The sequence below is a fragment of the Staurois parvus genome, unplaced genomic scaffold, assembly GCF_062004578.1.
Source record: "Staurois parvus isolate SC_StPar_1 unplaced genomic scaffold, SC_StPar_1.0 ptg001432l, whole genome shotgun sequence".
Taxonomy (NCBI): Eukaryota; Metazoa; Chordata; class Amphibia; order Anura; family Ranidae; genus Staurois; species Staurois parvus.
The window spans coordinates 5,949,542-6,010,489 of NW_028319228.1; the positions used below are offsets into that span (position 1 = coordinate 5,949,542).

At 39.3% G+C, this 60,948-nt stretch overlaps 1 pseudogene; it reads right to left on the reverse strand.

Annotated features, from left to right (window-relative positions):
• Nucleotides 1-42,449: 42,449 nt before the first annotated feature.
• Nucleotides 42,450-42,603, reverse strand: LOC149436027 (U2 spliceosomal RNA; annotated as a pseudogene).
• Nucleotides 42,604-60,948: the final 18,345 nt, after the last annotated feature.

Genomic DNA, 60,948 nt, shown 5'->3' on the forward strand with positions numbered 1-60,948 from the left:
TCACTCTGTATTTCTCAATGAGTGCAGGAATGCACACAGAGAGAAAGAGAAATGATTGCTTTTACATCCTATATGGGTGTAAAAGCAATCAGTGTAAAAAAAAAAAAATCTTTATCACCCCTCACAAGTAGTACAGTGTCACTGTACTGCTAGGGTGACAGTATGTAAAAAAAAAATAAAAAATAATAATATAAAAAAATAAAAATGTAAAAAAAAATGTTTAAAAATTATAATTTTTGCTTATAAACTAATTTGGATTTTTTTTTTTTACTAAAAAGATAACGGAATAAATTTTGGCTAAGATTTATGATGAAATATTATTTATTTGCAAAATTTTATAAAAAAAACACTTTTTTAAAAAATTTTTGGACATTTCATTTACATAGCAAAAAAAATACAAATCCCAGTGGTGAATAAATACCACCAAAATAAAGCTTTATCTATCTAAAAAAAATGATAAAAAATTCATTTGGGTACAGTGTTGCATGACCGCGCAATTGTCATTCAAAGTGTGATAGCGCTAAAAGCTGAAAATTGCCCTGGTCAGGAAGGGGGTAAAAGTGTCCGGTCTGGAAGTGGTTAATTAAAAAAAGATTGTATGCAACCAAAAAATCAACATAAAAATGTTGAAAATCATGACAACTAAGCTGTTGTGCCTAACTGCATTAGATGTATCTGAACACAATTACACATTATGTCACAGTTAAACCTACTGTATACAGTATATGTATTTAAAATGTGCATTTAAAGATTGTGTAAAGCCGATTTTTTTTTGTGTTGGATATGTTAGGGAATGGATAAGACCCTTATCAGGATGTTTGTTTCTGCTTGTGCCTAGTTGGGGAGATTTTCCTTCACTTCCTGTTTGAGTGGCATAGCAGGAAGTAATAGGACATATCTCCAAATTGAGAGGAAATCCCTTTTAGACAGTTGTCACCTGAATAGGATTTCCCCTTACCTCCTTTACCAACACATTTTTTACTGGGAACTATCTTCACGGACATAGAATGAGGGTGCTTTTCCCCAGCATAGACACAGCCATAAAGACCTGCCAGAGGTTCTAATCTTTCCCACTCTATCTAAATATTAAAAAGTGACTTTTTATACACTTCAAGTTTTTGAATAGAGTTTTATTGTAAACCATATTTAAAGTAAGATACAGTACATTCAGTCGATATTTGTTCCGTTTCTTTACATTTCTTTTCTGTTTGCAACTTTATGTCTGCTGACATATGTACTTAGCATAGACATCGGTCTCTATTGTACTTGGAGCACATGTTTAGACAAGAGGGAATATCATGAAACACAATGATCAGAGCATGCAATGCTTGGTGTATACACCATCACTCCTCACATTATGAGTCATATATTTTCATTTAGAGAATGTTTGTTAAAATGATTTTTCCAGATGCATTCCTATATTTGTAAACTAGATTTATACAACCAGAAATTCTTTGCACACATTTATCATAGCCTTGAGAAAAGCTTAGTTTTGTATTTGAGATATAAGGGAAATACACATATCTATTCTGTCGATAAATTGCTCAGTAGACAAACACAAGCATCACTCCATACATTTTATCAGACCTCATACTAAAGGAAAAAACTATATTTACTTTAACATTAAACGCACATTGTATAGATTTAAAGCAGACCTATCACCCATGTATATGTGTCCTGATTACTGTGTTAAAGTTGTAATATTTCAAAGGTAGTCACCTTTTGTCTCCATGATACCCTTGTGTAGATACATGCTCATGAATTCTCATAAATGTGAACATCCTATGTACTGCCAAATAGCATGCTCAGTCTTTTCTTAATGATCTGGCATTGGCAATGGAAAATTTCCTAGTGTGGTCTTGTATGGATTTAGAGTCATATTGCAGTTGATTAGCAAACTTTTTGTTCTGATATTACACACACTAGTGAAAAGGGTAATAGTTTTCTAGCTAATATTCCTCAACAAAATGGTATGTTTCAACATCTGTTGTAGAATGAAGAGATGAAGGAATATTTTCTGCTGTAAACATTTGCAGGATCAGAGTGATTATGAAAGATTTTTAATTACATTTTCCCATAAATAAAAAAGATTCCCAAACTGTATTTTTAGAACAGCAATGTTTTATTAGATCTCAGAAGAAAGAGTTCAAAATGATCAAACCATATGTTATTTCTTACAATATTGTGACAGACTACTACAAACTGAATCCTACTGACTCTCCCTAGATCACAAATTTAATTATTTAGTACACGCTTTTTGCTGGATTAATTTTAGGCATCTCTGCATGTTCACAACTAAAACCACTCTGTTTGAAATACCTTCACAGCATCTTGAAACCGTGTAGGGTGCATTTACTTTTGCACAAGCTGATTATAAGAGATGGAGCTGTTGAGATGTATTGCAAATATAACTATAACAAGCTTGGTTACAGCACTAGTGTCATCATGTGCACATACGTATACTGGCCTGTGCCCATTAAATTAAACCAAAAAATATGCTTTTGCACCTTTCTATCCAAATTAGCAAGCATTGATGCACCAAGAACCTGGGTTAAATATATATTTCTTTAAACAGATCACATAATAATTGTATGTCTAGTTTCCAAAATTTGGACAATTGGTCTGGTAAGGAGAATACTCCTGTAATCTGTAGTGTATTGCCTATTGAGTTCTATAGATCACTTAGTGAAGTTAATGCTGTACATGTATTTTGCTGTTTATATGAATGAGCAGGGAAGAAAGAGGGGCTGTTTAATGAACTGTGAATTTAATTGCAGTTACAGTGAATTCTGGAGAAAACGTGGAAAGTACATGTATGACAGTTACTGAAGAATGTCCTAATTCCATCAGGACTTTTAAATGCCCCCCTGCAGTTTTTAATGCAACTAGTAAAAAAGTGTCTGTATAATAAGGGATGCTGAAATAAAATGCGTATATGTACAAATTGAAAAAAATACATATATATTAAAGGTTTCATTTTATTAACTGAAACTTTTTTTAGTTGTAAATATATAATGACAAATATGTGCCCATTCATGAAAGGGCTGAATTAATTTGCCCTCTGAATGATTCATAACAGACTGGTATGCATTACTACCCAAAAAGAAATTTACTATGAGTAAGAGTATTAGAGACTAGAGGACAGGGAGTAGAGGAGGTGGCCGATAAGCTGATCATGGTCTTGGGAGAATAGTTATAATTGGGCTGAGCATGATTGCAAAAGGACGCTGAGGAGTGTATGATAAAGAGAGAGACAAAGAGATAGTTGACTTAGTACTAGATTGAGAGAGAAGGCAGAAAGTAGATAATTATAGACCAAAGAAAGAAACACGAGACCAAGTAGGATCTGATCATGGACATGGAAAGTGAAAGAAAGGTGGTAGAGATGAGATGATCATGGATGAGGGAAGAAAGGGGAGACAGAGCGTACGCTGATCATGATCAGTGGAAGTGACAGAAAGATAGTTGAGAGAAGATGGCCATGCATGGAAATAAAGGAGATTAAGTGTGCTCTAATCAGGGACCAGTAGGCGTATAGTAAGGGCAGGGCTGGGCCCTAGGTGAAGATCATTGTGAGTGGAGGAGACAAGAGACAAGAGTATGAACTGATAATTGCTGAGAGTGGTAGGGAATGTGTAGAGGAATATAAAGTAGCGCGTTCCACTGGGACAGGACGAAGAAAAGGAATTGTTCATGGAAGTTAATAAGCGAGGCGGCAGAGGCAGCTGAGGGGGGTGGGTTATGTATGTACTGTTTCCGCCTTTTAGTGGGATAGAACTTTATACCTCTGGATGTGTAAAGTATTGTTGCAGCTGTGTCCACCAGTTCTACCAAAAGATCCACTGCTTGGAAATTTGTCTACACTATGACAATCAAGGGACAGTCGGAGAGCCATTCTTGAGCTTTCAGAGGCACCCATTTCCTTTTACAACCTCATCTCCCCCATCACCAATGACAGAATACATGGAAGGTGGAGGCTCCTTAAGAATCAATTTAAAGAACTAGGCTGCAAGTTGAAGGGAAGGACCTCAAAGGTGATATTCTTTGAAATATTACCTGTGCCATATGCAACTCAGGAAAGACAGGGGATGATTGGAGAACTCAATGCATGGATAAAGACCTGGTGTAAGAGGGAAGGATTTGGGTTTCTAGAGTACTGGGCTGACTTGTCATTGGGGTGCAACCTATATGCTGGCGATGGTTTGCACCTAAATTGAAGGGGGTCTGCTGTGCTGGGGGAGAGGTTTATGGGAAGGCTGGAGCTGTATTTAAACTAGGATTGAGGGGGGAGTGAGAATTAGATTATAACGGGTAGACAGATCAGACAGGGGTCAGTATTTATTGGTGGGTGGAATGGGGAAAGATGGGGGGAGGGCTATGGCAGATGATAAGACGTTTCCCATGTGGAATTGGTACCATTTGTATGAAAATAAAAAATCCCTCCCTCATAGATTGTAAGGAGCAGGGCCCTCCTATCCCTCTTGTATTGAACTGTATTGTTTGCTGTATTGTCTCCCGTTATATTGTAAAGCGCTGAGCAAACTGTTGGCACTATATAAGTCCTGTATAATAATAAAATAATAATAATATGCAAAATATGTGTGCACAAGGTGTCAATGAATTAAATTGTTCACCAATTCCAGAAGTTAGTCAAGCAAAATAGGTGAGTTGGAAGCTTTGGTGCATGAAGAGAACTATGATTTAATTGGTATTGCTGAATCTTGGCTTCATTCTTCACATGACTGGGCCAATAATATTCCTGGCTATGTATCCTTCAGAGAGACAGGGTAAATAGGAAAGGAGGTGGTGTCTGTCTCTATGTGAGAAGTGATCTCAGAGCGAGTGTGAAAGAGGACCTAGTTGATGGAGAGTGTGATGAGGCTGAAGCATTATGGGTGGGATTGCACATGGGGGTGCATACTACAAAGGTAATCATTGGAGTTTGTTATAGGCCTCCCAGTGAGGTGGAGACTCAGCTCCTTGCACAGATCGAAAGGACTGCAAGGGCTGGGACAGTGCTAATAATGGGGGATTTTAACTACCCAGAAATTGACTGCAGTAATGGTACTGCAGGAACAGTTAAAGGGCAAACATTTTTAAACCTACTACAGGACAATTTTATGGTATAGTTCATAGAGGCCCCTTCTAGGAATGATGCTCTGCTGGACCTGGTAATCTCAAACCATGGAGAGTTTAATATTACGAACGTCCACATAAAAGAATATCTGGGTAGCAGTGACCATAAAATGATTTAATTTATTGTTAGATGTAAACAGCAAGCACATACGGGAAAAATAAAAACGCTTTATTTTAAGAGAGCTAATTTTCCAAGGCTGAGAGCTGCTCTCCAAGACTTAGACTGGGAGAGAATATTGGCATTAATGAACACAACACAGAAATGAGTGTTCTTCAAAAAGACTATGTGAACACACTGCAAAATATATTCCCATGGGCAACAAGTTTAAAAGGCTAAAAATCAAAAATGTGACTTACGGCCAAAGTTACAAAAGCTATAGATAATAAGAAAAGAGCTTTTATTAAATATAAAAATGAAGGAACTCTATCATCGTTTCAAATTACAAGGAAATAAAGGCCGCAAAAATTGAAAACGAGCGACAGATTGCAAAAAATAGCATGACCAACCCCAAAACATTCTTCAAATATATTAATAGTAAAAAGGTCCAGTCCACACATGTAGGCCCTTTACAAAATAATCTAGAGTGGGTGACTGGGGACAAAGAGAAGGCAAATTTATTAAATACCTTCTTCAGCTCTGTGTATACAAAGGAGCATGGGGGAGCTCTTGTCCATAATGGGCATGGTATTGACATAGCTCTAGATGATCCACATTGGCTCACAATTGATATGATCCAAAAATATTTAGACAGAATAAAGGTGAATAAAGCACCTGGACCAGATGGCATACACCCACGGGTCCTTAAAGAATTGAGCTCTGTCATTTCAAAGCCAATGTTTCTAATTGTTAGGGATTCTTTAATGACTGGCATAGTACCACTGGATTGGCGTAAGACCAATGTGGTATCAACATTTAAAAAGGGGTCAAAATCTTTACCAAGTAATTATAGACCTGTTTGTTTAACTTCTATAGTTGGGAAGATACTGGAGAGTTTAATAAAATACCACATAGATTAGTTTTTGCTGGAAAAAAATATTTTAAGCAACAGACAGCATGGATTCATGAAAGACAGAAGTTGTCAAACAAATCTGATTTCTTTTTATGAGGTGAGCAAAACGTGGGACAGAGGGGTAGTAGTGGACGTGGTATACTTTGGATTTTGCAAAAGCATTTGACACAGTTCCACACACACAGCTAATGTGTAAGGTAAAGTCTACAGGCTTCAAAAAATCTGCATGTAAATGGCTGGAAGATCGTATTCAGAGAGTAGTGGTAATGATTCATACTCTGAATGGTCTAGGGTTGTCAGTGGTGTACCCCAAGGTTCAGTGTTGGGACCCTTACTTTTTAATATATTTATAAACGATATAGAGTCTGGGATTAAAAATCACATTTCAGTCTTTGCAGATGACACCAAGCTGTGCAGTGGAATATTGTCCTTACAGGATTACTCCAACTTACAAGTCGACCTCAATGCACTGTTTAATTGGGCAACTATGTGGCAAATGAGATTTAATGTTGATAAATGTAAGGTTATGCACTTGGGGACTAAGAATATGCATGCATCATACATACTAGGGGGGTACAACTGGGGGAATCAATGGTGGAGAAGGACCTGGGAATTTTGGTAGATCACAAGCTTAATAATGGCATGCAATGCCAAGCTGCAGTTTCTAAAGCGAGCAAAATCCTCTCTTGTACTAAAAGAGGTATAGACTCCAGAAAGAGAGAGATATCATATTACCCCGGTACAAATCATTAGTAATACCTCATCTGGAATAATGCAGTTCAATTTTGGGCACCAATTCTCAAAAGAACATTGGGGAACTGGAGAAAGTACAGAGAAGGGTAACCAAACTGATAAGAGTCATGGAGGAGCTCAGCTATGGAGGAAGATTAGAGGAACTGAATGTATTCTCTCTTGAGAAGCGAAGATTAAGGGGGATATGATCAACATGTATAAATACATCAGTGGTTCATATAGTGAACTTGGTGTACAGTTATTCACCCTGAGGTCATCACAGAGGACAAGGGGGCACGCTTTACATCTGGAGGAAAAGAAATTTCATCTCCAAACACGGAAAGATTTCTTCACAGTAAGAGTTGTGAAAATGTAGAATAGACTCCCTCAAGAGTTGGTTCTGGCCAGCTCAATGGATTGCTTTAAAAAAGGCCTGGATTCTTTCTTGGATACACAGAATAGAACTGGTTACTATTTATAGGTAAAGTTGATCCAGGGAATATCCGATTGCCTCTTGGGGGATCAGGAAGGAATATTTTCCCCTGCAGGCGCAAATTGGATCATGCTTTGCTGGGTTTTTTGCCTTCCTCTGGATCAACTGTGGGCGTAGGATTGTAACTTTTTTTTTTTTCACGGTTAAACTGGATGGACTTTTGTCTTTTTTCAGCCAGACTAATTAGGTAACTATGTAACTATCACTTACTGCATTTTCACAGCTCTTTTGTCACAACACCTACATATGTAAAAAAGCAGTACAGAACCACCTACCCCTACCTTAAATATAATGTCCTGAAGAAAACTTCCTACCATTCTAGAGCTCTAAACAGAAATATGGATATCCGTCAACAAAATACCTTGCAGGAACATTATGGCAAAATTACTCATAGAGACACTGTCTCCCAGTCTTCATCTTGGCCCAGGCTTACCAATTCACTAAGATATAGTGCCAGGGATAGTAAGCACTGTGCTGGTCTTAGAAGATTGGACAGCAGTAATGGAATGTACTTCATGACAAAAATACTGTATTTTATGCCCAGGTAGGGGCTCACTGCTAAGATTGTATTTGGAGGTGGATATCTCTTATAAGCTAAAGCCTAATTGAAGTCACAGAATTTGCTACTAGACCTGGTAATCAGCTGTTAGTAAGAGACTCGGTTAGACACTTCCCTCCCCTTTTTCCTGTACTAGTGTAATGCCTTTTAGTTTAGCTAGATACCAGTTTATTGTTTTAATTTTCTAAGAAGAGGCTGAGTAACTGCCTGGGATGAGTCAGTCTGGGAGTGAGGTAGTGAGTTCACCTCAGGACAGGCTAGGGAGGTTCTAAGATCAGAGCATCTGGAGCCCTCCCACCTCTCCAGAGACCTGAGAGTTTTCTGGAGGAGGGATAGAGGAGGGGAGGAAGCTCGGATTTGCATGTTTAACCTCCCTGGCGGTATGATTATTTCAGATTTTTGGTGCTGAAAGCGGTACCATTTTTTTGCATGGAAATATGTATTTTTTTTATTGTAGGCTGTAATTTTTAGGAAAAACTCACTGAAATCTGTCCGAACAAGAGTCTAGTAAACATCCCGGGTACGATAAAATTTGAAACACAAAATCATAAATTATAATTTAATAAATAATCATAAAAATAATATAAAAATAATAAAAAATTTAATTCAATAATATAATCAAACCAAAAACACTGAAATGTGAAATAGAGCGCCAAGTTCGCACATTGCTGAGCTCAGTCGCAAAATCGTTTTCAGTTTCTGATGACGAATTTCCCCCACGAATCATTATCACTCAATTCTGTAAGTGGTTCTGATTTACTATCGCTGTTCTCTAGCTGATCTAAACCGCTTTTGACCTAAAGGGACACTTTTTGGACGCCATGGACATTTCTCAGTTTCCAGGCAGAAAGAACAGACAAAATGCAGGCAGGGCGCAGGACAAAGCACTAGGGACAATATGTATGTGAAATAGGTTGAAACAGCAATGTTTTACTGTGTAAAATGAAAAAAAAAAAAAATGACATTTTTTAAAATTTTTAAATTTCCCGCCGGCGGCGGCGGCGCCCGTACGTCCCGACGTCACAGGGACAGGACACAGAAGCCGGATGCCGGCATCGGCCGGAGGAGATGGCCGGGGACGCTGCAGGGGACACATCGTGGGAGCGCAGGGTAAGGTAAGTGAAGAACACATGCCAGAGCAGCGCCGCATGGTATTCCCGAGTGTAGCTCGGGGTTACCGCTTTTGGTACTGAAATGTTACCCCGAGCTACACTCGGGAATACCGCCAAGGAGGTTAAGGGACTTTGGTCAATCCTGTGGTAGGAGGCTGGGTATGGTGACCAAGGCAATTCTTAAGAATCACAGAGCCTGGGAGAGGCAGGAGAATATCGGGTGGAAGATGGAGTGAGAGGCTGGAGTGTGGAGCCTTTGGAGGGGGCCCAGGGAAGGGACCTACCTACAGGCAGGTGCTGGAGAAGAGGATTTCTACTATACCACCATCTTCAAGGGAGGAAATCATGAGCAGCAGGGAAGGAGCCAGCCCAGTGAAAGGCCTGGAAGAGTGTAGAAAAAAAAACCTGCTGCCTGGCTGTGCAGAGCTGTAGGGGGAACCAAAACTCACTGACTCCTAAGGGGGTAGTGCTACACTAGTGTGTATGAAAAAGCTTGGGAAGAAGGGTGTGGCAGTTACTTAGATCTGCCAGCCTAAAGAATAAATTTCCATTAAAAAAATAATAATAAATGCACATTTTTTTTGCGCGTACAAAATATGCATATTTTTTTTTTGTTAGGGGCATGTAAAGCATTGCACCCATGATCAGCAGATTGTGTGTGTAATGTGACAGTCCTGCAGAATGTCTGCGTATCTGTCTGTCTGTATCTTTGATACAGGTAGGCAATTACACTTTGACAGGAAGCTCAATGATCTACCTCAACAGTGCTCTGGTGTTTCATTGAGAACTACAAGCTACAACAAGCTTACAGCCACAAATGCTGTCGGGACTTGTAGTATTCACTGTGAATGAATGATTCGGCCAGGCTGGCGGAGTACATTTTTTCTCTTGTTCCATAATATTAAAGAATGGCGTTAAAGTAAATGTGTCACTTAAATTTACAAGCATAACATAGACTGTATTTTTTATTACTACAGGGCAGGGGCGGACTGACAACTCATGGGGCCACTGGGCAATAGGGGATCATGGGGCCCCTGTGTCCTTGCCCAAACTCAAAAAAGCCTATGAAAAAGGTACCAGGGGCATCTCATGGGGCCCCCTACTGACCCCGGGCTCTCGGGCAGTGCCTGAGTTTCCAAATGGTCAGTCCGCCCCTGCTACAGGTTTGATTTACTAAAGGCAGATAGGCAGTTCACTTTGCAAGGGAAGTTGCACTTTACAAGGGAAGCATGTGTGGGAACTACATCATCACTGGCTGGCCAATGAAGATGGCTGGAGATGCCACTTTGTGGTCTATTTACTAAAGACAAACAGGCAGTTTGCAAGGAAATTTTCCCTTAGCTTACTGAATGAGGTGAAGCTCTGTTGCTTTCCATCATCCAATCATGTGCAAGGAAATATGCAGTTTTTTTACATGCACATTATTGGGTATTCTTTACAAAGGGAATTTTGTACACATTCGCTAAGGTAAGGGAAAATTCTACACAGCAAAAATATATTTTCAAAGGGAACATTCAATTTGCCTTTAGTAAATGAAGCACCTTAGATTGCATGCATGGGTACCTTACAATGTATATGGCATGTAGGGAGGAAGCCTGCTTTTCATCTTAGATAATGAAGAAAACAGTGCGTCATTTTGGCTTTGATAAAACAGATGAAGAATGTAGCTGATTGGGTCACATTTCTTCCTTTTTTTGTGTTCGTGTTCATCTTTTCACAAATGTATACTTCAGATGCTTAAGTGTTTCGCTCACGATGTAGGCATATGTTCTGCAGGAAGTCAGTATGTAAACAAGGAAGGAGGCAAAATGACATATGCACTGAAATTTGCATCAACTGAATCAAACTCTATTTATTGTTTTAACTTCAGCCTTTAGGTCTTTCCGAAAATGTAATCAATGATTCATTGAACTCTGGGCAATTTTTAAACACGTTTAAAAAGGAAAAAAAGTGTGAGTCCTGGTTAAATTTCACATCAGCCTGATCAAGAACTCTGCTAGGGTCTCCAACAAAGAGAATATATTCTCACTATGTTGTAATGTAATCATTTCCATGTCATGTGTAACAAACACAATTTTCAAACTGCTACAGTGTAGGTTATTCATTTAGATACTTAGCAGAAACAGGTTTCTCTTTACCTGATGCGCGAAATGTACAGAAATGGAAAGACTGACAGAATCTGGCGGACTAGAATTTAATTGCTCGTAGCAGGAAAATGTATCAATGTAATTGACTATAATTAGCTCTTTCCGTTTAAAGGAAAGACTGTGCTGTAATTCTTATCACATGTGATTAAGAATCGATGGATCAGGTTTACGGTAGATTCCGTGATGACATCTTAAACAATTTCTGTCTTTACAGCATACTTGCGCAGTACAAGCCATTTGAAAAGTGTATAAATTAGTAGTTTCCCTTTTATACATGTTGATCATATCCCCCCTTCATCTCCTTTTCTCAAGAGAGAATAAATACAGTTCATCTAATTTTTCCTCATAGCTGAGCTCCTCCATGCCTCTTATCAGTTTGGTTGCCCTTCTCTGCACTTTCTCCAGTTCCCCAATGAACTTTTGTGAATTGGTGTCCAAAGTTGAACTGCATATTCCAGATGAGGTGTTACTAATGATTTGTACAGGGGTAAAATGATATCTCTCTCTGGAGTCTATACCTCTTTTAATACAAGAGAGGAGTTTGCTCGCTTTAGAAACCGCAGCTTGGCATTTGCATGCCATTATTAAGCTTGTGATCTACCAGAACTCCCAGATCCTTCTCCACCATTGATCCCCCAGTTGTACCCCCCTAGTATGTATGATGCATGAATATTCTTAGCCCCCAAGTGCATAACCTTACATTTATCAACATTAAACCTCATTTCACATAATTGCCCAATTAAACAGTGCATTGAGGTCAGCTTGTAATTTGGAGACATCCAGTAAGTACGTTATTCCACTGCACAGCTTGGTGTCATCTGCAAAGACTGAAATGGGATTTACAATCCCAGACCCTATATTGTTTATAAGTATATTAAAAAGCAAGGATCCCAACACTGAACCCTGGGGTACACCACTGACAACCCCAGACCATTCAGAGTATGAATCATTACCACTACTCTCTGAATACGATCTTTTAGCCAGTTTTCTATCCATTTACATACAAATCTTTCCAAGCCTGTAAACTTTATCTTACACATTAGCCGTGTGTGGGGAACTGTGTCAAATGCTTTTGCAAAATCCAAGTATACCACGTCCACCTCCACCCCTCTGTCCAAGGTTTTTCTCACCATCTCATAAAAAGAAATCAGATTTGTTTGTCTTTCATGAATCCTTGCTGTCTGTGGCTTAAAATATTTTTTTACAGCAAGAACTTCTATGTGGTCTTTTATTAAAATCTCCAGTATCTTCCCAACTATAGAAGTTAAAACTAACAGGTCTATAATTACTTGGTAAAGATTTTGACCCCTTCTTAAATATTGGCACCACATTGGCCTTATGCCAATCCAGTGATACTATGCCAGTCATTAAAGAGTCCCTAAAAATTAGAAACAATGGCTTTGAAATGACAGAGCTCAATTCTTTAAGGACCCATGGGTGTATGCCGTCCAGGTGCTTTATTCACCTTTATAAGGTCTAAATGTTTTTGGATCATATCAATTGTGAGCCAATATGGATCATCTGGAGCTGTGTCAATACCATGCCCATTAAGGAAATGATCTCCCCCATGCTCCTTTGTATACACAGAGCTGAAGAAGGTATTTAATAAATTTGCCTTCTCTTTGTCCCCAGTCACCCAGTCTAAATTTGGCAAAAAACTTGGAAAGCTATTTCTCTTAAAATTGAGCGTTTTTATTTTTCCTGTATGTGCTTGCTGTTTACAGCTAACAATAAATGAAATCATGTTATGGTCACTGTTACCCAGATGTTCTTTTATATGGACGTTCATAATAAGCTCTGCATGGTTTGAGATTACCAGGTCCAGCAAAGCATCATTCCTAGTAGGGGCCTCTATGAACTATACCATAAAATTGTTCTGTAGTAGGTTTAAAAATGTTTGCCCTTTAACTGTTCCTGCAGTACCATTACTGCAGTCAATTTCTGGGTAGTTAAAATCCCCCATTGTTATCACTGTCCCAGCCCTTGCAGCCCTTTCGATCTGTGCAAGGAGCTGAATTTTTTCACCTCCTCATTAACACTGGGAGGCCTAAAACAAACTCCAATGATTACCTTTGTAGTACGCACCTCCATGTGCAGTTCCACCCATAATGCTTCAGCCACATCACACTCTCCATCAACTAGGTCTTTGTTTACTGACATTGTTGGACATTCAATTCCAAAACCATAGGCATTAAAGTGAAACTTAGTTAAACACCACTTACATCAAGCAATGCAATATCCACAAGCCTCCTCACTGCTGACAACATCCTCTGGGTTCAGCATCTCTAGCCATCTTGATTGGCCAGCCTGAAATCACACTGTTCCCATGCATTCACATGGAATTAGTTCATCCCAGCATCAAGGTATGCCAAGATTATACACCGAGCTGTGCATACAAGACTGCTAGGACATACAGTTGCAAGAAAAAGTATGTGAACCCCTTGGGATTACGTGGAGTTTTGCATGAATTGGGCATAAAATGTGCTCTGAACATCATCTAAGTCACAACAATAGAAGAACACAGTCTGCTGAACATAATACTACACAAACATTAGATGTTGCCATGGTTTAATTGCACATAACATGTAAACATTCACAGTGCAGGGAGGAAAAAGTATGTGAAGCCGTAGCTTAATGACTTCTCCCAGAGCTAATTGGAGCCAGGAGTGAGACAACCTTGACTCCAATCAGTGTGATGATATTGGATGTGTTGCTGACAGCTGTCCTGCCCTTAAAAAACACACACCTGTTTTGGGTTTACTGGTTTCAAGAAGCACTGTCTGATGTGAACCATGCCTCGCAGAAAAGAGCTCTCAAAAGACCTACGATCAAGAATTGTTGACTTGCATGAAGCTGGAAAGGGTTACAAAAGTATCTCCAAAAGCCTTGATGTTCATGTGTCCATGGTAAGACAGACTGTCTACAAATGGAGAAAGTTTAGCACTGTTGCTACTCTCCCTAGGCGTGGTCGTCCTGTAAAAATGACTGCAAGAGTACAGCGTAGAATGCTGCATGAGGTAAAGAAGAATCCCAGAGTGTCAGCTAAAGACCTACAGAAATCTCTGGCACATGCTAACATTTTTGTTGACACATCTACAATAAGGAAAACATTAAACAAGAATGGAGTACATGGGAGGACACCACAGAGGAAGCCATTGCTGTCCAAAAAGAATATTGCAGCACGTTTGAAGTTTGCAAAAGAGCACCTGGATGTTCCACAGCACTACTGGCAAAATATACTGTGGACAGATGAAACCAAGATTGAGTTGTTTGGGAAGAACACAACACTATGTGTGGAGAAAAAAAAGCACAGCACACCAACATCAAAACCTCATCCGCACTGTAAAGCATGGTGGAGGGAGCATCATGGTTTGGGGCTGCTTTGCTGCCTCAGGGCCTGGACGGATTGTTGTCATTGATGGGAAAATGAATTCCAGAGTTTATCAAGACATTTTGCAGGAAACCGTACGACCATCTGTCCGCCAACTGAAGCTCTGCAGAGGATGGGTGATGCAACAGGACAATGACCCAAAGCATACAAGTAATTCAACAAAACAATGGCTGCAACAGCACAGAATACGCCTTCTGGAGTGGCCCAGTCAGAGTCCTGACCTCAACCGGATTGAAATGCTGTGGCATGACCTTAAGAGTGCGATTCACACCAGACATCCCAAGAATATTGCTACACTGCAACAGTTTTGTGAAGAGGAGTGGTCCAAAATTACTCCAGATCGTTGTGCAGGTCTGATCTGCAAATACAGGAAATGTTTGGTTGAGGTTATTGCTGCCAAAGGAGGGTCAACCAGTTATTAAGTCCAAAGGTTCATATAATTTTTCCTCCCTGCACTGTGAATGTTTACATGTTATGTGCAATTAAACCATGGCAACATCTAATGTTTGTGTAGTATTATGTTCAGCAGACTGTGTTCTTCTATTGTTGTGACTTAGATGACGTTCAGAGCACATTTTATGCCCAATTGATGCAAAACTCCACGTAATCCCAAGGGGTTCACATACTTTTTCTTGCAACTGTAGGTAAAAATACATTTATTGCAGAAGAGACGTAATAAGGGTGATTTAGTAAAGACAAATAACACTGTTCAACAAATTTTTATTTTTTGCCAGTTTTGGAAACAAACGGATCCATTTCTTAATGAATTTCACATTCTGAGTTCAAATATAACAATGAAATTTGTCAATTGGCTCTAGTTTTTCTGTAAACGGAAAGTTTTCTACTATAGGCGTAATGACTACATAATGCACAATAATTATATAGATAGATGTCTTTCCACAAATATAAAGCAAGTGATATTGACTACATAACAAAGCCTAAATGGCATAATATATTGCATAGGATTACCAAGAAAAATTATAGCCATAAGCTAAGTTGAATCATTTTAATACTTAGGATTCTCACTAGTTTTGTCTTCAGTTTGTGTCGGTTTTGCTTCTCTTGGCTTTTCTCTTGTATTCGAGGAAAGGGCTATCTCTTACAACTGCACGTGACTACACGCTTCAGGTTCTTCCTCACTTGACTCAACCACGAAGGATTCTGGTGCTTTAGGAATTGGTAGCCCCTCTCCATGAGGAACTGGACGTCTTGCCGATGGAATATTTGGATAGTGCACAGATAACTTTTTCTTCTTATTTAGCCCTTTTGTTGGAGGCACCATACAAAATCATTGGCACAGCGAAAGGCATAGATGCCTTTTTTCCATTCAACCATTGCTCCAGTGCCATCCCACAAGAATTGCAGCATATATGTGGTGCCCAGCTCTTGTCCTGGTCTCCTATCTTGCAGCCAAAATACAAGTTGTAGGCTTTCTTAATCATTCCTGTTATCCTCCTTTTTTGTGAGATAAAAGTTATTTCACCGCAGATATAGCAGAAATTATCTGCTTTATTCACACAAGTTCGAGGCATTACTGAGTAGCCTATATAAGCATAAAACGAAATGTAAAGACGCTGTCGAACTACAATCAGCTACAGATACTGCAGCTTTTATGCAGTGAAGTGATGCAATTAAAGGCTAATATTGCATCATCTCAGTATACATGCAATTTTCTATTGGTCACCAGTATCAATTGCGCAATATGCAGCTGAAGTTGCATCATAATTTTGAATGGCTTACGTCATTAGATGGGTGAATATATCATGGAAACTAGAGCCAATCAACATTTTTTAGGGTCATTTTCGTTTTCAGCACCCCAAAATTATGTAAGATTAGCTAATGTTATGCCCAAAACTTTTTACCTGTTGAACAGTGTAAGCTATTCACTTTGCAAGGGAATTTTCACTTCACTTAGTTGATAAGGTGAAGTTTCATTAATGAGGTGATTGTTTAGACTTTGCAAAGTAATTTTTACCACATTGTCTATGTTAAGGCAAAATTCCCTTGCAATGTGAATGACCTATTTTCCTTTGGTAAATCAACCCCATTATGGGTCTTCTGCAATAAAACGCCTTGCTGCTTGCAAGTAAAAATTCCACTCTATTAGGGGCACAGTTATGCTAGAACAGAAAAGGGATGTTGTCACAAGGTTGAAAGTGCAAATTTGTCTAAAATTAACCCCGTATTGGACACGGGTAGCAGCTTACAAAGGAGGCAACAGTGGACCAGTCGTGCAGTTAGGGAGCCCACTGGAACGCAGAGGAGGTAAGCAATACAGCCTCTTCTGCAACCCTGTAGACTTAACAAACATCTAAACCTTTAAAGAGTGTGTGGTGGAAGTGGGGGCATTTGAAGGGTATCTTTTTTTTTAATTACCTGGAGTTGGGCCAATAGCCCCTATGTAATTCTCTTTATTAGGTTATCAGGACCTATTAGTCTCCTCTGCCCTCCACTGATGCTAACGGATCACAAATAGTGCTCCATTAGCTTCTTCCCCAGGCTACAGCAGCCATGGAAAGTGTCAACTGAATTCAGAAGTGACTTATTACACATTGCTTCCATGTTCATTCACCAGATGGGAAATCATGTTGATAAGTGGGTCTGTAGGTATTAGAGCCAGGGATAAATGGCGGAGGCATTCAGGCAGGTGGGGTTGTACATTTACCAAATCACTTCCATATCAAAGCTCATTACCGACTCTACAAACATAAACACATACAGAAGCTAAAACTGTGTTTAAAATTTCTGTTTACCAGCCGCAATTTATAAATGGTGTTGGTAGACAAGTGGTTAACATGAACTCTGGCAAAAACAGAGGTTGAGGCAGCGATGCCTGCCAGTGGTTCTCAAGCAATATGTTTCTTCTATTCAGCCAGTAAATTAGTCTTAACAGCAGCCTAGCAATGTTCAGAATCTAGTGGGCTTCCTAAGGTTTAAAAGAGAGATGATATAGCCCTTGAAATAAAACTCCTACCAAAAAATTATACAAGATAAACAGTGTTGACCTTTCATTATTATGATGATTGTAAAAATTTCTTACAACCGTAAAAGGATTCGATCGTTACCATATACAACATCAGAGCTTGAGATATTGCCTCATTGATGTAACAGAAATGGAGCCATAGCTTAAGTAACATTTGAGGTACAAAACATATCTTCTGTAAAACGTACCATATATACAAGAAATTTGTCACTAGGACAAGTTTGGGCCCATAAATTAGGTTAAAGGTTCTTTGTCTATTAGGCAAGTCATATCATGTTGTTTTATATTACTGTTGTGTGCAGTCTTAAGTAAACTAAACTTTTGACTTCATACGTGGAATGCCTCATTTACCTTAAATGGCTTACATTTTTATGTGAAAAGTACAATCGGATTGGATGTATCTGGCAAGCTGACAATAAATTGTAATAATGATAGGAGTCCTCTCCTCCAAAACTAGCTTGCGTTTGTTTTATATCCATCTATAGTATGTTCCCTTTGCTTTTGACTATATTACATATTCTATCATTTTGATTATTCAGATATTCACTGTTTTATTTTCTGCATCTTAGTCGAATCACTCATCGTGATATGTTTAAGATTTTATAAACCGTATCTTCAGAATTTCTCAGGTCGAATAAATTCATGCAATGTCTGATACCATTGATCCTCTGAAAGAAATACTTTCTAGAAACCTCATCAATAACATTGCAAACAGGGACATTTTTAACTGCACTGAGATGTGGCTTCATTCTATTGGAGACATGAGCTACCGTAAGGCCCCTTTCACACGGGCGTTCCTTCTGTGCATTTTTCATCCGTCTGTTGATGGATGAAAAATGGACAGTGATGCATTCCTATGGGCAAATTATGAAAAATGGACGTTGTCCTTTTACATCAGTTTTTTGTCTGCTTCCGTTCAGGTCTGCTTTTTAAAATGGAACAAGTCTGCATTTTTGTTCTATTAAAAAAATGTAATAGATGTAAATGAACAACTGGCCTGTTTTTGCATTCATTTTTGCTTTGGTAGTGAATGTGAAAAACTGATGTAAAAATGGATGTAAAACTGATCTGTTTTTTCTTTGAAAACCCAATAAGAAAAATGGAACACCTGTGTGAAAAGGACCTAAGGTTAGGGAAAAATCTTGCCTTAGTGGGCGCACTCCAGGAAAAGTGTGAGACAATTTCTTACCCTTTCACTTGCCTACTACTAAATTTGGGAGACAATACCCAATTCCCAAATGCACAATATTTTCATTATTTTCATTACAGTGCAATATTTGCTTTGATTTATGATGGGCAATGGCTTATTCAATTTATCAAGGTATTATAAATATTGTACTGCTCAGATTAATTTATTGCACATGTGCTATTTTATCAATTAATGAGGTATTTGCACCATACAAGTCAATACAGAAAGAATAGGACATGGAATCGGACACTCCAGAGACAGCACTATCTTCAAAGTAGAAAGTGAGTTGGAGCACAGAAAGAGGAGCTGCTTGAGGAGGTGATAAAATAACACTTTTTTGAGATAAAATGTCATTTCAAAAAGGTAAAGTATAATTAAACCAAAGACCAAAAATGTAACATATTGTAGTATACTAGTCCTTAGATGCAGTGGCTGCAATAGTTTTTTTTCAGACTTTCTGTGTATTTATACAAAAAATGTGCACAGCTGATCGACCATCAAAACCGCATGTAAAATATTTTCTGTGCAAATAGGGCAAAATCTAATCTTCTCAAGTTATATTCTCTGCAGATCGAGAATGTGTGAATAGGGAAAATACTGCATTATGGCCATTAGGTATCAATGACCATCATAGAAAATAAGTATGCCCCTCAGTTCCATTTAGTGTCCAAAAGGAGGTATTTAACACATTCTAGCTGCAAAGAATTTAGCCAGAGAACATTTGATTTTACCCCATTTGTACAGAACAAATTACATGCATTTTCCTGGATGAGCAGCTGAAAAACTTTTTGTATGAATACACCCCTTAATGTATACACTCACTGTAATGTATAAATAAAGGATCAGCGGTGTGACCCCAGGTATGGAGTTATGTTATGACCAAAGAATACCTCCCCCTCTCCACATCACCATAACACAGGGGTAGGTGTTCTATAGCCTACGAAGAAATCTAAGAACAATGTGACTGATAACAGCCAGCAATAGGAAAATAGTACAGAAAGTTATCGAACAAGAATTCTGACAGGATCAGATAAGTGATGTTTTTTTCTGGGGTTTAAATTCTTATTTCATGCAAAAAATGTATTGTTTATAAACAATACATTTTTAGGAGAATATTATTATTAGGGATAAGCCAAACTTCCCGGAGTTCGGTTTGAATAGACTTTGTCAGACTTCAAAGAAATTTGGATGTCGAGTTTTAATTAAAGCCTGCAGTGTGCTAGACAGGAGAAGATACACATACAAGTTCTTCCTGGGATAGCATCACAACTGGAAACATTCCTGGTTACTACGTTGTTTATGATGTTTCTCATTATTAGTGCTTCAAGTGTAACTAAACCTTTGGAGCAGTTAAATTATGTTGTAGCCTGGCCTTCTCACGGGCTTATACTTGCCTGTCCTTGATCCAGTGAGATATTGGCTGTGCAGTCTATCATGTTACACATGCATTGTTGTATTTTTGCCTTTACATTATTTTGTGCTTTCCCCACTCTGTAGATCAGAGATGTTCTGTATAGCTAGGCCCACCCTCTTTTCAGCTTGTCCTTATTTTCAGTTTTGAGCAAGTGGAATTGCTGGAGATAGTCAAAAAATAAATAACAGTATGTCTATCTGATGTTCATCTGTGAAGATCTGCAAAAGTTTCGGATTGAAGCTTTCTACAATCTGCAAGATGTCATTTGGATTGTGTCACTATCTGCTAATTTTAAGTTACACCTGTCTTGCCACAACTAGATCAGTTATAAAGATTACAATGTAGTGCTTTTATTGAAGAAGCAGAACACAGTCTCACTGGTGATTCACACACTCTTGTCAAAATTTTCCCACTAGGACCTGCCCATGAGCTCTGTACTCATTTATTCCTATTGAAGTTAATCTGGAGTACCAACTCATATTCCAAAGTTCTCCTTAGGACTGAACGATAGTACAGGGATCCTGGTGTGAATTGCTTGTGTGGTGCCAATGAGACTCCACAAACGATATAGAGGTGGATCAGTTACAGGTGAACATAGGGTTTAGAGAGGGGCTGGGGGAAAGGAGAGCAGAATAAAAAAATATATGTGACTGTGCCACATTGCAGTTACACTTTAAAAAAGTGAATAATCCTGCGCTCACCGAAAATTATTTCTAACAAAACAAATAAACACTAAAAAAACACCCAAATATTAGAAAAATATTGCTGCTGCAAGCAACTGACCTGTTTCCACATCCAAAATCTCACAATACCCAAAAGGTGCTGTGCGACCAAAAAAAAAATATTAATATTAAATAAATTAACATTGTGATTCATAAATATATCTCAAAATAACACTATCAAAAGTATACAGTAAATAATGACTTAGTGATATCCAAATGCATGCAAATGTATAAAGTGCAAATTAATGTATTAATTAAAGCAATTCTTATAGTCCACTTTGACAATAAATATAAATCTTCCCATGCTCCAACTCAGTGTAATGTCCACTCATCAAACACAAACGTGCTCCCAGCATGTCCAAACATCCAACAACAGTACAGTGAGTAAAATAGCCAACCCGGTACTCCCATGTATGCCATGTAACCACTCCCCTGACGCTTTTTGTCATGAACAGCGTGATTTCCTCATAGTACTGTGGTTGGATGTTTCTCCTTAAGGGAGCAACATGGTTTGTTTTAAAAAAGCAATTATTCCTCTGCACAGGATTTGTGCACAATCCTTGTTAGTATATTTGGCTTTGTAAATAAAGTGAGAGTCCGCAGTTACTGCACTATGAGAGGTTTTTATGGCAAGTGGAGGCGTAATGGCAAGTGGATACTGGGAGCACGTTTGTGTTTGATGAGTGGACATTACACTAAGTTGGAGCACGGGAAGATTTCTATTTATTGTCACAGTGGACTATAAGGATTTCTTTAATTAATACATTATTCAGCACTTTTATGAATTTACACTTTATGAATTTGCATTTGGATATTACTAAGTCAATATTTACTGTATACTTTTGATGGTGTTGTTATGAGATATATTTATGAATCACACTTTTAATTTATTATTAATATATATTTTTTGGTTTCGCTGCACCTTCTGAGCATTGTGGTATATTTTAAAAAAGCTGATAGTTTTGAGGAACTAAAACTGCAACTAAATCAATGATGTTTGTGTATGTTTACTTCATTTCAGTCACCATTGGCAGCACATTAAATCCATTAATTTAAACTTGGCATACAAACTTTGTTGGTGGTTGATTATGTATGTTCTGTCTGACGGCCAAACATTTTTGATCTTTAACATTTCAACCTAGACATTATTTGAATAACAGCTGTAAAAAGTGTCACATTTGTAGCTTGGAGTTACTTTTTAACAGAATCCCTTATTTTCAGTGGAATGCTTGTCTTTCTAAGGAAGTCAGAAAGTGTCTGTTTTATATCAGAAGTCTACAGACTTTTTACACAGCACTGGTGTCAAGGAAAGGTTTTTCCACCTTACTAATACATATATGTAAATTGCACACATCTGAACAGAACAATTAATTCTATATGTGAGAAGAAGGATAATCTGATTTGGCATGCTCATGGGTTACATTGTAGTTGGAGGGAGCCTTTTATTCATACTATAGCTTACCAACACATAAAACACAAGTTGTTGAGTTACATGAGACAAAACTCTTGAACCTTCCAAATAAAAACAATAAATATTAAGGACAAATAAAGACTAATCCAAAATGTATTGCTATACATGGCCATGCTGTTTATTAAGGGGTAACCCAAAATATTCATAGAACAACTGAAACATGTAAATTTAAATAAGAAGACTACCCAGGGGTGATCCTAGCTTTTTTGCTGCCTGTAAAATGGCACCCCTCCAGTTAACATTAAAGCCATGTAAATTGTTAACCCTAGACAAACTGCTTCATTATATATTTGTTAATTTACATTTAATCATACAGTATGACCAAAGGTCTGCCATAATTAAACAGACAACTTAGGCCCCTTTCACAGGGACAGACTGTTCCACTATCCATCTGTCCACACAGGTCTGTCCATTTACATCTGACTGTCATCTCTTAGATTGTAAGCTCCAAGGAGCAGGGCCCTCCTATCCCTCTTGTATTGAACTGTATTGTTGCTGTATTGTCTCCCATTATATTGTAAAGCGCTGAGCAAACTGTTGGCGCTATATAAATCCTGTATTATAATAATAATAATCTGATCCAATCCAATCTGCTAGATGGATGCTAGATGGATGGGGAACAGATCCTCTATTCATCTGCTTTTCATGGATCAGATCACATGCAGGCAGGTGTAAACGGACACATGTCCATTTACATCCGCTACTCCATACAGAACAATGGATGGTCTGATTGGGACCACCTGAAAAACAGACAAGCAGACCTGATCAGTCTGCTCATGTGAAAGGGGCTTTAGAGCAATAAGTCAATTTGTACACACATGGCTTAGGTCAAGAGAGATCAAAACATAGGCAAACTGTGTTTGCCTATGTTTTGATAAACAATAAAATAATTATTTATTTTTATTTAATTATAATTATTTTTATGAGGCAAGCGGTTCATCAGAGTCAGAACACAAATTCTGGTGAAAAAAGGGAAAGGTAATATTAGAGTAGAGATTTAGGTTTTCAGGGAACATATTTTATATCTGAAAACATCTGCAAACTGTGACGTCTCTACCTTAAAAACACTGTCCTTGTTTTGGGCTTAGGTCTCATGCACACTGAGTGTTTAGCCGTGATGCTTGAAATTCCAGCACTTAGGTGTTGGGCAGAAGGCACAGGTGTACTGTCCAGCCTCACTGCCTGCAGCTTGTTAAACTGCATGAGAATTGAATGCTGCTTTGGCTGGACGGGGCTAGACGGTGCACAGAGTGGTAATAACATTTAAGACAGTATGAGCCCAGGAACAATTGCCCAGAAGATAGACTGCTTGCATTTCGGACATTCATCATATTGCCCTACACACAGGGGCGGACTGACAACTCATGGGGCCCCTGTGTCCTTGCCCAAACTCAAAGCCTATGAAAAAGGTACCAGGGGTATCTCATGGGGCCCCCTACTGACCCCTGGCCCTCGGGCAGTGCCCCAAGTTTCCAAATGGTCAGTCTGCCCCTGCCTACACATTAGTACCGTAGTCCAGTCCTGTGTGACCTTCACCTGCACCTAAATGCTGGGATTTTATACATGAGGGTTAAGTGGCCAGTGTGCATGAGGCCTTAAAGAATAGGTTCAGGATTATTTACAATTTTTTTAATTACCATACTGGAGTATGTTGCATGTAAGGATAATAATCCGAGACCTACGTTTGCCATGGTATCAGAGTAGTAGCAGGTACCAGATTTTTATATTTACCCACACACAGCATGCTTTTACATCTGTTTTTGTTTATTGTATGCAGACTTTATGAGCTATTGCTAGTTGCCCCTGTATGTAGGTCATTTGTTTGAGATAATTGCATGCGAGGAGATGTAATTATGGGAGTGCTTTGATATGCCATGTTTCTCTGGGTGGATGTACTCTCTTGCTTTTGCAATATGCAGGTTATAATCAGAAGCACAAGATTGTACACACAACTCCATCTCTAGTCCTGATGGTTTAACCACTTCCCGACCGGCCTTTGCATATAAACGGCTGGACGGTGGCACTGCAGGGTCAGGTGGCCGTTTATAAACGGCCTCCCCGCACCCTGCTTGTGCGCGGTCCCTGGGAGCGCGCAGCACCGCGATCCGGTGCCCCCTGTGTCCTCCGGACACAGTGAAACACCGATCGTCGGACGGGACCTCTGTACGAGTTCCCGATCATGTGATCACTGATTGGACAATCAGTGATCACATGCAAAGTAGTAAGCAAGATGTCACTTGTGACATCATTGCTTACTACGTGTGAAATCTGTAAATGATCACAGAGGTCACATGGTACAAGGCTATTCACAAAAGCCTTGTACCATGTGACAAGCTGTGACCAATCACAGCTCACTCAGTAGTTCTCAATGAGTGCAAGAATGCAGACCGAGAGAAAGAGAAATGAATGCTTTTACATCCTATATGGGTGTAAAAGCAATCAGTGTAAAAAAAAAAAAAAAAAAATTCTTCATCACCCCCCACAAGTAGTACAGTGTCACCATGGTGACACTGTACTGCTAGGGTGACAGTATGTAAAAAAAAAAATAAAAATAAAAAATAATAATATAAAAATGTAAAAAAAAAAGTTTAAAAATTATAATTTTTGGTTATAAACTAATTTCGATTTTTTCTTTTTTACTAAAGAGATAACGGAATAAATTTTGGCTAAGATTTATGATGAAATATTATTTATTTGCAAAATTTTATTAAAAAAAACACTTTTTTCAAAATTTTTGGACATTTCATTTACATAGCAAAAAAAATACAAAGCCCAGTGGTGAATAAATACCACCAAAATAAAGCTTTATCTGTCTCAAAAAAATGGTAAAAAATTCATTGTTGCATGACCGCGTAATTGTCATTCAAAGTGTGATAGCGCTAAAAGCTGAAAATTGCCCTGGTCAGGAAGGGGGTAAAAGTGTCCGGTCTGGAAGTGGTTAAATAGTGTATATAAAAACACAAAAACATAAAAACTTAGTGGAACAATGTACTGTATCCTTGCAAATAACCAAAAATTTAAACAGGAAACTTTTTCTAACAAAAAGTAAATGAAAAATGTGAAGTCTTCAGTTCATAAACACTCACCGGCTACTTTATTAGGTACACGTGTTCAATTGCTTAGTAACACAAATTGCTAATCAGCCAATCACATGGCAGCAATTCAATGCATTTAAGCATGTAGATGTAGTGAAGATGACTTCCTGAAATTCCAACCGAGCATCAGAATAGGGAAAGGGATTTAGGTGATTTTGAAAGTGGCATGATTGTTGGTGTTGGTCCTGTTGGAAAGGGTTGGTCTGAGTATTTCAAAAACCGCTGATCTACTGAGATTTTCACACACAACCATCTCTAGGGTTTAGAGCGCATGATCCTAAAAAGAGAAAATATCCAGTGAGTGGTAGTTGCATGGCCAAAAATGCTTGATGTCAGTCAGAGGAGAATGGGCAGACTGGTTGCTGAGACAGATGATAGGGTCAGAATTTGGTGTAAACAACATGAAGACATAGATCCACCCTGCCTTGTATCAACGGTTTAGGCTTGTGGTGTAATGGTGTGGGGGTATTTTCTTGGCACTAGCAAGGTGTACCTAATAAAGTAGCCAGTGAGTGTAAGTTCAGGTGCACTTTTTCTTTGTGGCTTGCAAATGCATTAGCTGTACCATCTAGATCAGTGGTCTCCTAACTGCTGCTCTTTGCTTGCTTTTATCTGGCCCTTGAGGCATTATTCCCCCACTGCCATAGTTCTTGCCACCAGTACTATTGCTACCACTGACACCAACAATTGGGCACTATTCCTCCCACTGACATCAATGTTGGGGTATTATTCCTTCCATTGACACCAATGATGGGACACTATTCCTCCCACTGACACTAATGATGGTGCACTATTTTTCCCAATTACACCAATGATGGGGCACTATTCCTTTAAATAACGCCAATGATGGGGCACTATTCCTCCCACTGACACCAATGATGGGGTAATAGTCTTACCCCAACAAATGATGGGGCACTATTCCTCCCAACGACAATAACAATGGGGCATTCCTCCCCCAAATAACAAAGATGGGGCATTGTTTACTTACACTGGTCACAATCTGCCCCCCTAAAATTTGAAGGACAGTAAACTGGCCCTATGTTCAGAAAGTTTGGGGACCCCTGATTGCCTAGGTAAATTCATGCTCAGTGGAAATTGTAGCAAGACCAACAAGCTTTTCTTTGCTCATTATTGTCCAAAGATATGTATTCATTAGATTAAGTTTTGAGAAACTTTCACTGCTTGCAACATTTTTAGGTAGCAACAGCCAATGCACTCGTTGATATATATTTTAGGACACTTTTTGAACTGGTTCAGTTGGAAGGGACATACAGTTGTGTTCAAAATAATAGCAGTGTGTTGAAAAAAGTGCATAAAGCTCAAAATCCTTCTAATAACTTTTATTTCAATACACACAAATGCATTGGGAACACTACACATTCTATTCCAAATCAAAACATGAAGAAAAATATATCAAATTTGTGTTGTTCCTCTAAAAAAAAATTGAAGAACAGTGAATATTAGACTGTTCAAAAAAATAGCAATGTTTGTATTCTTCTTTACGAACTCAAACATTCACTATATAAACTGTAGGCCCAACACCGTAGTATGAGAAACATCCCCATATTATGATGCTTGCGCAACCATGCTTCACTGTCTTCACAGTGTACTGTGGCTTGAATTCAGTGTTTGGGGGTCGTCTGACAAACTGTCTCTGGCCACTAGACCCAAAAAGAACAATCTTACTTTCATCAGTCCACAAAATGTTGCGCCATTTCTCTTTAGGCCAGTGAATGTGCTCTTTGGCAAATTGTAACCTCTTCAGCACATGTCTTTTTTTCAACAGTGGGACTTTGCGGGGGCTTCTTGCAGATAGCTTGGCTTCACGTAGGCATCTTCTAATTGTAACAGTACTCCCAGGTAACTTTAGACCTTCTTTGATCTTCCTGGAGCTGATTGTTGGCTGAGTCCTTGCCATTTTGGCTATTCTTCTATCCATTCGAATGGTAGTTTTTCGCTTTCTTCCACGTCTGTCAGGTTTTGGTTGCCATTTTAAAGCATTTGCGATCATTTTAGCTGAGCAGCCTATCATTTTCTGCACTTCTTTGTATGTTTTCCCCTCTCCAATCAACTTTTTAATCAAGGTACGCTGTTCTTCTGAACAATGTCTGGAACGACCCATTTTCCTCAGAATTTCAGAGAGAAATGCACTGTAACCAGCATTTACAACATTTGCTGCCTTCCTTCCTTAAATAAGGGCAATAAGTGCCACCTGTTTTTCAAAGAATGAATGACCTCACTAATAGAACTCCACACTGCTATTATTTTGAACATGCTCCTTTCAATTAGTGATTCAATTACACAGAATCAGCAGCATGCATGTCATGACTGTTGGGTCTGCTGGATTTCTATTACTCTAGTACACCTGCTAGTAAATTATTTGCCATGTAGAAATATCATTTCTATCAAAAACAGTGATTGATCAGGTTAGTGATGTCTGACTGCTATTATTTTGAACACAACTGTATCTAGAATGTACTTTTAACACAAGTCAGCATTTTCTAAAGTTGAGTACACTTTTGTATTTCTTAAGCAGTGAAACTACTAACCTATGAGACGTTATGGAAAGTTCCAAATATTTTATAGTGTTCTGTAAACTGCAAGAAAGGCTCCTCACGGAGACAAGGACATGATAAATGCACTGCACTTAACAAAGCTGTTTTGAGTTTATTCTTTTCTTTGGGTGTATTCTTCCTTCCTGCATCAGTGGAAAATTGTCAGGCTTATTTAAAGTTTTCTTTTTAGGAAGAACAACTTTGTTCTTGTTGAAGCCCTTAAAAATCAAATTCAACATCTTAGCGCTTTTTATTTCTGACATTCATTTCAAATAATATATCAAATCACAACACTAAGCCACATAGAACCTTGACATTGCATATTTTGTTCTGGATACCCTTTTCTTCTGCATTGCTTTAGAGCCAGAAACACCTGAGAAACCTAGATCCTCCATAACCTGCAGTTATGGCATCGTCTATTCTTGTAAAGCTTTTACAACAACATTGCAACTTTCCCAGTAATTGGTACTTAGTGTTTTCAGTGTGAACTATTTCTGGGAGACCACCAGGTGAGTTATTAGAAATTTAAGTGATGGATAGAGGCTGAAGAGAATAGATGGATGCTCTGGATAATATTACAGAATTCCACAGCTTCCAAACAGGCCAAAGCAGCATCACCAACTACAACATTTGAGGAATGGGAACTGCAAGGTACAAAGAAAACCTGAGGGTTCACTTCCCACACATTTCTGTTCTTCGCTGATTTTCCTTTCATGTTTGTCATAGTTATCATAGCCTTTCCCTCTCATATCATTAATATCCACCAATAACTTTTCAAGTTGTTTCAGGACAGAGGTCATTTCTGCCCCTATTATGTCATGTATTTCAATGTATCCCAAAATTGTTAATATTTAATAATAATAATGTCAGGTTCACTTCCAGTACTTTCTTTTGCTGTAATGAACCTTACCATTAGTGTAATTTGTTCAATATGACTTGTATCAGGAGTATAATCCAGCATCCAGCAGTGCAGTATTTTGCTTTATTTAACTCTGCTGTAATATTCTGCCCATTGTTGAGCAAGTAACCGGATAATCTACTTTTTTATTCTGTTTCCATGGTAATAATTGTGTGTTCCATTGTTGGTTACTCATTTTACGTGGCTTTTTTAAGTACTGTGTCAAACTCATTTATTCCCTCCACAAATTTCAAGAAAGTTCCATTATTAGGTTGGAAAAGTTGACTTGACTTTTCTTGAAAAGCTATATTTTGTAATTAACCTTTTTAAGACATTTTGCCAGTGTGGAGTTTCAGATTCAGTTAATTCTGCATTTGTGTTCTCAGTTGTTCTCTTTAACCTGAGTCTTGTCTTCAGGTCTTTCCATTTATGCAATGCTCCACAGTGGTAGTCTGTCTTATCATAATTACCCAAATTTACAATCATTTCTTCCAGTAGAGCACAGCAAACATACAACCATCTTGGTGGGAGGATTTTGCAGCAAACACAGAAGCAGCATCTTTGCTCTCTGATTACATGAGTTATTGTTTTTTTGATACACTGCTCCAAGAAAATTAAAGGAACATCAAGTCAATTAAACTCCTGGAATATTGATCTGGTCAGTTAAGTAGCAGAGGGGTTTGTTAATCAGTTTCAGCTGCTTTGATGTTAATGAAATTAACAGGTGCACTAGATGGGCAACAATGAGACGACCCCCCCAAATCAGGAATGATTTTACAGGTGGAGGCCACGGACATTTTTTTCCCTACTCATCTTTTATGACTGTTTTTCACTAGTTTTACATTTGGCTAGGGTCAGTGTCACTACTGGTAGCATGAGGCAATACCTAGAACCTACAGAGTTTGCACAGCCATTCCATCTCCTCTAGGATGGCACATCAATACGTATCATTGCCAGAAAGTTTGCTGTGTCTCCCAGCACAGTCTCAAGAACATGGAGGAGATTCCAGGAGACAGGCAGTTACTCTAGGAGAGCTGGAAAGGGCCGTAGAAGGTCCTTAACCCATCAGCAGGACCGGTATCTGCTCCTTTATGCAAGGAGGAACAGGATGAGCACTGCCAGAGCCCTACAGAATGACCTCCAGCAGGCCACTGGTGTGAATGTCTCTGACCAAACAATCAGAAATGGACTTCATGAGGGTGGCCTGAGGGCCACCGTCCTCTAGTAGGCCCTGTGCTCACTGCCCAGCACAATGGAACTCGATTAACATTTGCCATTGAACACCAGAATTGGCTGGTCCACCACTGGCGCCCTGTGCTTTTCATAGATGAAAGCAGGTTCACCCTGAGCACATGTGACAGATAAGAACAGGTCTGGAGAAGCCGTGGAGAATGCCTGTAACATCGTTCAGCACGACCGTTTTGGTGGTGGGTCAGTGAGGGTCTGGGGAGACATATCCATGGAGGGATGCACAAACCACTACAGTCTAGACAATGGTACCCTGACTGCCATTAGGTATCAGGATGAAATCCTTGGACCCATTGTCAGACCCTACGCTGGTGCAGTGGATCCTGGGTTTCTCCTTGTGCACAACAATGTCCGGTCTCATGTGGTGCGAGTATGCAGGCAGTTTCTGGAGGATGAAGGAATTGATACCATTGAATGCCCCCACCCTCACCTAACCTAAATCCAATAGAACACCTCTGGGATATCATGTTTCGGTCCATCCGACAACACCAGGTTGCACCTCAGACTGTCCAGGAGCTTAGTGATGCCCTGGTCCAGATCTGGAAGGAAATACCCCAGGACACCATCCGTCATCTCATTAGGAGCGTGCCCTGACATTGTCAGGCATGCATACAAGCACATGGGGGGCAATACAAACTACTGAGTACCATTTTGAGTTGCTGCAATAAAATTCCAGCAAAATGGACTAGCCTGCTGCATAATTTTTTCACTTTCATTTTCGGGGTGTCTTTGAATTCAGTCCTCTGTAGGTTGATAATTTTCATTTCCATCAAACGATGAAGCATCCTCATGTTCCTAACATATTACCCAGTCCATATCAGTATAGATTTTCCCCATTGAGATCTGATGTGTTTTCAAAGTGTTCCTTTAATTTTTTTGAGGAGTGCACATACATATATGTCTCTACAAGTGTATGTCTGAATAAATATATTGACTCAAAATGCAATACCATATAAACAACAAGTGTCAGAACAAAAGTATCCTGTACAGGGGCGGACTGACCATTTAGAAACTCGGGCACTGCCTGTGGGCCCGGGGTCAGTAGTGGGCCCCATGAGATGCCCCATGTACATTTTTCATAGGCTTTTTTGAGTTTGGGCAAGGACACAGGGGCCCTGTGATCCCCTATTGCCCGGGGGCCCCATGAGTTGTCAGTCCGTCCCTGGTCCTGTACAGATAATAAGAGTCCTTAGTTATCTATTCAGGCTCATGGCAAACAATAAACCATGAACTTTTCCAACTTCTTCCTATGTAACACCTCTTGTGTTTAATCCAAATCGTACTTAGTGATTCCCACCACCGTTCACCACTGTGCTCACCTTAGCTGGTGGACCTGCCAATCAACAGGTCACAATACACTGTGTCCCCTTTTGGGGTTCCTTTGGTGACTCCACTCGATATGGCTGCAATGGCAATTTATCTCCTGTTGTCCCTGTAGCTGAGATATGTTTCTCCACATATATGGGTATATGGTCCTTTAAAAATTCAACCTCTATCTCTCCAGTAAACACATATAGAAAAGGGGGGTTCCAACAGTGTAGTATGTAGTTTTAAAAAAATGTATTAGTTAAAAATGCACTTACATCAATGTATAAACCAATGTATAAAACATGGGCATATAATACAAACAGCGGGACCACTTCTGGAACAGGCTGTCAGTCACCCGGCTTCTCCTTCACGCGTATCGTCACACCAGATGACTTCCTCAGTAGTTCCAAGTAGTACTGGGTACTACTAGGTAGTGGTGGTGGGAATCACTACGTAAGATTTGTATTGAGCACAAGAGATGCTACATAGGAGAAGTTCACAGTTTATTGTTTGTCATAAGACTGAATAGATAACTAAGGACACAGGACACTTTTGTTTTGACACTTGATGTTTATATGGTATTGCATTTTGAGTCGATATACAGTACTTATTCAGACATACACTTGGGGAGATATATACTGTATGTATGTATGCATAATTGTACATTGAAAAAAGAGGTAGGCACAGCAATTTTTTTTCATTATATTTACAAATTGAAAGGTAATGTCCATGGAATTGGAATGGAATGCTCTACTCCTATAAGTTGCTGTAGGTAGGCACTCTGGGGGTGCCAGCTGTCCCACATTTTTATTTTTTGTGATGCTGTGAGGCAGAAGCATATTGCAGAGCAGTGTCTGCCTGCCTAAGAGTGGCCTGTAGCTGAATTGATATGAACTGAGTTTGTTTCTAAGATCATTTTCAAGAGCCCCTTGTTTGGAATGTACAACCCCTGGCAAAAAGTATGGAATCACCACTCTTGGAAAATGTTGATTCAATTGTTTAATTGTGTAGAAAAAAACTAATCACAGACATGCCTCAAACTATTTTTATTTAACATTCCAACCTTTTGGCTTTAAGAAACACGTAAAAAAAATAAAAAAGAAAGAAAACTGTAGTCGGTTGCAACTGTTTTTGCAGACCAAGCAGAGGAAAAAAATATGGAATCACTCAATTCTGAGGAAAATATTATGAAATCATGAAAAACAACCCTACAGAACACCACTAGTATTTTGTTGCACTAACTCTGGCTTTTATAACAGCTTGAATTCTTTGAGGCATGGATTTAACTATCAACAGTATTCTTCGTCAATCTGCCTCCAACTTTCCATTATTGCAGTTGCCAGATCAGCTTTGCAGGTTGGTGCCTTGTCATGGAGGAATGACGGCTACAGCGCGGTTGTCCAGTTCTGGAAGGGCATCATATGACATCCTCCCAGAACGTGCCCTCCCGCGCCACCAGAGGCGCGCACCCGGTGATCTCCATGATCACTGTGTCCTATGGACACAGCTGATCATGTGACATGAGAGAAGGCCAATCACAGCGATCTTTTACCACGTGATCAGTTGTGTCCAATGACACAGCAGATCACCAGGTAAATACAGTTGCTGGTTATCGGCTGCACTTTCCTCATGCTGTCACAGAGTGAGGAAAGTACTGCCAATAACCAGCAGCTGTCAGAGAACAGATCGGCACTAATCATCAGGGCACTGGTGATCAGTGCCTTGATGATCAGTGCCCAGCAGTGCCACCCATCAGTGCCCATCACCTATCAGCGCCCATTAGTGCTGCCTATCCATGCCACCTCATCAGTGTCCATCAGTGTAGCCTCATCAATGCACATCAGTGAAGGAGAAAATTTTTTTTTTCTCAAATTTTTTGCTCTTTTGTTTATAGTGCAAAAAATAAAACACCCAGGGGCGATTAAATATCACCAAAAGAAAGCTCTATTTGTATGAAAAAAAATGATAAAAATGTCATATGGGTAGAATATTGCATGACTGCGTAATTGTCATTCAAAGTGTGACAGTGCTGAAAGCTGAAAATTGGCCTGGGCAGGAAGGGGGTATAAGTTCCAAGTAGGCAAGTGGTTAATGACTGTCATCTCCCCTGTACCTTTACCTGGCATGCAACCCCGTATCATCAATGATTGTGGAAATTTGCATGTTTTCTTCAGGCATTCTTTATACATTTCATTGGAACCACATCAAACAAAAGTTCCAGCATCATCACCCTGCCCAATGCAGATTCGTGATTCATCACTGAATATCACTTTCATCTAGTCATCCACAGTCCATGATTGCTTTTCTTTAGCCCACTGTAACCTTGTTTTTTTTCTGTTTAGGTGTTATTTATTTTCATTTGGATTTTCTGTATGTAAATCTCATTTCCTTTAGGCGATGACTTACATTTCGGTCACACACATTGACTCCAGTTTCTGCCCATTTGTTCCTCATTTGTTTTGCTGTGCTGTTTTCAAGGCATATTGCTTTAAGTTTTCTATCTTGACACTTTGATGGCTTCCTTGGTCTACCAGTACGCTTCCCTTTTACAACCTTCCCATTTGATTTGTACTTGGTCCGCATTTTATACACAGCTGACTGGGAACAACCAACATCTCTGGCAACATTCCGTGATGATTTACCTTCTTGAAGAAGTTTTATAATCCTCTCCTTAGTTTCAACTGACATCTCTCGTGTTGGAGCCATGATTCATGTCAATCAGCTTAATGCAACAGCTTACCAAGGTGTGCAAGCACTCTTTTTTAACTGCAGACTATTTAGCAGATATAATCTGATGCAGATGTTTGTTTTGGAACTGCAAAGTACATGGTGATTCCATAATATTTTCCTCAGAATTGAGTGATTCCATATTTTTTTTCCTTTGCTTGATCTGCAAAAACAGTTGCAATTGACTACAGTTTTCTTTCTTTTTTATTTTTTAAGTGTTTCTTAAAGCCAGAAGGTGGGAATGTTAAAATGAAAATAGTTTTGAGGCATGTTTTTTTCTACACAATTAAACAATCGAATAAACATTTTCCAAAAGTGGTGATTCCATACTTTTTGCCAGGGGTTGTATGTGCCTTGACTACCTTGACATCTTTATGGTGACTTACTTACATGAGGTCTAGATGGTTCCCCATTGGGAAGTTGATCCTTCTATTTTAAGATTATGTATACAGGACCATTGGCTGTTTACTTAATGTACCTGAATTTCCCTCCCGAGAGGCAGGGGCATCACCTTGGCCTACTCATTTGCATCTCTATGGGCAACATGCAGGTGCTGTGAGTTCCAGTCCACCCTACTGATTGATATTACTCTATTAAAGATTAAAAGTGGATTCCAGTGTACTGCTTCTGTGACGTGTGCTCCTGTGGAAGGATTCCTGAAACTCATCGAGTCCCCATGTGAATTGTAATCTTTGCATGTTGTGAACCGCTATGGGGAAAGTAATTTTTAATGTTGTGTAATAGATTTTTAATGGTGCATAATATATTGGTTTTTATGGTACTCATTTTCTCATCAATTCTTCCATGTTGCAAGTGAGTTTTTGTATGTTTAGAGTGGTGAAGTGCATGAGGGCATTCTTTCTTTTCTTCATATGCTCTTTGTGGTGCATTGGATCTAGGATAATGCCAATTGGATGACATGTATACCATTGTTACATACAATCTTTGAGGCTCTTCACCAGATATGAGTACCACAATTGTATGAGAAAAAGACCTATGCGCTAAATGCATATAAATATTACGAAAAACAACATAAGTGAATAAATAAGTGAAATATATCAAGATTAAACACTGCTGCCACCTTAAAATTAAATAAATCATATAAACAATAAATGAACCCCAAGTGTTTCAGTGGTGCTGTGAACAAAAATCAATCTTAAAGTGACAAATTATAAAATTAATAAGACACTGATAAAATTAAAAACCATAAATTCATTCCAACGTGATAATCTTCTATTTATTTCCCAAACCAAAATCGCCACGTGTTTAAGAAAAAAACATTCCATTTTCTGGGTGTGCACTCACCTAATTTCCGTGCCTCCCACTCTCATGGTCAGCATATAATCCGGTGAAAAAACTCAATTTTCCAAGAAATGTCAGCCATGGGAGGAAATAACTCAATATATCCCGATTAATACATACTAAAAATACTATTAAACATTACACATCAATATACCACATAAATCATGACGATATATTAGTTTAGCCATAACATTATACAATTATATATAAAACATTACAAATGAGGAAAATTGACTAAAACAAATTAAATTAAAATAAATTAAAAATACACAATAAAAATTATATAAACTTTAATCAGCTTGAAATTCCCCTGGATAGTGTGTATATTGATTGCTAATAAAGCAATTGATGTCCAATTCAATGTTAAGGCCCCCTGGTGTTAAGGATTTAAGCAGATAAATCCACTTAGTTTCCCTCCTGGAGAGGGAATTAGACCCCCTCCAGGATGGCGAAACCCAATCCATTCCCCAAAAAGTCAGTTTAGAAGGCTCTTTCCCATGATATCGTGAGAAGTGTTCTGACACACTATGGTAGCTATATCCTTTTTTAATTTTTTTTATGTTTTCAGCTATTCTTACTATTAAAGGACATTTGGTATGGCCAATATAAATTAGCCCACATGGGCACTGCAAAGCATACACTACATGTGTAGTGTCACATGTGATGAACTCAGGGATGGTAAATTGACGTTCCACCCTTCCCGAGAAGAAAGATTCACGTTTGGTTGCATTATTGATTGCAGTGCAGCAAGCTCTACATTTTTTACATGCTGCAAAGCCTTTCCTCTGAGGGAACAGTGAGATTTTCTTTGGGGTATGCAAAATCTAGGTAAGTTAGGCAAAACTGGTCCCAGTGTTTTATCCATCAGCAGTACATGCCAGTGCTGTTGTATAATAGATTGTACTTCCCTATACTGGCAATGATAATCAGAAATGAAATTCCATTGTTACCTATCATCTTGCTCTTTAATTTTGTCTACATCTCACATAGTTCTATCTATCCTATCTTGGGAGTATCCCTTTTGTACGAATCTATGCTTAATTATGTTGGATTTTAGAATAAAATCACTATCATAAGTGCAGTTCCTCCTAAGTCTCATAAACTGTCCATGAGGAATGTTTTTCAACCATAACGAATGATGTCCACTCCTAATTGACAGATTACTATTTCTATCAGTTGATTTGAAAAACACCTTAGTATTAAGTGTACTATTCTGCCTCTCAATGGTAACATCCAAAAATTTGATCGAATGATCATTCCACTGATAGTCCAATCTGATATGATTGGTGTTATCATTGAGTTCTGCCATATACTGATGTAGACTATTCTCTGACCCCTCCCAAATAATGACCCCTTATGAAGAAGTCAGGAAGTGATGAAACGTGTCAAGGGTCAAGACGTCAGACCTTGCACGGTGACCGGAAGTGGCAGAGCGGCCATCTTAACTGAGGGAATATCGTGGTTGGTGTTCCTGGAAGCTGCTCTGCAGACGGGAATGGGAATTTAAATGGTTTTTATGCGTTTTTACATTATTTTACATGTAAGCACAACTAATAAAGTCTGAATAGATTTATGTGGCATATTACACTATATGGGTATTCTTTCTTTTCTATGAGTGATTACCTATGATTGGCTTGGGAAACAAGGTACCAAACTTGGAAGTATAGGATGTCTGGCATCTGATATAACGTTTGTGGATCAACCTAAGGATTGGTGGCAATTGAATTATCTCTCTTAGAAGGCTTTTTGATCACATTTTGATGGTAAGAGTATTCACTCTAGCCACATAGAAGTGTCCACAGAGTAGTGTTTATATTGGAGTGTACACGACGTGCTGCACTAATTCTCGTGTTTTCACGCTGTGTTTTATATTGCGTTTTCACAATTTTTCACATATGTATAAATAGTTTTGATTATTGTTGCACTAAGGATAATACACTATTTAGTTTTTGTAGTTCTTGAGGTACATGGCGATATTGGATTTAATTTTGGGACTATCACATTGAAGATTATTTGAAAGGATTTACTGACACTAAAGAGGATTCATGATTTATATTTTGGACTTTCAAGGGTGAAAGTGGGACTTTTAAGTGTCAAAGGGTAGAGTATTAATTTTTCACAATTTTAATTAATTTTCTCAATTTTTGTTTTGTTTGAAATAATTGGATACCGATTTTATTCAGTTTATATAAGATCCAAATATAGTTAATCAATGGTGTACAAAATATAAGGTGATGGTATATCACAAAAGGACCTGCTACAGAAGTGTGTGTGTGTGTGTGTGTGTATATATGTATATATATATATATATATATATATATATATATATAAAAATATATATATTGTCAGGAACAATAAATAAAACACATTAAAATAAAATGAAAAACATATCATATAAAATAAAATACAGCCATAACCAGCTGGCATGTATAAATGTCATATTAAACAACATAATGAAAAAAACACATCTTGGCATGACTGGATTATATTAATTCTTTATACCTAATGTACTCACTTGTGGATGATGTATATGGGAAGAGAACCAACCACCCACAGTTATATTTATATACTGACCAAATAAAAAGATAATGGAACCTGAAAAGAAGGAATCAGAATAATAAATTAATATGAGATTGTACTCCTAACAAAATTGTCTAAATTATGGTACTAATTTCAAGTTCCTCATTTAACCCTCTTGGAGACAGTACATCTAGGGCATAGATCCAATGCATCGCTCTCTGGCACAAACGTTGGAAGCTTTCGGCCACTGGAATGTCAGCGGACATGACTTCAATAACCCAGACCCTTAAACCTTCAGTAGATACAGTCAGGTCCATAAATAATGGGACATTGACACAATTCTAATATTTTTGGCTCTATACACCACCACAATGGATTTAAAATGAAACGAACAAGATGTGCTTTAACTGCAGACTGTCAGCTTTAATTTGAGGGTATTTACATCCAAATCAGGTGAACGGTGTAGGAATTACAACAGTTTGCATATGTGCCTCCCACTTGTTAAGGGACCAAAAGTAATGGGACAGAATAATAATCATAAATCAAACTTTCACTTTTTAATACTTGGTTGCAAATCCTTTGCAGTCAATTACAGCCTGAAGTCTGGAACGCATAGACATCACCAGACGCTGGGTTTCATCCCTGGTGATGCTCTGCCAGGCCTCTACTACAACTGTCTTCAGTTCCTGCTTGTTCTTGGGGCATTTTCCCTTCAGTTTTGTCTTCAGCAAGTGAAATGCATGCTCAATCGGATTCAGGTCAGGTGATTGACTTGGCCATTGCATAACGTTCCACTTCTTTCCCTTAAACTCTCTGGTTGCTTTTGCAGTATGCTTTGGGTCATTGTCCATCTGCACTGTGAAGCAGCGCCCAATGAGTTCTGAAGCATTTGGCTGAATATGAGCAGATAATATTGCCCAAAACACTTCAGAATTCATCCTGCTGCTTTTGTCAGCAGTCACATCATCAATAAATACAAGAGAACCAGTTCCATTGGCAGCCATGCATGCCCACGCCGTGACACTACCACCACCATGCTTCACTGATGAGGTGGTATGCCTAGGATCATGAGCAGTTCCTTTCCTTCTCCATACTCTTCTCTTGCCATCACTCTGGTACAAGTTGATCTTGGTCTCATCTGTCCATAGGATGTTGTTCCAGAACTGTGAAGGCTTTTTTAGATGTCGTTTGGCAAACTCTAATCTGGCCTTCCTGTTTTTGAGGCTCACCAATGGTTTACATCTTGTGGTGAACCCTCTGTATTCACTCTGGTGAAGTCTTCTCTTGATTGTTGACTTTGACACACATACACCTACCTCTTGGAGAGTGTTTTTGATCTGGCCAACTGTTGTGAAGGGTGTTTTCTTCACCAGGGAAAAAATTCTTTGGTCATCCACCACAGTTGTTTTCCGTGGTCTTCCGGGTCTTTTGGTGTTGCTGAGCTCACGGTGCGTTTCTTCTTTTTAAGAATGTTCCAAACAGTTGTTTTGGCCACGCCTAATGTTTTTGCTATCTCTCTGATGGGTTTGTTTTGCTTTTTCAGCCTAATGATGGCTTGCTTCACTGATAGTGACAGCTCTTTGGATCTCATCTTGAGAGTTGACAGCAACAGATTCCAAATGCAAATAGCACACTTGAAATTAACTCTGGACCTTGTATCTGCTCATTGTAATTGGGATAATGAGGAAATAACACACACCTGGCCATGGAACAGCGGAGAAGCCAATTGTCCCATTACTTTTGGTCCCTTAACAAGTGGGAGGCACATATGCAAACTGTTGTAATTCCTACACCGTTCACCTGATTTGGATGTAAATACCCTCAAATTAAAGCTGACAGTCTGCAGTTAAAGCACATCTTGTTCGTTTCATTTCAAATCCATTGTGGTGTTGTACAGAGCCAAACATGTTAGAATTGTGTGAATGTCCCAATATTTATGGACCTGACTGTATGTCATGGTGTTCCAGGAAGTGTCTGGAGACACTATGCTTATCTTTACCATCCTCAATGAGGTGGCGATGTTCCCTAAAATGCTTCTGAAATGTATGAATAGTTCTACCTACATAATGTAAACCACAAGTTCATGCTAGACAGTACACTACAAATTCTGATGACCATGTGTTTAATGAACTTGCATGTCAAGCAAAGTGGTTTAGGACCATTTCATAACCGTCACACAGACATGGAACAGGTGGTGTGGGGAGACACTGTATGCAAAATACTAAAACAGGATCCCCATTTATAATAGTATGCGGAATACTATTACAGGATCCCCAATTATATTAGAATGCAAAATACTTTTACAGGATCCCCAATTTTAATAGTATGCGGCATAATCTTACAGGATTATAACAGTATGCGGCATACTATTACAGGATCCCTAATTATAATAGTATGCGGAATACTCTTACAGGATCCCCAATTACAATAGTATGCGGAATAATGTTACAGGATTCTCAATTATAATAGTATGCGGAATACTATTTCAGGATCTCCAAATATAATAGTATGCAGAATACTATTATAGGATTCCCAGTCATAATAGTATGCGGAATACTGTTATAGGATCCCCAATTATAATAGTATGCGGAATACTATTGCAGGATCCCCAATTATAATAGTATGCGGAATAATGTTACAGGATTCTCAATTATAATAGTATTCGGAATACTATTTCAGGATCTCCAAATATAATAGTATGCAGAATACTATTATAGGATCCCCAGTCATAATAGTATGCGGAATACTGTTATAGGATCCCCAATTATAATAGTATGCAAAAGACTATTGCAGGATCCCCAATTATAATAGTATGCGGAATACTATTGCAGGATCCCCAATTATAATAGTATGCGGAATACTATTGCAGGATCCCCAATTATAATAGTATGCGGAATACTATTGCAGGATCCCCAATTATAATAGTATGCGGAATACTATTACAGGATCCCCATTTAAAACACTCTATATTCTCTTACAGAAAAGCACGCAATATCAAAAGTAGAATAGCACCTAGGAAACTTAAATCTAACAGAGCTCTGTCGTTCTTAAGTTTTTTCTTTAATATAGGCATGTACCAATGTCATAAACCACTTTGCTTGACCTCTCCTCTCTTTCCTAAGTCTGTGTTGATTAGCATACAATGCAAGAGACCCAGCCTCTGCACTTTTAAACCTTTGTTAGAACAGATCAAATCTAGTTAAGATTGATAAAGAAATTCTGCTTGTTCAGTACAGAGTTAATTATGACAACACGGCTGCCCTGCCCCCTCATGAACAAAGAAAACTAGCTAGGATTTTCCTTGCTGGATAGTTCAGAGTAGAGCATGTAAAAAGGTTTTCTACAAATTTTAAATATTTTTTTAAAGTCATGTTATTTGAATAGGGACACGTAATAAATATAAAATAGGTGTTATCCCACTTTGGCTGCAAAAGTGGATATACACTTTAAGCTTCTGCAATGTCAGCTGTGGGAAGGATGGTATGTCATCCGGAGTTTCAAAGTACAAGGATGGTGTTGAACGATGTAGGAGTTCACCCAACACTGATTCATTTGTGTTTGTTGGACATTAAGTGAATGCTCACTATCACTTTAAACACAGGAAATGTATTTTTATTATAGCACTCTCTCTTCTAATCATAGCTTTTTTGAACACCATTTTACCTTTTATCCCACAGAGGAGGGAAGATTAAGGCATACATAGCCCTGAGACACAGACCAGCTTGTTTACTGTAATAACAAACATTGTGCTCTGCTAAACAGAATAACAGAGAGCTATTATTTAATGGGATGACACTATGTCCTGACAGCAGCCCACCCACAAAGACTGCATTGCATCAGAGTGACTTTTTAGGCTGAAAATGACAAGATGTATTCACACATTACAAGTCTGGTGCTTAAAGAAGTTTAAACAGCCCACACATGGTGACAGACCATGCTGCAGCAGGTAATTTGGTATTATCTACCCTTAAGCTCCAGAATTGCTATGGAGTGAACATTAAACTGAATATCTTCGTTTTCATTATGTTTATATTTAGCTTTACCAATAATATCATCTTTATAATATATTATGAATACAAGCCATCAAGTAATTTATTTCCTAAAAGCCATTATTTCATTTTGGAGTCACACAGGATACATATGCTTACAAATGTTTATAGAAAAAGAGACACGATAAATTTAAAGCATAAATTATTATTTAGAATGCTTTTTATACAAAGACTTGCAGTCTCATTCAGTAAGGAATGGCAGAGTGTTAAACTATAGAACTGAACTCAAAAAGTGAATATTTGCTATGTTATGGGAACATCTTGAAATATTAAATGTACCTAAAGAGTACCATGGAAATTTATTTATTTATTTTTTAAATAGCCGTGCAGTTTCTCATATGTGAGGGTTTCCAGGCACTCCTGTGCCTACAGCCTCATAGCTGTATATCTTCTGTATGAGATCTAAGGTGCTGCTGAAAGCTCTTCCCTCATCTCTATGTTCTAAAACTCAATTTAATACATGGTTGCCAGATAGGGGACACATCAGATACTGATAAGAAAAGACAGTACATGTGATCTTAGCCAAAAGGCAGAGAGGTGATCTGAGCGCTATTCTCAGTAGATTTGGTGACTTCACCGCTGTTCTGCTCACTGTCACTGAAAACTCTGGGTTTGATTTACTAAAGGGAAAATAGGCTGTTCACATTGCAAGGAAATTGCACTTTGCAAGTGGATTTTCTCCAGAGCATAGTGAAAAAGGAACGTCTCTGCTGACCTGAATCATCCAATCATGTGCAAGAAAAAAAAAAATTTTTTTATTTTCCTTGCACATAATTGTGTATTCTTTGCAAAGTGAAATTTCACCACATTCATTAACTTCTTGGGAAAATTCCTTGCAAAGTGAACAGCCTATTTGCTTTCAGTACATCAAGCATTTTGACTCAAGTAAGCAAAGTCCTGTCTCTACTAAGATAGATGCCTCCACACAGGGACACAGTGCAGAACAAGCCATGATAAGTCATTGATGAAAGAACAACTGGACGTAAACAGAAAGAAAGAACAACTGGAAGTAAACAGAAAGAAAGAACAACTGGAAGTAAACCAGTAAAATACTTTCATCTTTTGAACCCCAAGGCAAAATGCCCAAACCTTTAAGCCCAGTGGTAGATGTAACCTTTCAGTTGAAATTTAGTAAATAAGCTCACTTATACTTGGCATATTTGCTAAATTTGTTTTGGATTAAAGATGATTTGCAGAATAATGATGGCTTCTCAAAATCTTCTCATGTAGGTTTTTAAGATTTTGATGAAATTGTACCTTGTTAAGAGGAGCTTTCGGAATATGAGAATGCAGGGAACAGTCCAAATCTCAGAATATTCCAAAGTTCCCAACACAGATGCCAAGAGAATCCTAACTTTTTCAAAACAAAGTATACTGATTCTTAGTCAATAATATTGTCTTTATAATTGAAACCTTTTATATAGTTAATTAAATGCACAGCAATGAATCACCCTGGTGAGAATGGGCCCTTAAGGTACCTAAAGACAGATCCAGATGGCCAGATCGGGGAATGATTTATGCTTGCAGGCTGCTTCACAACCCTGGCAGATGCTCCTTGGTCAAGTCTGCTTGAGATAAATTTGGATTTCCCCAGTCGAACAATATTGTCAGTTAGTATATTTGCAGAAAATGTGCTATGAGTTTTCAAGTCTGACATTGCTACTGTCTGGGCAGAACATTGTTCATTTATAAAGAATGAGCTCACTTTGTATGATGTTGCTTTTTTTGGACTCCTTTGTTTCTCTGGGTATCAAAGTATTCATTCACTTGTGTGAGAGGTCTGTAAGTCATTGCTAATCCAGACATTTGCCATTTCCCACATGGCTTATTCTTTTCAGAAATGGACACCATAGAAGAGTTTTCAGAAAACGGGTGAAGTTAATTTCAAATTTCCTAAAAATGTTAGCAATGCCAAAGCATAGATACCATTTAAGCTCTGATTTCCCTTTTCTGAGATAACTGTAAAATTTTATGGAACAAGACTTGGGGTGAGAATGAATCTGGGTATACCATTTGGGAAAAAAACAGAACTGTTCTAACCTTATTGGTGAATGACAGAATAATTCTTAGAGTAGCTATCATAAAATATGTAAAAAAATATTATCTGGATTAAATCGAGTCCTTCAACGGTAGATTCATAGGATACCTTCTAAATATATCCACATGTCAAAACAATTAGAAGATACAGAGAAATGAGCCGCTGAAATCACGTGATTATCTCAACTTTTTTTTCTATAAAAGTCAAACTATGTCCTGTATGCTTTTAATTTACCAAACCACACAGCTTAACATTGTGATAGTATTGAAATAAATTTTCTCTTAGATTGTAAGCTCCAAGGAGCAGGGCCCTCCTATCCCTTTTGTATTGAACTGTATTGAACTGTATTGTTGCTGTATTGTCTCCCTTTATATTGTAAAGTGCTGAGCAAACTGTTGGCGCTATATAAATCCTGTATAATAATAATAATAATAATGTACAAGCAATCAAAGGAAACAATATAAATAGTATTTTGTCTTCTAGGATAATGGTTTGTCAAAGCTAAAAAAATTGGAAATGATAAACTTTGGTCTACTTCAGTCCACAGTCGAACATACAGTATAGTTTACAAACACAAGAAATTCTGCATTGTTGCTGTAGAAATAGACTTCCTACAAAGATCAGTACATGGGCATGGGTTTGGCCTCCTGTCCTAGTTGCCGAGTTCCTGTCTATCTGCCCTGAACCTAAGTATTATTAGGCCTTTGCACCTGTGTGTTAGTGTTCGAGTAACGTGTCTTCACATGGAACCTGAACCCCTCTGGTTCCTGTGGTGTTCTCCACTGCTTGAATATTCCCATATTCTGTGTGTTGTTTGGTTCTGTCTTTGTTCTCAGTGTTTTCCCTCTGACCATGCAGTTATATTCCCTTGGATTTATGTCCTTGGATCCCTTAATTTCCTGTTGCTGTGGGTGTCCTTCCCAGCACTATTTCTTGTTGTTTGCACTATTGGTCAGCATCCCCCATTCTCCTGTGCTTTACACTTGTTCCCTGCGTCCTCTCCACTGGCATCCCTTCCTAACGTGCTGCAGTAGGATACCTTGGTTCCTAGTATCCGGTGTGTTCCCCTTTTCCTTCCAGTGTGCTATTTGGTTGCACTGTGTCCACATGGGTGAGTTAGAGAGACGGATCCTGGGGGCTGCCTCACAGCACAACATCCACACCTCTAGTGGCTCTGGTGAACACCAGGTGGCTCCTTAGATCCTGTGACTCTGACACACCATCATATGCGTGCGGTCACACTGCTCCTGCATATGCAAGGACTGGTACCCAGGTACACCTGTTTAGTTGTTTCCACTGGCCCACTAAATCTTGAGTTTACAGTCCAAGGTGGTCTTATCCTCTGATCGTGATATCCTCTAGTGGAAAATTTCCTGTGCCTGGGAAACTGCAAGTGCTGCGTACAGCTGCCTATACAAGCGAAGGGCTGTGCATGGCATACACTTGTAAACTACGATGGCTTCTGTAGCGGCATTTCCCCACACATGTGCATATGGCATATTTCCCTCAGGAATATTTGGGGAAATATGCCCTATGCATATACATGGGTAAATGCTGATACAGAAGTCATTGCAGCCATTCATTTGTAGGGGCGGCTGTATGTGGCACCTGTGGATCACCAGGTATGAGAAAGCATGGACTTTTATGTTACACGACTTTTAAAAATGTTAACATCCATGTGCATGAGGCCTAAAAGCATGATGCTGTATTACTGCTTCAGATCCTAGACAAGTGGTGGTCAACTTTTTTTTATTCGGCCTCAAGGGCTGTAATGTTCTGTAATGCTCTAGAATGTCTTTAAAGATTGCAGACATGCAACAGGAGATAGCTGGAGACTGCTAACATACTATAGGACTTATTGGAGATTGTGATCATATTATAATAATTATATTGGAAACTGCGGACATGCCTAAGAAAGTTGTCATAGATCAGAGACAGATTGCATGAGACTGCTAAAGATCACTGCTATTACAGGGCAGGGGCGGACTGACCATTTGGAAACTCAGGCACTGCCCGAGGGCCCGGGGTCAGTAGGGGGCCCCATGAGATGCCCCTGGTACCTTTTTCATAGTCTTTTTTGAGTTTGGGCAAGGACACAGGGGCCTCATGATCCCCTATTGCCCGGGGGCCCCATGAGTTGTCAGTCCGCCCCTGTTACAGGGTAATAAGAAAACACCGATTAATGTATGTAGAGTACCCGAGGGACACAAAAGTGTTAAGGGGCTGCAGGCTGGGCAGGCTGAGCAACTGGGGCCTAGACAGCTTGCAAATATGGAACGACAAATGTTTTCCAACTCTACAGCAGGATGTCAAGGTATCTTTACGTGATCAAAAACAACAAAACAAAGATGGGTGATGACAACATCAAAATCAACAGCAGAGTGGCTCAAATAGAAACATATTAAACAGAAAAAAAATATTAAACAGGAAAAATTATTTATAAACACTAAGTCAGAGAAGAGACCTCAAGGTTTGTTGCATGATATGAGATGTCTCACAAGTATTAAAAAAATATACATTGCTTTATACAGTTTTTCGCTAATCATTGCATGGGTGTAAGCCATAGTTTAACCCCTTCATGCCTAAGGGTAAAACAAAAATACCGCCTGAGCACAATTTTACAACTTTGACACTTTGTGTTAGGGGCAATCCCCAGAAAAGTAATAGAGGGGAAATTTTCTTAGGGGGGAATTACCTTAAATTGCAGAGATTTTGGATAAGCCCAAGCCATAGGAGAGGCAGGAGGAGCCCAAACGGCAGCCATTGATGTCTGCAGTAGGATCAGGAGCCAGAGTTTCACTGGTGGAACCCATCATGCAGGGAGGTTTCCCATACTTAGGTCTGCTTGCATGTGATATTATATACCTATGGTACAATTTTTGAAAACACCTCCTTCAGGGAGTGTAACCTATGTGGTAACTATATGTGCTTATATGCATAGCATGTGATATTATATACCCATGGTATAATTTTTTGAAAATACCTCCTACAGGGAGTGTAACCAATGTGCGGTGCTGCAAATGCTTTAGACTATGGTGGTCATAGCCTTTGCAGCACATATATCCAGACCGGTCTTGGTGTGATTTTAATGGTTTTAGGTCTGTGTGTATGGTCTCATACTGAGGTGATGGTAAACCAGGGCGATTGCCCGAGTGTCAATCATTAATGTGTAATAAAGCATAATTTTTGGAAATTTTTCTGAGTATCGCATTCTGTCCATAATGTAGCCGCTTTCTTGTGAATCTCTTTTCACAAATCTCTTCTTAGGTTTCCCATACTGCTGCTGTATGAACTCTGGCTGAAGTCACTATGACAGGCCTGGGTTCACACAGGAGCTGTGCAGGAAACCACATGCAGTGCAGACTTAGAATTACGTAGAGTTCTGTATTACTAGACTGGAATCAACACCAAATCAGCAAAGTCAGCAATAAACAGTGCATATAAGCATTAAATGCAATGTGAATAGTAATAATACTATAACTAGCCTAGAGTGCATTTTAAGAGAAAGGCTAGGATATGATGCAATGTCCCCTGAGAGGTACCTCTTAGTATAAGTAATAGGGGAAGGTCTCTGTGTAATAGCTTCAAAGGGACAGTCTTTAATCCTAACTCTTCAGTTGGCTAGCGTTGAGGTCCAGTTGTACCATTGGTGCACATGAAAATAGTCTCAGTCAAGCCTGTAGGCAGAAATAAGGCTGCTAGATGGCTGTATGGCTGTATGGGTAGTTCCTAAAGGGCTCAGTCTCTCTAGCAGCAGATAGTAAAGCCCCATAGCAGCAACTCATCAGTCCCAATGATATTGCAATTCACCATCCAGTAACATACAGCGATTAGTCCACTCTCTGCTCTGCACTCAGGTGATTCTGGCTGTCTGCACTCCAAACTCAGCACTCCAGATCCTGTTTAGATTGCCATACTGCAGCAGTGGTGCACCCTGGAGAGTGATGAGCAATCCCTGGGCTCCTTTATGGCAAAAGTGACCTATGTCCTCTACAGCCTGAGAAAATGTAATTATTTCCCCTACTCATGGTGATCTCACTCTGAGAAATGCAGCTCAAGAGCTTTTGATTACAGTAGAGTGCCTCTCCACTGGACTACAGTTCCCACAGTGCAGTACTGTCTGATTCAGTCTATTAAACTCTTCATGCTCAGCAGCTCCCTCCTCTTGCTTATAAAACTGATAACCAGTTCAACACCACAGGGCAGCAGCTACAGAGAGCCACTGTTTCCTCCCACTCTCTATTCATAGCTGGCTACACAGAAGAAATACATTTGTATTTGTGTTTAAAATATAGATATGTTATATATATAATATATACAGTGTATAAATAATACATTATATTTATTTATTGTTTTTGTTAGGCATTTGTTTTTAAGATTTCTAAGAAATAAAGAATACAAAACAGCCTCTGGGCATACCCCGGCTTGACATGTTACAACCAAAAGAGAAAAACAATAGAACACTTATCATCCTTGCCACCTAAACAACCTTGGGCAACACCCAAGTGCGGTCAACGACCTTGGCAGTTATAGGATATCAAAAGAAGCATATGTTTGGAGGGGGACATGTCATTAAGGTTCCCCGTCATAGGCAATCACATTACACATTCACAATGGAGAAGTTTCAGAACAACAACAATCAAACAACAATCTGTATACAAAGTAATGTACCCAGAGCAAAAGCATAGCCACCTTATCTTAAGACATCCCTCCCTCCTCTCTTTTAGCATTAGCATTAGCCCGAGGGCCTGGGGTCAGTGAGATGCCCCTGGTACCTTTTCATAGGCTTTTTTGAATTTGGGCAAGGACACAGGGGCCCCATAATCCCCTATTGCCCGGGGGCCCCATGAGTTGTCAGTCCGCTCCTGCTCAGTTCACATGTATGTGGCCATGTGGGCCGCCTTTTGCACAGGCATTAGAACCCATTAATTTGAATGGACTCCTGTGCCCATGACACGCAGGGAAGAAGTCCCTGCACTTCTTTGGAAAATGCAGTCGGCACGGGTACCTCGGTTCCTAGTACGGTTGCGTTTTCCAATGCGGGCGGTGTGCCATTAGAACTAGTGGCACCCACCCATGGGTCCGCATTTCTCTGTGCGGATGGTGCGGCTGCATGGATTTTCATGTGGATCCGCAGCAGCACCACCCGCACAGATGTGAACCTAGGGTAAACATTTTGGAGACCCCTTAGAAATAGACATTTTATACATTGGTATAACCGAGTTAACCTAACTCTTTCCAGCAATTCAGTGACGAGATTCAGTGAGCCTTCCATATCAAGACTATAGCCTTCCTGGCATAAAAGAGCAATATGTTACCTATAATTTATATAGTAATATAAAATATGGCTATATAGTATATTATGGTTTTGGCATTATTTATTATAGCTGTAGAGCCAAATTATTTTGCCTCACACATTTTGTAAGTTCAGATTTTAAAGTTTTAAAAATCAAACAGACCTTAGGACATACTTTTGGCAAAAATAAATCTAGCCTGCTTACATGTCTGCAAAAACAGAAATAATGCAAATTTTTTTCAACTTAGACAATTGTCAGATTTTGCTAATGCTTCCTGTTGCTTCTTCAGCATTGATTGCCTTTTCATAGGGTTCAGCACATTTACTGTCTTCACAGGGGATGCATTTTCCTCAGTTTCCCACCGTCTGCTGTTCATCCCCTCTGCTCACAAGTATCATTCAATCAGTATTCAGGCTTTCCATCCAGGGTTCATGGCCACCCATACAGACAAGCTATTCTTCTTTGTTTAGTGAAATCCAAATGATAGTACAAACAAATATACCACCCACTATAAGAAGCTCATCCACAACTGATAAAAACAAAATTCTGATTACCATGTTATTTCACATCTGTTTCCGACAGACTGTTTCAGTATAGGTAATGTGGTGTATTTGTTGAGCTTAATTAGTAACGGTTAGTAACTGTGGTGTGGTATTTTCCCAGGATGACAACGTCATGCCATGTTTTTCCCTAATCATGTGTACAAAGGATAGATAGATCAATAGATACCGTTATTTTTGCTCATATAGTTACCTGTAGATTGCTGGGCTGTTGAAAAGAGTAAAGTTAGAGCCTAATTGTTACTAGTTACCATTGCTGGTAAGCATAGCTGATGTGACCCTGTCCAGATGTACTGCTGATTATCAACAATGGCTGTTAGAACACACTTTGTATTTGTTGCTCATACCATTTTGCTTATAAAGAGGTTCAGAGTTACCACAACCTTGGATTTGAGGTGAATCCTGTTTGTTTAAAATCTGCTGTTCTGGAGAATTCATGTGCAAATTTGTTGGACTGAATTTTTTTAAGCAGGAAGGCACTTCATGGCTATTGAACCATGGCCAGAGGCAAAGAATCGTGAGTAAGTGTGTTTTTGGATAAGCCATCCCTCTCACTATAAAAGCAAAGGCTCACAATAGCCACAGCGCCAGTGCTGTATGGAAAGGAAAGGGAAAGATGACCAACTGCATAGGGAGAGATTAAAGCGGAATTCCACTCACTCTGTAAAAAAGTAAAAGTCAGCAGATACAAAAACTTTAGCTACTGACTTTTATAAAACAGCCATTCACCTGTCCCACGATCCCGGGTTGCCCCCGCCGCAGCCCGTTTCACCGGCCATCCTGTATTCCAGGCACCGGAATATTCAGTGTGGGCACCCGACTGTGACAGCTTGTGGCTTCACGGCCGGGTGCCCACTGCGCATGCGCGAATAGCGTTGCGCTTCCTGAATGGCCCCGTCATCTTCTGAGACCTGTCACATGTCCCACAATTCTTCGGGGAGGGAGGGTAGGAGGACAACTTCCGTTTCCGATCGCCTAGGCGATCGCAGTGGAAGTGGGAGCAGGTACCTGTCAAATTCGGTTACCTCCCCGCTCCCCAAAGGTGCCAATCCTTAATGGGGAGTGGGCAACCAATCTGTGGAACTCCACTTTAAGATCAGTTGGGAAACTATGCTTTTCTTCTAATTGCTAGCTCTTTTGGTCATTACCCTATTTCTGCCTTTGTTTATTTTGTCGGCTTTTTTTGGGCTGAGTATTTTGGGGTTTTCATTTCTTTTGGGGTTTTTATTTTATGCTAATAGAACCTTTTTTATGTGGAAGCTGCCCAAAGTTGAGCAATCACTTCTTGCTGCCTTTTCCTCGCTTGAAAGAAAAAACAATTAAGGAAGGTGAACACCTAATATTCCTCACATCATATCACTTATATTCTTTTGGAAATAACACTTACCTTTTGGGTCTCGTTTGCTGGCAACTCTGTAGCAATTTTGTCATCTACTTAACTCCTCTGTGGTCAATATGATTTTGTTCCTGTAACTATATAGACCAGCAAATCGAACCCTGGGCAGATTTGTCATCCCTATTCTTGCTGTTAACTTAAGAACAAGCTACATGTGGATGTAACCTATAAGAAGAAATTTTGATGTTACTTAAAGAAAATTCAATTTTGACAGGTAAGTGTCATTTGGAAATTATACTTACCTTTTGGGTCTCATTTGCTAACAACTCTTTGACATCTCCTCAAAGCTCTTCTATGGTCAATATGATTGTGTTGATTTCCTTCACTGTATATGGTTACTATGGCCTCATGTAGTATTGGGGTACACACCCGTGTTCCAAATTACCTCACATTTTAGGTGGCCTACATGCTGAGAGGACCTAGTGATTGTGGCCCTTCATCTTGATAGCCACCCTTCTACATTCAGCAACCATTGCAAATGCTTATGCAACCTGATTTCAAAGCATTATCATTACATAATGCTTTTTCTGTTGAATTTCTAATTCTTGTTTTGTTGGGGTTTTTTTTTGGATGGTTGGTTCACTGCCTCCCAGGTTCTTAGCAGGATTGCTAGTTGTTGTATTCCACATTTTTCCATCTTTGCCTCTCCTCTCTGAAGCTGTACATTGTGGGGTCTCCAGCATTTTAAGTTATACCCATATTTTGGGTTATTTTTGATATTTTAAGTAATTGTGACGTTGTATGCTTTATCATTGTTATATAATTAACATAAGTATATATGTACGATCATACATTATCATTTGTTGTTTTTCTTGAGCAGCCATATCCTGATGAACCCCTGAGGAAGCTATACTGCAAAACACATCAGGATATCAGCACCCCCCTTCCCTTTGGCTGTGTTGTTATAATCTTACATAGTATTCCATATTGTTCATCTATACTGACATACTTGGGGAGGTGTGGGGGTTGCTGAGCTGATTACTGTCTGTTTGTTGGATATGACCGATGTTTTTATAGGGCATATCCCCAAAGAATTTTAATATGATTTTGTAATAAAAATTATTGTTTTTGTACATATCAGTTTCAAGTGTTTCCTTATGGGGGAAGGCTTCCGCACCGTTTTAAAATCCCACTTATTTTTCTTTTGTTTTTTTTGTATGATTTTGTTGTAAATATATAAACCAGTGCCTTATTATTTGAAGTAAAGTAGTGAATCCCATAAAAGTTTTTGGAGCCATTTACTTCAGATCAAATGCTACTGTTGCAAAAAATGTTGGATATGTTTGGGCTGTGGGTGAACACCTGGGAGAGGGGAGAATTTGTTTCAGTTTTTAGCAAACGACACCACAGAGGTAAGGGTAACTTTCAGATATCACATACATCCTTAAAACACTCCAGTAACAGACACTGTGTGTGTTTCCTTCTCTTTCATGGCTGTAAATGACAACTTAATAGATGATACTATATATTTCCAAACTTGGATACAACCTTGTACAGCATATGGAGAGTACATCCACACACAGCTATTCATGTCTTTAAGCATCTGTACGCTGCACATGCATGGCTGCTGTTAGAAACCATAGAGCCCCATACAGCCAACCAGACAGGACCCCCCCCCCCTAAAAACTCACAGTTTACTATGCTTCAGTTATGAATGAACACAGAGAGTGATTGTTGTGTTCATTCAAGAAAGGAAGGGGCTGTTAAATGTGACATATTTTCCGGACCTTTCCCCCTCTCTTCATCCTAAAGGATTCTATTGTCTGCTTGCAGCTGCTGTTGGGAAGGATGAGACCGGAAGCACTGTGGGGGCACACAGGGGGGCCTGAGCACCAGGGGGAAATGTACAGTGCACAGGGAGGATGAAGGGTGTGGCAGGGGGCAATTACTGGAACCGATCACTGAGCCATACAAGGAATCCATTCCAGTAATTGCCCCTCCACCATGCTGATCACCCTCCCTGCCCACATCCGATTCACCCAGTTGCCTGGACCCCCCTACTGGCCTGGCCCATACAAGAGGACTGGTGGTACCCCCTTGTCCACGGCCCTGTGCGCATGGCTTGGGCAATGCTAATGTGTCTGTGCACATGAGGCCAAAAGATGACCACATTTACATATAGACTTTAAACGTACTAAATATTTTATTTACATGCTGAATATTATTATTATTATACAGGATTTATATAGCGCCAACAGTTTGCTCAGTGCTTTATAATGTAAAGGGAGATAATACATCAATGATACAGTTCAATAGAAGAAGGTTAGGAGGGCCCTGCTCCTTGGAGCTTACAATCTAAGAGGAAGGGGATGGTGGTACAAAAGGTAATAACTGTGGGGATGGACTGGTGCAAGGAATGGAAGATTCCATTATTAGCTGAAGGCAGGATAGGCTTCCCTGAAGAGAGAGGTTTTCAGAGATCTCCTAAAAGTGGGCAGAGTAGACGATAGTCTGATAGATTGGGGTAGAGAATTCCAGAGGATGGGGGAGGCTCTGGAAAAGTTCTGGAGATGAGCATGGGAGGAGGAGACAAGGGAGCTAAATATAATTCCCTGTTTTTCAGCTTTGTATATAAATGTTCTACAGTACCTCTTCATGTACTCTGTTTGCTAGTATGCTGCATGTAATTTGGGAAGACAAAGTTTACATTTTTATCTAGAATACAGAAGAAAGCAAGAAAGCAAAGGAGAATAGGGGAAAGAAAAGCAGTTTTAATAACCCTTCATATCATCCATGGTTCTCAACCAAACATGTTGAGTGGCTCCAGGGTGCTTGTATCATACAGAGGAAGCTGGATTTTTATTTTCCTCAGAGGTTAGTAAAACCCAGCTTGGGTCCTGGAGCTAGGGGGCTTTGTTAGAGATTTGAGAAGGATGAAGTCTCAAATCCTGAGTCCAGGTTTTGTGGACAAACCAGCACCCTGATTGTACAAGTGTGGGCAGGGCTGGTATTAGGGTGGTGACTATGGTTCAGGGCTCCATCTCGGTGGATTGAGGAGGTATCAGCGCAGGTGTCAGGAGTGCTCTATCTAAGAGACATTGGGGGTACAAGTACAGCAGGGATTTTCTAGGTGCATCCATGTAGTTTGTGTGAGAAGACTCGGAGGCTGATGAACATTTGTTTTTGTACCAGAGAAATACTGTAAAACCAAATGCTATGTGATGCTTGTTCATACATATTAATGTGTGTGAATGCATAATCACTTAAAGTGGTTATGAATTCCTTGCATTAAGGCAAAAAATGTTTAGGCATGATAATCACCCCCTCCTTTTACTTACCTGAGCCCTCAATCAATCCAGCGCTGTGCATGTCTGCAGCTCTTCTCTCTCCTCACTTCCTGGTCTCACTGGCTTTGCTGAGGCCAATGGCTCCCACTGTTGTCAATTAAAGCCAGTGACAAGGGAGCAGGGAGCGGGGCCGAGCCCTGATGTCTGTGTTCTGCAGACAGCGTCGCTTGGAAACAAACATGTACAGTAAGTGGTACCCCACAGGAAGCATTTTCCTATGTGGTACCACCGATAAGAGGAGGAGCCAGGAGCACCAGTGGGGGACCCAAGAAAAGGATGTTCAGAGCTGCTTTGTACAAAGCAGGTAAGTATAAACCTGTTTATTATTTTTTTTTAAATTGAGTTTACAATCACTTTAGACAACTGAAACAGCTACTTGTATTTTTCATTTACTACTGTTGTAATGATGTGATCAAGAAACACATTAACTATTACTATATGAATACCAGAATGTCAATTGTCATCATATGATTGTTGCATTTAATAACGTTGTTGATGATGAAAAGGTATCTTGTGTGCCCTGATTTTATATGCGAATCCTATGCCTTGTTCACAGAGTTGTCCACATATTCTGAAGGAGTTAATGAGGTAAGGCTTGTACATCAGATTTACACATTAGTCTCTAAATCTACTTCTCACATAGTTCCTACCAACAAGCTGAAGTCATAGGAAACCACAAGCTGTAGGGACATATTTTCTAAAGAAATGAACACAGATCGAAGTCATTTTTATGGGATTGTAAATAACTTGTTAATTTTGCTTCTCTTGTTGCCTAGATTTTTTTTCATTCAATGAATGACATTTTCCCTTTAGTCTAATCTTTACTCATTGGATGGAAACCCATGAAGAGCACAAAAGACGCTGAAACAATCATTTAAAGGGAAGTAAAAGTGAATGCTATTTTCTACATAGCCATAAAAAAAGAATGGCAAACATGACGATTAAGAAGCATGAAGTGGGATGTTATGAAAGAAAAGAAAATACCCCCAACAGAACATGCTTAACAGCTGCTAAGCCCATACAATTTGAGCAGGTCTTAAACGTCTGTAGAGTACATCTTATTCAAGGCCCTTGTCTCATCTGAGCCAGCCTGAAGAAGAAACGTTGACTGAAGAGGCCTTTTGTGAACAATTTATTGTTTGATAAACACTTTAAGACTTCACAGTTTTTAAGAAGAGGAATTTTAACAAGGATCCTTTCTTTATAAAATTGTGTGAGCTAGTCCTGAAGTACTTTGTAGTAGTACAGACAACTTGGTGAAAAAAATAAAGACATGAAAAGCTTGTCTCTAAACTGGAGCTCTGTAGCCAACTAGTGTTTCTTATATTAGCTTAATTTGACTAATATTACTTGTATATGTAACTACCACTGGTAAAATCCACAAATATATATTTTACTTAATGTGAGCTCTTTCTATTCAGTTCTGCACACACATCTACACTATACTGTTATGTAGGCCCAGATTGGTAGAAAGCCTGAATAGCTCAGACCCAGGAAAGAAAACTGTCAGCAAGGTAGGTGGCCTTTTGCATACTTATTTTCTCATATTTATTTAGTTTAGTATTTAAGTATCATATTTATTTAGTTTCTCATATTTAGTTTAGTATTTAGTAAGGTTGTGTAGCCCTCTTTATATACTGTGCAACCTATTTTGATGGACTGACACCATTAAAATAACAAAACTGGCAAGTCTTCCGTATGTCTGTGTGAGCTTAAATTTCAGCAAGGCATGCATTCAAACAAGTCATATAAATGACATCTGTGTAGTTTCAATTATGTTTATAAATGCTTAATTTACACAGGTTCTTCTTATGACTTTTTAATCAAACATTACCTTGAGATATAGGATCTTACTAGTTTTCTCAACAGCAGCAGAAATTCTGTACTTTACTGTCCTTTACTTTTTCTATAAAGAAACAAGAAACTTTGTCCCAAAGGACAGTGATCAGGTGGCCAAGAGACCCTCACAATGTAATGCCTTTCCTTATCTATTCTCTAAAGATGGTGGTGGTGGTGGTGCTTAAATAATACCATTCAATTTATAAGACACCATGAACCTTTGCAGTCAGCAGCATACAAATTCTGCTTCCAAGTCAATAGGCCCACATGCTATGTATGCTATGTAGCTAACAAGGATTATTTATCACATCATGGCATGTATCCCTTCAAAACATTCTTCCAGCTCAGTCCAAAAGTTTTTGCTAAATGTCAAACAAGAAAATATACATTGTAATAGTAAAGCAATGTAATTATGTGTGGATTTCTTGTCTGGGAGCTATTCATTTCAGCAATTATCAGTAAAGAAAATATAGTAATAAACAGGCATTATGCTGACCTATTCAAGATGTGCACCAGTCTATCAATTTGCCAGTGTCCATCAAAGACACATCAATCACTGCAGGTCAATATACTTTTCACTTTTACATTCATCTGGATCTGGCGGTAGCTTGAGCATTCTAGGAGCATAGGGCCACAAGTTTTCATCCTGGCTGATATTTCAGGGTGAAGCAGTACTTGTACAAATCTTAAGCCATCTGTTACCAGAAACATCCAGTATTACTGTAGCACTACCCTTTTAGGAGTCGCTGAGTTTTGGGTCCTCCTATAGTCCTGCACAGCCAGGCAACATGCATTTCCTTCCAGCCTTGTACTTCAAAGACAGTAAACAGACCTAGAGCTTGTTTTATGGATTTTTTAGGGGATTTAAACTTGGATGGAGATGATATAGTACATTAGATGCCCAAGGAACTGTTTAACGACAACTTCCTGAAGCTATTTACAAGTATTCAGAGGGGTTCTCTTCTCTTCTTGGAGAGTTTTCCAGCCTCTCCTGATGTAGAAATCCCTGGATAAGGGGATCTAAATCTGACTCTAAAAAAAACACAGTTCAGCTGGGGCTAGTCAGGTTTCCAATCCAAATGCCCCCTCCCCTATTCCCCTCCAGGGGTGTAGAAGTACCCACTGTCCCGCCTCTGTAAGCTGCAGGTCGGTAGCTGCTTTTAGGCCTGCTGCTGGGCTAGTTCCTTCCTTGGCTCCTCTCTCAGGGGGCTGATGGGGTTCAGCTTTTCTCCTGTCAGCAGCTCTCCAGGAGGCAGGCCCCTTCTTTGGGCCTCCTCCCAGGCTCCACTCTTCAGCTCCTGCTCTCACATCTTTCACCTGAACTCTACTGCTACTGGTCACTTTTAAGGGCTGTCCTGACCCCATGCCAAGCCTCCTGCCTGGGGATTGACCAAGATCCCTTGAGAGTGCAGACCAGCTCCTCCTCATCCCCACCCACTGAGTTCTAGAGAGGTCTCTAAGTCTCTAGATCAGGGGGAGGTTTCAGGGAACCGATCTTCAGAGCTTCTCAGTCCTGACCCAGTTTTGACCAGTCTGGCTATTGTACCAGGCTGCTATTAAGCCTCTAACTGAAAAATAATTAACTAGCACCCCCTAGCTTTCCTAGGAGGGTGCTACATTAATATTGTCAAAGTACAAGTAAGGAGTTCCTTTTAGTACCCACCTCAAACTGAATCCTACACAGGAACAAGCAATTTAGGGTTAGACATTCCACCTTGAGCAAAAGGCATTTTCTACCCCACTTTAACATGTCAACAATGAGAGCCCACAGGTTAACTTTAAAGCCATACTGGTTTAATGAAAATGTGATTTTTCTAAAAACTAGCAGGTAGTTTCTCTACTAAACCACAAGTGGATTGAAATGTATTTCAAAATCACATGGTTTTTTTTGTCAAGCTGTAATAGCCACACAGTAGACATTTCATGTCTATTTTTGTATAAATAATTTATTTAAACCCACACCTTTCATGGTCTAAGTCTCGTCTGATGTGAGGCCCAGTACAGATCAAAAATGAAAAGACACCCCTAACAATAAAAGACAGAAAATCGCCTGCCAATTTTGTAACTAAAAACTATACTAACAAGAGCACAATATCTAGAACATTAGCTTTAACTTTTTCCATCAGCTCTCTAAGCAGCTACTGGAAGTAAGCCATATCCATGCAAGTACATTGGATATTTAGATAAGTGAGTACTGGCCCACGTGAAGTAGCCTTGATAAGAAGCAAAACAATTCGGCACATTAATCCTGGTATTAAGTTCAATGCCTGCTCTTTGGTGCCCACGTCTATTACTCAGGAAGCTTATATAGTTTTATCTTGATTAATGCAGGAAACATTCCAACTTAAATATGGTGCAGCCATGCAGGAGATACCTCATCTTGGGAGTTCGACAGCTTTTACTTGGCGCAGGAAGATTTAGCTAAACAGATACTACACTGTGAAAGTGTAGCTATTAACAGTAAAATGAATTGAGCCCATGTGAAGCTTAGAGGTCTGTATCACATTCCTGATTCAAAATAAAGCCTCACACAGCTGGAATTAATTAGGAAGAGTGAAGCCCTGAGTGTTTACATGAGTACATGATCTGTACTGTCTCATATCTCAAGATCCGTTGTTTATGCACTTGCAAATCACTGCAAGGAAAAAATAAGAATGAAGAAAAAAAAAGAAAAATAAGAATAAAAAATAAATAAAATAATAAAAATGCATATTATTGTCATAGTTACTTTTACCTGAATTACCTAACATGTGGTCTAATAATCAATGTTTGTTTTCTCAACTATACTGGAAAAATTAGTTACTCTCTCATTGGCTGCAATGGACACCACACTTGCAGTTCATCCAGAAAGTATTCACAGTGCTTAACTTTTGCCACATTTTGTAATGTTACAGCCTTATTCCAAAATGGATTAAATTAATTTTTTTCCTCAACATTCTACAAACAATACCCCATAATGACAATGTGAAAGAAGTTTGTTTTGAAATCTTTGCAATTTATTAAAAATAAAAAAGGAAAAAACCGCATGTACATAAGTATTCACAGCCTTTGTTCAATACTTTGTTGAAGCCCCTTTAGTATCAATTACAGCCTCAAGTCATTTTGAGTATGATGCTACAAGCTTGGCACCCCCTTTTTTGGGCAATTTCTCCCATTCTTCTTTGCAGTACCTCTCAAGCTCCATCAGGTTGGATGGGGAGCGTTGGTACACAGCCATTTTCAGAACTCTCCAGAGATGTTCAATCGGGTTCAAGTCTGGGCTCTGGCTGGGCAACACCAGGACATTCACAGAGTTGGCCCGTAGCCACTCCTTTGTTATGTGGGCTGTGTGCTTAGGGTCGTTGTCCTGTTGAGAGATGAACCGTCTCCCCAGTCTAAGGTCCAGAACACCCTGGAACATGTTTTCATCAAGGATGTCTCTGTACATTACTGCATTTATCTTTCCTTTGAACCTGACTAGTCTCCCAGTTCCTGCCACTGAAAAACATCCCCACAGCATGATGCTGCCACCACCATGCTTCACTGTAGGGATGGTATTGGCCAGGTGGTGAGTGATGCCTGGTTTCCTCCAGACATGATGCTTGGCATTCAGGCCACAGAGTTCAATATTTGTTTCATCAGACCAGAGAGTTTTGTTTCTCATGGTCTGAGAACCCCTCAGGTGCCTTTTGGCAAACTCCAGGCGGGCTGCCATTTGCCTTTTACTGAGGAGTGGCCACTCTATCATACAGGCCTGATTGGGGCAATGCTGCAGAGATGGTTGTTCTTCTGGAAGGTTCTCCTCTCTCCACAGAGAAACGCTGTGCTTGGTTACCTCCTTGGCTAAGGCCCTTCTTCCCCGATCGCTCATCTTGGCCGGGCGGCCTGAAGTAGGAAGATTCCTGGTGGTTCCAAACTTCTACCATTTACGGATGATGGAGGCCACTGTGCACATTGGAACGTGCAATGCTGCAGAAATTTTTCTGTAACCTTCCCTAGATCTGTGCCTTGATACAATCCTGTCTCTGAGGTCTACAGACAACTCCTTGGACTTCATGGCTTGGTTTGTGCTCTGACATGCACTGTTAACTGTGGGACCTTATATAGACAGGTTTATGCCTTTCCTAATCATGTCCAATCAACTGAACTTCCCACAGGGGGATTCCAATCAAGTTGTGGAAACATCTCAAGGATGATCAGTGGGAACAGGATGCACCAGAGCTCAGTTTTGAGTGTCATGGTAAAGGCTGTGAATACTTATGTACATGTGGTTTTTTTTCATTTTTTATTTTTAATAAATTGCAAAGATTTCAAAAACGAACTTTTTTCATGATCCCATTATGGGATATTGTTTGTAGAATGTTGAGTAAAAAAATGAATTTAATCCATTTTGGAATAAGGCTGTAGCATAACAAAATGTGGCAAAAGTTAAACCCTGTGAATAGTTTCTGGTTGCACTGTATGTGGCTAAGTGCTGCTCAGAACTGTTTT